The sequence below is a fragment of the Lathyrus oleraceus genome, chromosome 6 (genome assembly GCF_024323335.1).
Source record: "Lathyrus oleraceus cultivar Zhongwan6 chromosome 6, CAAS_Psat_ZW6_1.0, whole genome shotgun sequence".
Lineage (NCBI taxonomy): Eukaryota > Viridiplantae > Streptophyta > Magnoliopsida > Fabales > Fabaceae > Lathyrus > Lathyrus oleraceus.
In genome coordinates, this window is record NC_066584.1 from 329,622,094 (window position 1) to 329,694,182 (window position 72,089).

The 72,089-nt window shown below is 36.2% G+C and overlaps 3 protein-coding genes and 1 non-coding gene across 4 annotated transcripts; 1 reads left to right on the forward strand and 3 right to left on the reverse strand.

Annotated features, from left to right (window-relative positions):
• Positions 1-4,621: 4,621 nt before the first annotated feature.
• On the forward strand, positions 4,622-6,684 carry LOC127096864 (pentatricopeptide repeat-containing protein At1g09190). The gene has a single exon (XM_051035400.1). The coding sequence runs from the start codon at positions 4,778-4,780 to the stop codon at positions 6,233-6,235; it is 1,458 nt and encodes a 485-aa protein (XP_050891357.1). The 5' UTR covers positions 4,622-4,777; the 3' UTR covers positions 6,236-6,684.
• Positions 6,596-7,675, reverse strand: LOC127096865 (uncharacterized). Its single transcript, XM_051035401.1, has 4 exons — positions 7,464-7,675; positions 7,306-7,376; positions 6,992-7,217; positions 6,596-6,884 (listed from the first exon to the last, which is right to left on the reverse strand). The coding sequence occupies exons 1-4, from the start codon at positions 7,627-7,629 to the stop codon at positions 6,769-6,771; spliced, it is 579 nt and encodes a 192-aa protein (XP_050891358.1). The 5' UTR covers positions 7,630-7,675; the 3' UTR covers positions 6,596-6,768.
• Positions 7,676-7,840: 165 nt separating this feature from the next.
• On the reverse strand, positions 7,841-7,913 carry TRNAA-AGC (transfer RNA alanine (anticodon AGC)). Its single transcript has one exon. It is a non-coding gene; the product is annotated as a tRNA-Ala (tRNA).
• A 24,840-nt stretch (positions 7,914-32,753) lies between these two features.
• On the reverse strand, positions 32,754-46,026 carry LOC127096866 (SART-1 family protein DOT2). The gene is made up of 13 exons (XM_051035402.1): positions 45,815-46,026; positions 44,865-45,630; positions 42,377-42,500; positions 42,176-42,227; positions 40,022-40,135; positions 39,830-39,926; positions 39,655-39,721; positions 39,498-39,557; positions 38,146-38,761; positions 37,367-37,743; positions 36,214-36,434; positions 34,137-34,221; positions 32,754-33,064 (listed from the first exon to the last, which is right to left on the reverse strand). The coding sequence occupies exons 2-13, from the start codon at positions 45,620-45,622 to the stop codon at positions 32,990-32,992; spliced, it is 2,646 nt and encodes an 881-aa protein (XP_050891359.1). The 5' UTR covers positions 45,623-45,630; positions 45,815-46,026; the 3' UTR covers positions 32,754-32,989.
• Between the last annotated feature and the right edge of the window lie 26,063 nt (positions 46,027-72,089).

Genomic DNA, 72,089 nt, shown 5'->3' on the forward strand with positions numbered 1-72,089 from the left:
TGATTTGCCACCTCAATTAATGAGGGAGATCAAGTGGTCCACGTTTTTTCTGAATATTTGAATTCCATTTTATTTCCTTTATTTTCATTAATTCATATTAATTTTAATATTGATCCAAAAAATATGAGAGTTTCACCCAAAAAAATTAAATAAAATCCTCTTTCATTTTCTGAATTAAAATTATTTTTTGGATCATTATTAATATTTTTCATGATTTAATTGATTCTGTGGATATTTTTAATTGTTTAAAAATACTTTTAAGTTTCCAAAAATTATGAAGTTTTTTCTCCAAGGTCCTTTGACCTTGTTTGACCTATGATAAATCTCATGGTCATTTCTTTGGTGTTTTAAAGATGTTTTAGGAAATTGACCAACCATTATTTAATTTAATGCATATTTTTATTATTTTTAATTGTTAAAATGTCAAATTAATTGTGTAGAGCCATTTTATTTGACTTGTGTTGTTGGGCCTTGGTCAAGGTTGATTTGACTTTGTTAGGTTAAGATCATTGGATTTAGGGGATTGATAGAATATACATTCCATCTCCCAAAATGAATGAATGATCTTAATTTGGTAAAAGTCCTCCTTTGACCAATTTGGGTTGAATCTATTCCCCCTCCCTCTTCATCTCATTCCCCTTCTTTATTCGTTCATGTCAGGGACCTATGATATCTCTATGTCCTAAGACTAGTTGATTGCAAAATCAACATAAGTATGGATGAGACTAGGTCCCCCGTTTTGCATATTCTTTTTGTGTGTGGTATGTTTCATGAGCATAGTCCATTATATTATGTCTCTAACATGCATTAACACCAAAATTCTATTGCCCAACCTCAAATAGTTGTGACTTCTACATAAGTCCAATTATGATTGCTTAACATAGCGCTAAATTTGTGTCACAAAAGGCATATCATTCTAGTTAGTGAGATTGTAAGTCTCCCCTCTTTCATGGTATTGTGTGGAAACTTGGTCTTTTTTCCTTCCTTTGGAAGATGTCTTGGTTCAAGGATCCATGCTTGTGATAAGTGGGTTGAGTGTTCTCCAAAGAATGACTTAAATAAAGCAAAAGCAATATTAACTTCTAATCAACTAACAACTAACATTTAATTTCAAGTCATTTACTTTTAATGCACTTTAATTTTTAAGCTTTATTCATTTGTCATTATTCATACCATTCAATTTGTTTACTTTAATGCTATTTTCACTTTGCTCATTTGGGCCATATTTTGTGATATATTGTGTTTGTATATACTTGTTTGTTTGTTTGGCCTTTTGATCTTAATGTACATAATAAGAACAAAAACCCTAAAAAAACATTTTGTGTGGACTGTTGGTTTGATTTGAGACTATTGGACTTAGAATTAGGCAATATTCCCTATGCAAAGGACTTGGCCAATGCCAACTTTCATGAAACCAGGTGCTTGTGAAGTAAACATTCATCTGATACAATTATGAAGATCCATTTGAGTTCATCTGCAACATGACCATGGCGAAGCTATTATTTTGAATATGTGTCTTATGCCATCTTTGAAGTCATCTGATACATGGGAAATTTTGGAAGAAGATCATGGAGTTGCTAAGCTTGGATGTGGCTATCTTTATTTGATGCCTTGCTTTTCATCTTGCTATTTGTGTATTGATATTGCTTGATTCTAAAGTCCAAGGGATATTTGGGTTTCTATATGACATTCTTGTCTATTGGATTGCAGTCCATTGGTTAGATCTTTTCAACTCTCAACTTTTAAATTTTTGCTTAGGATTAGTCTCTTCGTCTCCTCCCCATTTCTTTAATTTCAAAATCTCTCCCCATTTTAAAAATCTTCTTTGCTTGTGTTTGTTTTCTAAACTTTGACCATATTACAAATTAGAAACTTTGGTCTTATGCCATTGCATTTTCAAACTCTTTTCTTAAATAAACTTGTAAATAAACTTAACTATACTGACTTAAAATTTCAAAAGCCAAAAAGAATTAACACTCATTCAAATCATTTTAGGCCTTTTGTGCCTTTGTTGAACTTAAGTTTTTGTTAAAAGCAATGCACTCACTTTGAAATTGATACCACGAACTACGAGGTTTTGATCCCTCATTTTATGTTGGTACGTAGGCACAAGTCTGAAGGTCTTGTCAAACACAAAAATATAATTAATGAATTCTTTTCTCATCCCCCCATTCTATTTATTGCAAACATCATTTGTACAAAAACACATGTGCACACAAAGAAGGACTCTCTAGGAGTACCTAGGACACTTTGGGTGCTAACACCTTCCCTCTGTGTAACCAACCCCCTTACCTATAATCTCTGGCATTTTATTAGTTTTGATTTGAAAACTTCTTATATTTTGGGTTTTGTTCATACTTTTCCCTTTTCCCTTGGAAACAATAAAAGTGCGGTGGCGGCTCTGGTTTTATTGATGTCTAGCTTATCCAAAGCTTGATGGTCATGAATTTACCGTTACACCCATGCATATGAACTTACTATTTTTGGTTCAAATTTTGAATGGTGTATAAATGAATTCCTTTGCCTATAATATGAAGTACATTGCCTCAGATTGGAGGGGGACCCTTGCCCAAGTTGTTCTAATTGATCCCATAGCCATACTTTAGAGAATACCCTGAGGATTCCTTTGAAATCGATTTCTTGATTCAACTTCTGTTTGTGAATAAGAACTCCAAGGATTCATAACCTTTTTCACTTTATTCAACTTCTGCAAGCAAGAGGAAGAAGAACCAAGTGGATATGCATCAAGATCGAGCTCCAAGGCTGCTATCCGAAGGTGAATTTCTTCAAATTTCAACTCTTCGATTATCTTTCATTTCTTAAGATCTTGGATTGATTTGTGTATGACTGAAGTCTTACCAATGTAGGCATTGATATTGAGTTACTTTAAGGTCGAATCGAAGTAATTCAGTTTTGGAACCTCAACTTTCAACTCCATTTTTCTCATTATAGAGTGAGAGTTGGAAGATTTGGAGGTGATATTTGGAATCCTCGTGTTTTTCTCTTCAAGTTGATATACGATCCACTCATTTTCATGAACTTTTTAACGGGACCAGTCAGGTGAGTTGGCCGGAGAAGATGACCAAAGCTAGGGCTTCGGTGGTGTGTTGGCATGATCCAAACCATCATATCTCGTGGCTACGTTCTAATCTGGTATGTCCCTTGTAACTACCATTGGTGTGCACGCGTTGACTAGAGACCATGGTGGATAGTGCGCGCGTGGACATCAGATATGCCACCTCAATTAATGAGGGAGATCTGATTGCCCTTATTTTTCTTATTTGTTTTATCTTCCCAAATTAATTTTTAAGTAGAATTTTCTTATTAAATTCACTATGATTTCATTTTTAATCCAAAAATAATGGGACCAACACCAAAATTTCACAAATAATTTTATCTTCCCATTTCTGAATTAAAATTAATTTTTGGAATAGGTTTGATATTTTTAGAGAATTTTGTGATTTTTGACTTATCTTAAATGATTTTTAAATACTTCTGACTTTTCAAAAATGGCAAAAAAATTAGGCAATGGTCATTTGACCTTGTTTGACCTATAATCAATCCCTTGGCCATTTCTTTGGTGATTTTAAGCGATTTTAGGTTTTTGTCCTTTAAAAATTATTTTCTTCATTTTAAAATTTGATTTAATATTTTGTTAAGCTATTTTATTGACATGGTGTTGACTCAACTTCTGTTTGGCCTTAGTCTTGGTTGAATTGGACCTTAACTTGGTCAATACCATTGGATTTAGGGGGTTGATGAAGTTTGAACATCATCCCTCAAGATGAATGGATGGTATTGATCAAGTGAGGTTCATCCCTTGATGAATTTGGGATTCTCTTTCGCTTCATCTTCTCATCTTCATCCCATTTCTCCCTCAATCCTTTCTTGGCCAATGATTTCTAATAGATCAAATGCTACTTGATTCATCAATGACCTCGTGTTAGATGAATCAACATGAGCTTGATTGATATAGGTTAATTCCCTCTTCTTCTTTTTGTGGTATGATTTAAGAGCTTGGGCTTGATACCTTATCTCTAGCATGCATTAACACCAATATTATTATTGACCAATATTATTAGTTTCAATTTGAAAACTTCTTATCTTTTGGCTTTGTTCGTACTTTTTCCATTTTCCTTTGGAAACAATAAAAGCGCAGTGGCGACTCTTGTTTTATTGACGTTGAGTTAACCAATATCTCAGTGGTCATGAATTTACCGTTATATAAATGTATGGTTTACTTTATAAAAGATTTATTATGACATTATAGTTTTAATATATGGTCTATTACATTGATGCATTTCATAAATAAAAAAAATCAAAATTCATTGTTAAGAGGAAAATATGGAAGTGCATCTCGATAACCTGATACAGAAATGTATCTCCGAATTAGTTTAAGGCAAAATGGGTGTGTCTCGATTAAGAATGCATGGGATTGCGTATATGATTAATGCAAAAATGTATCTTTGAATCAATTTAAGGTAAAATGAGTGTGTCTCAGTTAAGAATGCATTTGATACGTATAAAGTGGATACGAAAAGTGTATCTCCGAATTCATCTAAGGCGGAAAAAAAATATATGTATTTAGTTAATGAGATTAAAAGAGAGGGAATAAAACGAGTGTGGTGAACCTTTCCACACAATCATTGCTTAATCATGCTACTAAGTAGCTTTCTATTCTGAATTTCGGATTGCTTTTGTTAGTTCTAGATGTAATAATAACGAGTGCAATTATACTATTATTAGTTGGATTAATCCAAAATCAATCACAATCGGAATGAATAAAGGTTTGCAAAAGATAGAGCGCAAAATTCTGCATCTCCTTCATAACACCAAAACCCAAACTCATCTCCCACAAATCCACGCCCACTTCCTCCGCCATGGCCTCCACCAATCCAACCAAATCCTCTCCCATTTCGTCACCGTCTGCGCCTCTCTTCAACAAACCCCTTACGCCACTCTCATCTTCAACCGTACCCATAACCCCAACATTCTCCTCTTCAACTCCATCATCAAAGCCCATTCTTCATCCCCTCCTTTCCATCATTCCTTCCACTTTTTCTCCCTTATGAAAACAACCCACACCATTTCCCCTGATAATTTCACTTTCCCGCCTTTACTCAAAGCCACTTCCAATCTCCGTCACTATAAACTTGGTCAGTCCCTTCACGCCCATGTCACTTCACTTGGGTTTTATCCTCATAGTCCCGTTCAAATCGGGTTGCTTGAGCTTTACTCCACTTGTGGGAAAATGGAAGATGCTAACAAGGTGTTTGATGAAATGCCTCACAGAGACGTTGTTGTTTGGAACTTGATGATTCATGGGTTTTGCAAGTTTGGCAATTTGGAAATGGGTTTGAAACTATTTAAAGAGATGAACCAACGTAGTGTTGTGTCTTGGAACCTCATGATTTCTTGTTTAGCGCAGAGTGAGAAAGACGAGAAAGCTCTTGAGCTTTTTTGTCAAATGTTGGAGCAGGGTTTTGAACCGGACGATGCAACATTGGTCACGGTATTACCCGTTTGTGCTCGCCTAGGAAATGTTGATGTTGGTAAATGGATTCACTCCTATGCAGATGAAAAGGGACTGCTGAGAGAAGTTATTTCCGTGGGAAATTCTCTTGTGGATTTCTATTGTAAATGTGGTAACTTAGAAGCTGCATGGAATGTTTTCAATGCAATTACTAATAAAAATGTTGTTTCTTGGAATGCAATGATATCTGGTTTGGCTTATAATGGAAAGGGTGAACTTGGTGTTGACTTGTTTGAAGAGATGGTGAAAGAAGGGGTAACCCCTTCTGATTCTACTTTTGTTGGTGTTTTGGCATGTTGTGTTCATGCTGGTTTAGTCGATAAAGGAAGAGAACTTTTTAATTCTATGACTGCGAAGTTTAAGCTTTCGCCAAAACTGGAGCATTATGGATGTGTTGTTGATTTACTTGGACGTTGTGGGCATGTCAAGGAAGCTTATAACTTGATTAGAACTATGCCCTTGATGCCAAATGCTGCCTTATGGGGTGCTTTGCTTAGCGCTTGTCGCAGTTATGGTGATAGGGAAGTTGCTGAAATTGCAGCTAAAGAGCTTGTTCATCTTGAACCTAAGAATTCTGGAAACTATGTGTTGTTGTCGAATGTTTATGCAGAAGAAGGGAATTGGGATGAAGTTGAGAAAGTTAGAGTGTCGATGCGGGGAGGTGGCATCAAGAAAGTTCCAGGGCAGAGTGCAACAGGATAGTGTAACTGTCAAGAAATAACTTTAGTCAACTTAACTGAAAAGGTTGTTTCATGGAGATTGGAGGATGCCACCAATTTCATGATGCATGAGTATTTCAAAACAAATATCAGTCGAGCCATTTCTTGACAATTCTAAAATTTGAGGGATTGGAATTGAAAAGGAACCAGTGGTTTGATCATGTCAAATTAAAGTTTGCGTGTAGTGTGATTGGCTCGAGAATGCACTATACACTGCATCATGCAGCAATATTTATTATATTGATACCCAAATTTTGTGCTCTTTAGATAAAGGAAAACCCATGTATCAAATGAATCCATGTAACATATTTATATATTTGGGTGAAATATTTCATTAAAAATGAAAGTTTTGTTTCAGATTGTATTGTATGGTACCATAATACAGACATTCATAATACATTACGATAAACACTCATTCATCATCCAAACTAATAGGAACATGTCGCTCTCTGGATAAAATCTTACAGAAATCCAACGAGTATCTATTTCTTACTACTATCATATAATGTCATGTACTCACATTAAATAAACCAGTACCGCTGCAACGATAAAGATATAGCATTTAATCAAAATAGACACACCCGGAGCCGTGTTTATCTCTCCTCCAATGTAGTCTTCCAAATTGAAGTTCCCTATACACATGTTACATTTTGTTCGAGCAAAAAAAATCATGAAAAAAAGGGGAAGAAAGGGAAGTTCAATTTCAGTTTGCAGAAAACTAAATTACTAGTATTCTGACCTCGTTGTCTAGAGTAGCTGCAGCCAGCGTTGAGTGCATATCTCATTTGTTGTAATGATGCTTTGTTGTTGAATATGAAACTAGAAAGTATGTTGTCAATGCAATCCAGCATTAGCTGTGTTTCTGCGAGACATGGTCCGCTACAGAAAAAATCAGTAGCCTCTGGTGGTACCTTAATATTCCCAGATGGATTTAATCTATATGCAGCATCACAACCAGCATAAATCTGTCAATGAGGATTCAAAAACAGCCAAAAGAGTATGTTAGAAAGAAGGAAAAACCAGAATTAATGGCATCAACTATTTGTCACTTACAAGCTTATTTTCAAAGCATGATAAAGCCTTTACTATGTTTTGCCCTCCTTCAAGATCACCCTCTGCAGCCACTGTTCATTTTCCACATTTTAGACATTATATAGAACGATTATACATTTTAGAGTGAATTTTATTGAAGACACAGAACAAACAATCACCTAAGTAGCAGCAAAATATTGCAATGGAAGTTAAATTAAGGATGAACAAATTTCCCTTTAGGATGAATGCAAATGCCATTATTGTGAAGACAGATTTGAGTGCATGGGAGGAGATCAAACCATGAAAGTTTAATATCGAAAATGAGATGAGGTTGGTATTGAACATTCAACTATAATATCCGTTTCTTTTATGATGTAAGAACTGAAAGACGAAGAAAATGAATGAGGTTTGTTGACCAAATAGTAGCAGTTTAGTCACCCACTGAGAGGTTTGTTAGATCAGTCACTTTGAAAAAGAATACATATTATATTCAGAAAGATGAATCTGTCACTGCAAAACGAATAACCGAAGCTGAAAAACTCAGAAAATGCAAAAATGGAGATGCGGGGTATCGATCCCCGTACCTCTCGCATGCTAAGCGAGCGCTCTACCATCTGAGCTACATCCCCGATTTATTTTCTGGGCCTATTAAACCTATATAGAAGTATTCATTAATTTCTGAATAAACAATGTTTATTTAATTCGATAATGAAATAGTTTTTACTCATTTTCAGCGTTGTATTTTATGCGGTATAATCATCTAGTCTTTTAGTATTCTTATGAAAATGAAATGATATCCATATATATATTATATTTTAAATGAAATGCCGTATTATTTCATTTAAATCATTAGAAGAATACAAGTCAAATAATCTAAGTCCGGTATGTTAAATAGTGGTACAATCTTAAAGTGAAGAGTTCATCAACATACGATTTATTTAGCTATGGTTTTGACTTTTATCATGGATGGATTTGTGATTGTGTGTGCTTAAAGTTAAAGATCAAAAAATGTATTTTGTTGTGAATATGCATGTTAAATATGACCTTCAAAAAAAAGTGTAGATTTTGTAATGGTATTTTAATGTCTATACGAGGTTTTGGAGCAATTTTGTGGTGCATGGTTGAATAATTCAATTTAGTCAAAAATCTTGATTAGAGAAAGGGGATTAACCAATACATCAATTTGAACATAGCTAAAGATATGACTAGGGGTGGCAAACGTGTTTGTCCCGTTTAGGATCGTCCCGCAATAGCCCACAAAAATACATGATCGGTCTGGACGAGCATAGTTGAGGGTGCGGACATAAAACCTTAATCTGTCCCGCACAAAAGTGTTGGCTCGCGGTCACTGCATCTTTTAGACCTAAAAATACATAAAATTATGTTAATGCACATGCCATAAAAAACACAAAGCGGGGCGGAGTGGGCTCATTATAGGGTGAGGGCCTAAATTCTTGGCCCGCCCCGAACTAAAGTACAAGAAAAACGGATATGTCTAACGGATCGGATCCGTTTTGCCACCCCTTAGATATGACAGTTTTTATAATATTTTGGGTAACATGGATCTAGTTGATCTTTCACTTTTAAGTAGGTGATTCACTTGATTTTATTCTAATGATCTCGCTATTAGTATATTAGATAGAATCTTGATTTTTGAAGATTGGTTCGTAACTTGGCTTGATATGAAGTTTTGGGTCTTTTCATGAGATGTGTCGGATCATTGTTCTTTGATTCTCTAGTATTAAGCTTACGACTTAGGCCTTAAACCATTATGGTTCATCCATTGGCTTCTCAAGGAAAAGCTTGCAAACCTGATAAAGGAAACATGAGTAACACAAGTGTTATCGGGTTGGATGAGATTTGTTTTAAATGAAAGATTTAACAGACTAAAAGTGGTGATCAAATAGTGGAATATAGAGGTTTATGGAGAAATTGCGACAATCATTCTTGTATATTTTTTAGTACATTTTACATGAAGCTTAAATTGGAAGAAAATAATAAGAATGAACAAATTGGAAAAAATCCATGAAGCTGAAATTGCTAGCAACTCACTTGAAAAAATAAAATCCATCATGTCTAGTAGTGTGGTGTGTTGTGTGAAGATCTCAAAGGACACATAAGCATAATTGCCTACATACAGTGCTTGGGTATGGCTATATAGCGCATTCTCACTAAGAATGACACTTTCTAGAGCTAGGAGATGGGAGTTGAAGATTTTTCATCAAGGGAGTCATCCCACTCATGAGGAATCCAGCGGCTGGGCCGTATAGACTTGAACTTGACCAAATTTTGGTGGATGATATTTATTCCACAACATAGTGTAAGCACCATTAGACGTGTCCTTTGGAGTTGATATTTTGGTATTCTGGATGGTTAACTTGTGGGTCTCGACATATATACCCACGTCTATCCGAGCTAGTGCTGCGACAATTAGGTTATATGTATGGAATACCTAGGGACCCCACATTTGTTTCTCTTGCCATTGTCCTCTGTAGAAATGTTGATGAGATATTTGCGGAGTACCATGAGCATCTGGTACCAAGGGATGTAAGTGGTGTCTGCTTCTCGTATATGGAATACAGCATATGATTACATCCAATGGTTTTATAGACTTTCATGTCCATATATGACACCAGCTTCGGATGGAGGTCCTCGTAGATCATCCCATCAAGAGATACCATAGGAGGAATAGGAAAGGGCAGATCATTTCGTCAATGTCTTGCCACTATGCCAAAATATTGTCGCTATTAGAATATATGTCATCTATAAATGAGAGTTTCAGGAAGGCACCCCAGAAAGGGTCACTTTACAAGTGATATTAATATAGGCTCGATCTTCACTATAATATAGGAGACAGGGGGAACATGGGCGTGCGATATACCCAATAGTTGGATTTTAATTTATGTTTGACTTATACATGTGACTTATGTATGTGACTTGTGAATATTCAATATGTGTTAGAAATGTGTCACAATTGTATTTTATGTGAATTCATTATGAATGATTGAGAAGTATGTTTTACAACTCCTGAGTAGTATTTATACGTATTATAAATGATGAATATATTAATCAAGGTAATACTATCTACAAAGTAATTTTGTCTCAGGGGTGTACGGTGATTGAGATCCTGACATATCATGTTTTCTAACTTCTATGAAAATAGACATACAAATGTTACCTCATGGGTGTGTGAGGAGATTAAAATATCTACACACCCAATTTTTCAAATTGTATGAAAATTAACATACAAATGTTATCTCAGGGATGTGCACATAGATTGGAATTCGAATACACCATTGTTTTGCAACTTGTATCAAAATAGTCAAACAAATGTTGTCTCATGGGTGTGATGAAGACTGAAATCTAGATACACCTCGTTTTGCAAACTTATATGAAAATAGATATACAAATGTCTCAGGGGAGTGTTTGGAGATTGAAATCCAATCACACCCATGTTTTGCAACTTGGAAATTAAACGAAATCCTTTTCCAGTGCGTGTAAACCTCATACATACAAATAGGTCTATCAAATTTCATCTTCTTGGAAATTAAACATGAAAAATGAATATCGTATGTTCTTCTAAGTGTACAACCACACTTGGATCTATCTATTTCCTGTGTTCTCACACTTGAAGCAATCTAGACCAATCTTCTGAGTTCATACGATGGATAATCAAATGACCAACTAACTTTTAACACAATCCATGATTATGTATATCACAAATCATAATAAAGTTCCATGTATTATTCTATTTATGGTACCCATGCTACTTAAAAGGACATTCACATTTTCTTGTTTTGGTGTCATAATGTTTTAGTTTTTGAATATGTTATTTATACTCATCACTTCTTTTGCATCTCATCGTAACAAATGCATGTCTTCTATCAAAACCAGAATTCAAACTTCATATATCAATACCAAAACCTAATTTGACAAGTTCCATACGGATCCAATGAAGTATATGTTCACGTAAAGTAAACTCGTGTTTATTGGTAAAAAAAATTCTAACATCAATGTGTACAACACCTAGTTGGGAATGTTTTGAATCATCAACCTTTGATGCATTAGCTTTAATGTCAACATCGGGGTGCACCATACCAACAACCAATAAGAAAATAAGAAATTTTCAACCACCATTCAACGTATTTTGAGTTTAATCTTTGGATAAATCCTTTCAATGTCCAGATTGAAATTTCCAGATGATATTCATGATATAGGAAAAAACAGATTATTTCAATGATCATCAACGAAAGACATGTGCATTAGCTATATTTGAGAGGATTTTGAGTCTTTTGTTGTCGAAAAGCAATAGTGTTTTGTTTGCAAGCTAAAATCTTGAATACAAATGCAAGATATTTTGGGAGGGTTTAAGTAAAAAATATATTACGATCATGATTGTAACGGTTTAACATAGGATTGGGCAGAATTCGTGATTGTTTGGATTCTAACAAGTGTGTTCAAAGTTCATTTTTTGAAGGGTGTATCTAGATGTTGTAATCCATGCGTATTCTTGCTTGCATTGGATGGGTTTCTTATGAAGAGGTTTGTTGTATTGTGTTACGTCCGAATTTCAAACTAGCGACGGTTGAAAGGGTTATTTTAATATTTACATAAAGTTTGAGAGAATTACTAGGGGTGCAATGAGAAACCTTTTTCTCAAGTTATTTTGAACATTTTAGCATTTTATTAGTGCTCAACATCGACTAGTATTATCTCTTATGGTTCTTGTTATTTTTATATATTACCCTTCTAATTTTGTAGTAGTATTTGTTATTTTTTTGGGCTAGGTCTGAAGTCCCTTTTTTATATATTTCTGGGACTTTTGTGTGTGTTCTTTAGGCGGGTTTGTTTGGTATCAATGTGTTATTAATTTTGTGGGTTGTCATTTGTAATTGTCGATAGGGGGGAGGGGTTGGTCTATTTACGTGGCAGGTCGATTGAGGGTGTTTTGTGTTACTTTAGGATTGGGGTTGGTGTGAGTCATCTTTGTCCTATTTTTATTTGGTGGTTGTCCATTACACCCTATGTAGTACTTTCAAACCTTATGGAAATCCAAAAATGTCTTTTGTCACTGTCCAGATTTTGAAATCCATATGCACCACAATACAACAAATCAAAAGATCTTTTCATCGAAAATGCACCCTCATCCAAGTAAAAAGCATATATGGAGTTCAATATCTGGATACACCATATTGGAATATGGATTTCAATCTTAGAAGGCATCCTGTCAAAGAACAAAATTACATGTATTTCTTGTGTGTGTGTGTGTGTGTGTGTGTGTGTGTGTGTGTGTTGTATGTGATAATAAATGGGTAAATTCGGATTTCAACCCAAACAAACTCCTAGAACAAATTGTAAGTATTGTTTGGGTGTGTCTTCTGTAACAAAAAGGTGAATCCATATTTCAATATCCAGACAAATCGTTGGGTAGTATTTTGAATCTCTAGAAATTATTATGAATCATAATAGAACACTTGGGAACTTTGTTTATGTCCATTAGTACCACTACATTTGTAGATTGTTATGAGTTAACTAAGTTTACCACTACTACATCTCATAATGGATTTTCTATGAACATGGAGGTGACTATCAAGCATATATATATATATATATATATATATATATATATATATATATATATATATATATATATAGACACACACACACTAAGTCATTCATAACAGATTCTTCATATGTACTAGTTGTTTTCTCACATAATAAACCAGACACATAAGTCACTCATAACTAAGAACAAATTTTCATAACTCAATCGTAAAGAAAACATCGGTCATAAATACCTCAACCATTCAAAATGTTTACATCAAAATAAAAATAAAAATACAACTATAAGGTATATCTAACGCCTTAATTCTTCCTCTGCCACATATACTGCAGTGTAAATCATGCCTCTAATAATATTACATCCAAAGTGAGCCTCTCAAGAGTGTCTTCCTGAAACTCTCATCTAGAAATTTCTTCCAACTTCAACAATGAGGTGATATATAGGTAATACATCCACGGCATGGGTCGCCCTTGCATGTTAAACAATATGTGTTTGAAATGTGTCACAATTGTATTTTATGTGAATTCATTATGAATGATTGAGAAGTATGTTTTACAACTCCTAAGTAGTATTTATACGTATTATGAATGATGCATATATTAATCAAGGTAATACTATCTACAAAGTAATTTTGTCTCAGGGGTGTACGGTGATTGAGATCCTAACATATCCTGTTTTCTAACTTCTATGAAAATAGACATACAAATGTTGTCTCATGGGTGTGTGAGGAGATTAAAATCTCTACACACCCAATTTTGTAAATTGTATGAAAATTAACATACAAATGTTATCTCAGGGATGTGCACATAGATTGGAATTCAAATACACCCTTGTTTTGCAACTTGTATCAAAATAGTCAAACAAATGTTATCTCATGGGTGTGATGAAGATTGAAATCTAGATACACCTCGTTTTGCAAACTTATATGAAAATAGATATACAAATGTCTCATGGGAGTGTTTGGAGATTGAAATCCAATTACACCCATGTTTTGCAACTTGGAAATTAAACGAAATCCTTTTCCAGTGCGTGTAAACCTCATACGTACAAATAGGTCTATCAAATTGTATCTTCTTGGAAATTAAACATGAAAAATGAATATCGTATGTTCTTCTAAGTGTACAACCACACTTGGATCTATCTATTTTCTGTGTTCTCACACTTGAAGCAATCTAGACCAATCTTCTGAGTTCATACGATGGACAATCGAATGACCAACTAACTTTTGACACAATCCATGATTATGTATATCACAAATCATAATAAAGGTCCATGTATTATTCTATTTGTGGTACCCACGCTACTTAAAAGGACATCCACATTTTCTTGTTTTGGTGTCATAATGTTTTAGTTTTTGAATATGTTATTTATACTCATCACTTCTTTTGCATCACATCGTAACAAATGCATGTCTTCTATCAGAACCAGAATTCGAACTTCATATATCAATACCAAAACCTAATTTGACAAGTTCCATACGGATCCAATGAAGTATATTTTCACGTAAAGTAAACTCATATTTATTGGTAAAAAAAATCTAACATCAATGTGTACAACACCTAGTTGGGAATGTTTTGAATCATCATCCTTTGATGCATTAGCTTTAATGACAACATTGGGGTGCACCATAACAACAACCAATAAGAAAATAAGAAATTTTCAACCACCATTCAACGTATTTTCAGTTTAATATTTGGACAAATCCTTTCAATGTCCAGATTGAAATTTCCAGATGATATTCATGATATAGGAAAAAACAGATTATTTCAATGATCATCAACGAAAGACATGTGCATTAGCTATATTTGAGAGGATTTTGAGTCTTTTGTTGTCGAAAAGCAATAGTGTTTTTCTTGCAAGCTAAAATCTTGAATACAAATGCAAGATATTTTGGGAGGGTTTAAGGAAAAAATATATTACGATCATGATTGTAACTGTTTAACATAGGATTGGGCAGAATTCGTGATTGTTTGGATTCTAACAAGTGTGTTCAAAGTTCATTTTTTGAAGGGTGTATCTAGATGTTGTAATCCATGCGTATTCTTGCTTGCATTGGATGGGTTTCTTATGAAGAGATTTGTGGTATTGTGATACGTCTGAATTTCAAACTAGCGACGTTGAAAAGGGTTATTTTAATATTTACATAGAGTTTAAGAGAATTACTAGGGGTGCAATGAGAAACCTTTTTTCTCAAGTTATTTTGAACATTTTAGCATTTACTTAGTGCTCAACATCGACTAGTATTATCTCTTATAGTTCTTGTTATTTTTGTTACATTACCCTTCTAATTTTGTAGTAGTATTTGTTATTTTTTGGGCTAGGTCTGAAGTCCCTTTTTTATATATTTCTGGGACTTTTGTGTGTGTTCTTTAGGCGGGTTTGTTTGGTATCAATGTGTTATTAATTTTGTGGGTTTTCATTTGTAATTGTCGATAAGGGGGAGGGGTTGGTCTATTTACATGGCAGGTCGATTGAGGGTGTTTTGTGTTAGTTTAGGATTGGGGTTGGTGTGAGCCATCTTTGTCCTATTTTTATTTGGTGGTTGTCCATTACACCCTATGTAGTACTTTCAAACCTTATGGAAATCCAAAAATGTCTTTTGTCACTGTCCAGATTTTAAAATCCATATGCACCACAATACAACAAATCAAAAGATCTTTTCATCGAAAATGCACCCTCATCCAAGTAAAAAGCATATATGGAGTTCAATATCTGGATACACCATATTGGAATCTGGATTTCAATCTTAGAAAGCATCTTGCCAAAGAACAAAATTACATGTATTTCTTGTGTGTGGGGGGGGGGGGGTGTGAGTGTGTTGTATGTGATAACAAATGGGTAAATTTGGATTTCAACCCAGACAAACTCCCAGAACAAATTGTAAGTATTGTTTGGGTGTGTCTTCTGAAACAAAAGGGTGAATCCATATTTCAATATCCAAACAAATCGTTGGGTAGTATTATGAATCTCTAGAAATTATTATGAATCATAATAGAACACTTGGGAACTTTGTTTATGTCCATTAGTACCACTGCATTTGTAGATTGTTATGAGTTAACTAAGTTTACCACTACTACATCTCATAATGGATTTTCTATGAACATGGAGGTGACTATCAAGCATATATATATATATATATATATATATATATATATATATATATATATATATATATATATATATATATATATATATATATATAGACACACACACACACTAAGTCATTCATAACAGATTCTTCATACGTACTAGTTGTTTTCTCACATAATAAACATACACATAAGTCACTCATAACTAAGAACAAATTTTCATAACTCAATCGTAAAGAAAACATCGGTCATAAATACCTCAATCATTCAAAATGTTTACATCAAAATTAAAATTAAAATACAACTATTAGGTATATCTAACGCCTCAATTCTTCCTCTGCCACATATACTGCAGTGCAAATCATGCCTCTAATAATATTACATCCAAAGTGAGCCTCTCAAGAGTGTCTTCCTGAAACTCTCATCTAGAAATTTCTTCCAACTTCAACAATGAGGTGATATATAGGTAATACATCCACGGCATGGGTCGCCCTTGCATGTTAAACAATATGTATTAGAAATGTGTCACAATTGTATTTTATGTGAATTCATTATGAATGATTGAGAAGTATGTTTTACAACTCCTGAGTAGTATTTATACGTATTATAAATGATGAATATATTAATCAAGGTAATACTATCTACAAAGTAATTTTGTCTCAGGGGTGTACGGTGATTGAGATCCTGACATATCCTGTTTTCTAACTTCTATGAAAATAGACATACAAATGTTACCTCATGGGTGTGTGAGGAGATTAAAATATCTACACACCCAATTTTTCAAATTGTATGAAAATTAACATACAAATGTTATCTCAGGGATGTGCACATAGATTGGAATTCGAATACACCATTGTTTTGCAACTTGTATCAAAATAGTCAAACAAATGTTATCTCATGGGTGTGATGAAGATTGAAATCTAGATACACCTCGTTTTGCAAACTTATATGAAAATAGATATACAAATGTCTCATGGGAGTGTTTGGAGATTGAAATCCAATTACACCCATGTTTTGCAACTTGGAAATTAAACGAAATCCTTTTCCAGTGCGTGTAAACCTCATACGTACAAATAGGTCTATCAAATTGTATCTTCTTGGAAATTAAACATGAAAAATGAATATCGTATGTTCTTCTAAGTGTACAACCACACTTGGATCTATCTATTTTCTGTGTTCTCACACTTGAAGCAATCTAGACCAATCTTCTGAGTTCATACGATGGACAATCGAATGACCAACTAACTTTTGACACAATCCATGATTATGTATATCACAAATCATAATAAAGGTCCATGTATTATTCTATTTGTGGTACCCACGCTACTTAAAAGGACATCCACATTTTCTTGTTTTGGTGTCATAATGTTTTAGTTTTTGAATATGTTATTTATACTCATCACTTCTTTTGCATCACATCGTAACAAATGCATGTCTTCTATCAGAACCAGAATTCGAACTTCATATATCAATACCAAAACCTAATTTGACAAGTTCCATACGGATCCAATGAAGTATATTTTCACGTAAAGTAAACTCATATTTATTGGTAAAAAAAATCTAACATCAATGTGTACAACACCTAGTTGGGAATGTTTTGAATCATCATCCTTTGATGCATTAGCTTTAATGACAACATTGGGGTGCACCATAACAACAACCAATAAGAAAATAAGAAATTTTCAACCACCATTCAACGTATTTTCAGTTTAATATTTGGACAAATCCTTTCAATGTCCAGATTGAAATTTCCAGATGATATTCATGATATAGGAAAAAACAGATTATTTCAATGATCATCAACGAAAGACATGTGCATTAGCTATATTTGAGAGGATTTTGAGTCTTTTGTTGTCGAAAAGCAATAGTGTTTTTCTTGCAAGCTAAAATCTTGAATACAAATGCAAGATATTTTGGGAGGGTTTAAGGAAAAAATATATTACGATCATGATTGTAACTGTTTAACATAGGATTGGGCAGAATTCGTGATTGTTTGGATTCTAACAAGTGTGTTCAAAGTTCATTTTTTGAAGGGTGTATCTAGATGTTGTAATCCATGCGTATTCTTGCTTGCATTGGATGGGTTTCTTATGAAGAGATTTGTGGTATTGTGATACGTCTGAATTTCAAACTAGCGACGTTGAAAAGGGTTATTTTAATATTTACATAGAGTTTAAGAGAATTACTAGGGGTGCAATGAGAAACCTTTTTTCTCAAGTTATTTTGAACATTTTAGCATTTACTTAGTGCTCAACATCGACTAGTATTATCTCTTATAGTTCTTGTTATTTTTGTTACATTACCCTTCTAATTTTGTAGTAGTATTTGTTATTTTTTTGGGCTAGGTCTGAAGTCCCTTTTTTATATATTTCTGGGACTTTTGTGTGTGTTCTTTAGGCGGGTTTGTTTGGTATCAATGTGTTATTAATTTTGTGGGTTTTCATTTGTAATTGTCGATAAGGGGGAGGGGTTGGTCTATTTACATGGCAGGTCGATTGAGGGTGTTTTGTGTTAGTTTAGGATTGGGGTTGGTGTGAGCCATCTTTGTCCTATTTTTATTTGGTGGTTGTCCATTACACCCTATGTAGTACTTTCAAACCTTATGGAAATCCAAAAATGTCTTTTGTCACTGTCCAGATTTTAAAATCCATATGCACCACAATACAACAAATCAAAAGATCTTTTCATCGAAAATGCACCCTCATCCAAGTAAAAAGCATATATGGAGTTCAATATCTGGATACACCATATTGGAATCTGGATTTCAATCTTAGAAAGCATCTTGCCAAAGAACAAAATTACATGTATTTCTTGTGTGTGGGGGGGGGGGTGTGAGTGTGTTGTATGTGATAACAAATGGGTAAATTTGGATTTCAACCCAGACAAACTCCCAGAACAAATTGTAAGTATTGTTTGGGTGTGTCTTCTGAAACAAAAGGGTGAATCCATATTTCAATATCCAAACAAATCGTTGGGTAGTATTATGAATCTCTAGAAATTATTATGAATCATAATAGAACACTTGGGAACTTTGTTTATGTCCATTAGTACCACTGCATTTGTAGATTGTTATGAGTTAACTAAGTTTACCACTACTACATCTCATAATGGATTTTCTATGAACATGGAGGTGACTATCAAGCATATATATATATATATATATATATATATATATATATATATATATATATATATATATATATATATATATATATATAGACACACACACACACTAAGTCATTCATAACAGATTCTTCATACGTACTAGTTGTTTTCTCACATAATAAACATACACATAAGTCACTCATAACTAAGAACAAATTTTCATAACTCAATCGTAAAGAAAACATCGGTCATAAATACCTCAATCATTCAAAATGTTTACATCAAAATTAAAATTAAAATACAACTATTAGGTATATCTAACGCCTCAATTCTTCCTCTGCCACATATACTGCAGTGCAAATCATGCCTCTAATAATATTACATCCAAAGTGAGCCTCTCAAGAGTGTCTTCCTGAAACTCTCATCTAGAAATTTCTTCCAACTTCAACAATGAGGTGATATATAGGTAATACATCCACGGCATGGGTCGCCCTTGCATGTTAAACAATATGTATTAGAAATGTGTCACAATTGTATTTTATGTGAATTCATTATGAATGATTGAGAAGTATGTTTTACAACTCCTGAGTAGTATTTATACGTATTATAAATGATGAATATATTAATCAAGGTAATACTATCTACAAAGTAATTTTGTCTCAGGGGTGTACGGTGATTGAGATCCTGACATAACCTGTTTTCTAACTTCTATGAAAATAGACATACAAATGTTACCTCATGGGTGTGTGAGGAGATTAAAATATCTACACACCCAATTTTTCAAATTGTATGAAAATTAACATACAAATGTTATCTCAGGGATGTGCACATAGATTGGAATTCGAATACACCATTGTTTTGCAACTTGTATCAAAATAGTCAAACAAATGTTGTCTCATGGGTGTGATGAAGACTGAAATCTAGATACACCTCGTTTTGCAAACTTATATGAAAATAGATATACAAATGTCTCAGGGGAGTGTTTGGAGATTGAAATCCAATCACACCCATGTTTTGCAACTTGGAAATTAAACGAAATCCTTTTCCAGTGCGTGTAAACCTCATACATACAAATAGGTCTATCAAATTTCATCTTCTTGGAAATTAAACATGAAAAATGAATATCGTATGTTCTTCTAAGTGTACAACCACACTTGGATCTATCTATTTCCTGTGTTCTCACACTTGAAGCAATCTAGACCAATCTTCTGAGTTCATACGATGGATAATCAAATGACCAACTAACTTTTAACACAATCCATGATTATGTATATCACAAATCATAATAAAGTTCCATGTATTATTCTATTTATGGTACCCATGCTACTTAAAAGGACATTCACATTTTCTTGTTTTGGTGTCATAATGTTTTAGTTTTTGAATATGTTATTTATACTCATCACTTCTTTTGCATCTCATCGTAACAAATGCATGTCTTCTATCAAAACCAGAATTCAAACTTCATATATCAATACCAAAACCTAATTTGACAAGTTCCATACGGATCCAATGAAGTATATGTTCACGTAAAGTAAACTCGTGTTTATTGGTAAAAAAAATTCTAACATCAATGTGTACAACACCTAGTTGGGAATGTTTTGAATCATCAACCTTTGATGCATTAGCTTTAATGTCAACATCGGGGTGCACCATACCAACAACCAATAAGAAAATAAGAAATTTTCAACCACCATTCAACGTATTTTGAGTTTAATCTTTGGATAAATCCTTTCAATGTCCAGATTGAAATTTCCAGATGATATTCATGATATAGGAAAAAACAGATTATTTCAATGATCATCAACGAAAGACATGTGCATTAGCTATATTTGAGAGGATTTTGAGTCTTTTGTTGTCGAAAAGCAATAGTGTTTTGTTTGCAAGCTAAAATCTTGAATACAAATGCAAGATATTTTGGGAGGGTTTAAGTAAAAAATATATTACGATCATGATTGTAACGGTTTAACATAGGATTGGGCAGAATTCGTGATTGTTTGGATTCTAACAAGTGTGTTCAAAGTTCATTTTTTGAAGGGTGTATCTAGATGTTGTAATCCATGCGTATTCTTGCTTGCATTGGATGGGTTTCTTATGAAGAGGTTTGTTGTATTGTGTTACGTCCGAATTTCAAACTAGCGACGGTTGAAAGGGTTATTTTAATATTTACATAAAGTTTGAGAGAATTACTAGGGGTGCAATGAGAAACCTTTTTCTCAAGTTATTTTGAACATTTTAGCATTTTATTAGTGCTCAACATCGACTAGTATTATCTCTTATGGTTCTTGTTATTTTTATATATTACCCTTCTAATTTTGTAGTAGTATTTGTTATTTTTTTGGGCTAGGTCTGAAGTCCCTTTTTTATATATTTCTGGGACTTTTGTGTGTGTTCTTTAGGCGGGTTTGTTTGGTATCAATGTGTTATTAATTTTGTGGGTTGTCATTTGTAATTGTCGATAGGGGGGAGGGGTTGGTCTATTTACGTGGCAGGTCGATTGAGGGTGTTTTGTGTTACTTTAGGATTGGGGTTGGTGTGAGTCATCTTTGTCCTATTTTTATTTGGTGGTTGTCCATTACACCCTATGTAGTACTTTCAAACCTTATGGAAATCCAAAAATGTCTTTTGTCACTGTCCAGATTTTGAAATCCATATGCACCACAATACAACAAATCAAAAGATCTTTTCATCGAAAATGCACCCTCATCCAAGTAAAAAGCATATATGGAGTTCAATATCTGGATACACCATATTGGAATATGGATTTCAATCTTAGAAGGCATCCTGTCAAAGAACAAAATTACATGTATTTCTTGTGTGTGTGTGTGTGTGTGTGTGTGTGTGTGTGTTGTATGTGATAATAAATGGGTAAATTCGGATTTCAACCCAAACAAACTCCTAGAACAAATTGTAAGTATTGTTTGGGTGTGTCTTCTGTAACAAAAAGGTGAATCCATATTTCAATATCCAGACAAATCGTTGGGTAGTATTTTGAATCTCTAGAAATTATTATGAATCATAATAGAACACTTGGGAACTTTGTTTATGTCCATTAGTACCACTACATTTGTAGATTGTTATGAGTTAACTAAGTTGACCACTACTACATCTCATAATGGATTTTCTATGAACATGGAGGTGACTATCAAGCATATATATATATATATATATATATATATATATATATATATATATATATATATATATATATATATATATATATATATTATATATATATATATATATATATATATATATATATATATATATATATATATATATATATATATATATATATATACACACACACACACTAAGTCATTCATAACAGATTCTTCATATGTACTAGTTGTTTTCTCACATAACAAACCAGACACATAAGTCACTCATAACTAAGAACAAATTTTCATAACTCAATCGTAAAGAAAACATCGGTCATAAATACCTCAACCATTCAAAATGTTTACATCAAAATAAAAATAAAAATACAACTATAAGGTATATCTAACGCCTTAATTCTTCCTCTGCCACATATACTGCAGTGTAAATCATGCCTCTAATAATATTACATCCAAAGTGAGCCTCTCAAGAGTGTCTTCCTGAAACTCTCATCTAGAAATTTCTTCCAACTTCAACAATGAGGTGATATATAGGTAATACATCCACGGCATGGGTCGCCCTTGCATGTTAAACAATATGTGTTTGAAATGTGTCACAATTGTATTTTATGTGAATTCATTATGAATGATTGAGAAGTATGTTTTACAACTCCTAAGTAGTATTTATACGTATTATGAATGATGCATATATTAATCAAGGTAATACTATCTACAAAGTAATTTTGTCTCAGGGGTGTACAGTGATTGAGATCCTAACATATCCTGTTTTCTAACTTCTATGAAAATAGACATACAAATGTTGCCTCATGGGTGTGTGAGGAGATTAAAATCTCTACACACCCAATTTTGTAAATTGTATGAAAATTAACATACAAATGTTATCTCAGGGATGTGCACATAGATTGGAATTCAAATACACCCTTGTTTTGCAACTTGTATCAAAATAGTCAAACAAATGTTATCTCATGGGTGTGATGAAGATTGAAATCTAGATACACCTCGTTTTGCAAACTTATATGAAAATAGATATACAAATGTCTCATGGGAGTGTTTGGAGATTGAAATCCAATTACACCCATGTTTTGCAACTTGGAAATTAAACGAAATCCTTTTCCAGTGCGTGTAAACCTCATACGTACAAATAGGTCTATCAAATTGTATCTTCTTGGAAATTAAACATGAAAAATGAATATCGTATGTTCTTCTAAGTGTACAACCACACTTGGATCTATCTATTTTCTGTGTTCTCACACTTGAAGCAATCTAGACCAATCTTCTGAGTTCATACGATGGACAATCGAATGACCAACTAACTTTTGACACAATCCATGATTATGTATATCACAAATCATAATAAAGGTCCATGTATTATTCTATTTGTGGTACCCACGCTACTTAAAAGGACATCCACATTTTCTTGTTTTGGTGTCATAATGTTTTAGTTTTTGAATATGTTATTTATACTCATCACTTCTTTTGCATCACATCGTAACAAATGCATGTCTTCTATCAGAACCAGAATTCGAACTTCATATATCAATACCAAAACCTAATTTGACAAGTTCCATACAGATCCAATGAAGTATATTTTCACGTAAAGTAAACTCATGTTTATTGGTAAAAAAAATCTAACATCAATGTGTACAACACCTAGTTGGGAATGTTTTGAATCATCATCCTTTGATGCATTAGCTTTAATGACAACATTGGGGTGCACCATAACAACAACCAATAAGAAAATAAGAAATTTTCAACCACCATTCAACGTATTTTCAGTTTAATATTTGGACAAATCCTTTCAATGTCCAGATTGAAATTTCCAGATGATATTCATGATATAGGAAAAAACAGATTATTTCAATGATCATCAACGAAAGACATGTGCATTAGCTATATTTGAGAGGATTTTGAGTCTTTTGTTGTCGAAAAGCAATAGTGTTTTTCTTGCAAGCTAAAATCTTGAATACAAATGCAAGATATTTTGGGAGGGTTTAAGGAAAAAATATATTACGATCATGATTGTAACGGTTTAACATAGGATTGGGCAGAATTCGTGATTGTTTGGATTCTAACAAGTGTGTTCAAAGTTCATTTTTTGAAGGGTGTATCTAGATGTTGTAATCCATGCGTATTCTTGCTTGCATTGGATGGGTTTCTTATGAAGAGATTTGTTGTATTGTGATACGTACGAATTTCAAACTAGCGACGGTAGAAAGGGTTATTTTAATATTTACATAGAGTTTAAGAGAATTACTAGGGGTGCAATGAGAAACCTTTTTTCTCAAGTTATTTTGAATATTTTAGCATTTACTTAGTGCTTAACATCGACTAGTATTATCTCTTATGGTTCTTGTTATTTTTGTTACATTATCCTTCTAATTTTGTAGTAGTATTTGTTATTTTTTTGGGCTAGGTCTGAAGTCCCTTTTTTATATATTTCTGGGACTTTTGTGTGTGTTCTTTAGGCGGGTTTGTTTGGTATCAATGTGTTATTAATTTTGTGGGTTTTCATTTGTAATTGTCGATAAGGGGGAGGGGTTGGTCTATTTACATGGCAGGTCGATTGAGGGTGTTTTGTGTTAGTTTAGGATTGGGGTTGGTGTGAGCCATCTTTGTCCTATTTTTATTTGGTGGTTGTCCATTACACCCTATGTAGTACTTTCAAACCTTATGGAAATCCAAAAATGTCTTTTGTCACTGTCCAGATTTTGAAATCCATATGCACCACAATACAACAAATCAAAAGATCTTTTCATCGAAAATGCACCCTCATCCAATTAAAAAGCATATATTGAGTTCAATATATGGATACACCATATTGGAATCTGGATTTCAATCTTAGAAGGCATCCTGTCAAAGAACAAAATTACATGTATTTCTTGTGTGTGTGTGTGTGTGTGTGTGTGTGTGTTGTATGTGATAACAAATAGGTAAATTCGGATTTCAAACCAGACAAACCCCCGGAACAAATTGTAAGTATTGTTTGGGTGTGTCTTTTGTAACAAAAGGGTGAATCCATATTTCAAAATCTAGACAAATCGTTGGGTAGTATTATGAATCTCTAGAAATTATTATGAATCATAATAGAACACTTGGGAACTTTGTTTATGTCCATTAGTACCACTACATTTGTTTTGTTATGAGTTAACTAAGTTTACCACTACTACATCTCATAATGGATTTTCTATGAACATGGAGGTGACTATCAAGCATATATATATATATATATATATATATATATATATATATATATATATATATATATATATATATATATATATATATATATATATATATATATATATATATATATATATATATATATATATATATATATATATATATATATATATATATATATATATATATATATATTATATATATAATATATATATATATATATATATATATATATATATACACACACACACACATATCAAGCATATATATATATATATATATATATATATATATATATATATATATATATATATATATATATATATATATATATATATATATATATATATATATATATATATATACACACACCACACAAAGTCATTCATAACAGATTCTTCATATGTACTAGTTGTTTTCTCACATAATAAACCATACACTTAAGTCACTCATAACTAAGAACAAATTTTCATAACTCAATCGTAAAGAAAACATCGGTCATAAATACCTCAACCATTCAAAATGTTTACATCAAAATAAAAATAGAAATACAACTATTAGGTATATGTAACGCCTCAATTCTTCCTCTGCCACATATGTTGTAGTGTAAATCATGCCTCTAATAATATTACATCCAAAGTGAGCCTCTCAAGAGTGTCTTCCTGAAACTCTCATCTAGAAATGGAATTTCTTCCAACTTCAACAATGAGGTGATATATAGGTAATATATCCACGGTATGGGTCGCCCTTGCCTGTTCCTCTTCTAGTAACTCCTGATGAGTTAGCCTAGGGTATCTCCTTCTGGATCTGGTGTCATGTACGGATAGTACACTCTATAAAACCATTAGAAGTAAGTGTATATTGTACTCCATGGATGAGGAGTTTTCACACTTTATACTTCCTCTGGCATCAGATGCTCATGGCAGTCTTCAAGTATTGCATTAATATCTCTGCATAGGACAATGGTAGGAGCAGAAGAAACTGTGGGATCCCTATGTATAACATACTAATATATGAACTACTGCAGTACTCATTCAGGTTGATATGGGCATATAAGTCGAGAGCCACAACCAATCCATCTGAAGTATTGGGATGCCACCTTTAATGGTCTTGTCTGGCGGTGTTCAGCGTACAGTCTGAAACAAATATTATCTACCAGGATACGATCAATATCATCTCGGGACGGCTCATTCGCCCGATTACCCCTATGTGGGATAATCGAGCATAAATTTTGAAAATTCCCAGTGTAGTCTTCAACATAGTCCTATTCGGCAATACGTGGAAAATGATGGAGGATTCATGCCTGAAAATGGTTCAGATGAAATATACTTAGAGGTGTAGCACAAGTATTATGAACTAATATTAGTAAGGGTGTAAATAAATTTCCCAAAATAGACAGTTGTTTCTTGTCATTTGTCTGGTCTTTCATACAATACCTTCATTTAACTTGGAGTAGAGGTAAGCTAAAGAAGAGGCCTCCAAATTGTACTTGTTAATCCTCTCCAACTCCATGAAGTATTTAATGTAGACAACGTTGACATAGGTTACACTTTTATCCGTAGATATGCTTGTGTCAACCAAAAATAGGAAGTATGTCCTTAATGCACATACTTTATGATAAGAAGCATGTGCATCATCACTCGCATCATACACAATTGCATTCAGGTTGTTAATATGATTTTTTGACAGAAATGAAAATCTAGTATGACATACTCTTATGTCTTCTATCTCACTTTGGGTTTTACTTAAATTAGCTTATAATTATGTCACCATCAGACCGAGTGCCTCAGGTTTACTAATTCTAGAGTGATCCAACAATCTTTATGTGATTGGAAGATGTAAAAGGAACGATACATGATCAAAGGTGATAGTCATCTCACCGATTGGAAGATGAAATGATGATGTATTTGCATACCATCTCTCAACAAATATAGGCAATAGACCATGGCCAATATAATTATATCCTCTCATACAAAATTCCTTCATGACATGTAGCTCCAATATGTCCCTAAACCAAGGCTCATTTGGTTGTGAAAGCTTTGATATCTTTTTGCCGTGATTTATACATTTTAAGGTCTCACAGTACTACAAAAAAATACATCAACATTAGACATTTAAATTAGTATAAAACGGGTGTTTAAATGAGTAAACAAACATTTATATTACCTTTCCCTCCCACATATGCCTAGCAACATGGTATGCATATAGAGGAAGTAGTGAAATGTCTTTAGGGCCTACCAAAAAACCATCAGATGTAATAGCATCAAGTTTCGCTACATGATGTGGATCATTTGCATATAAAAGAGCATGAACGGGAGCATTGAGTGCTTTGTTATGAGCCAGGGATACATGATAACATGAATAGGACCCCTCACTAGCATGAGATGATTATCCAATAACTTGTGTCGATTTAGCTCTCTCTCGATGCACTAAATCATGTTAGGAAGTTGACCATGTAAGTATCGTTGTTGTTCATCAATCATTTTTCTATAATCAAACACGAAAAAGTGTATCATAATCAAAGAAGTGTAAATTGTGGATAAGCAAACTCAATTAATAAATGAGTGACAAACAGAGAAGTCTGAATTTTGTTATTCATATTGAGGGCCAGATTTTGAAATCTGAATTATACGTAGAGAGCAGAAACCATACCAAAAATCAACCATCACTCTCATGTGTCTCAAATTCATATCAAGTATAATTAGGAATTGCATTTCTATTGGATGTAACCTAATGTAGTTTAACTACAATCTATTAAGCTATTTATGGAGTTACAAGCATCAAAAATCATAAAATCAAAGAAATGAGAAACTAAATGTGAGAGATGAATGTGGTTAGTTTGAATAGAAAGGAGTAGAAGTTGATGAAGTGCTTGGTTTGAATGAACAAAAGTAGATATTGAGAGCAAGGTTGAAAATGTTGGATTCGGATTAGCGAGCTTTGTTCTATTCTTGAGAGAAGTTAAGAAGTTATTTCAAATGTAATGGATGGAGAGGGAAAGACTGCCCATACACAGTTAAATGAGAGTATCTGAATTTCAACCTTCATACTTATTTCTTACTTGTATTTGGCGCGGTTCTGGGATTGAATTTGTTGTGATTAGGGTGAATCCAAATTTCAATCTCTTTACTTATTTTTTACTTGCATTTCACGTGACTTTGAGATTTGGTTTGTTGTGTTTAGGATGCTTTTGAATTCCAATTTCAAAATTTTAAGAGTAATTTCAAAAATTCACGGACAAGTAAGTAATGGTGGGGTGCAATGAACAATTCCTTTTTGTCTACTTGCATGTATTGTATTTCCATTAAAGTATTAACATATTCTTTTTCTTAAAAAACATGATAATAATTTGGGGAGTAATCTCTTCACCCCATGGAATGCTTACCTGCCATAGTAAAAAATTACAATTGCCCCTAGAATCTGGAGATACATCTACGGACGCATCCTATTTACACACTCATCAACACAAATCGATGAGCCACGTTTATTTTGCCAAATTTTAGTCCAGAGATGCATCTATATATTATCATTAGGGTGAGTCCATATATGCATCTCCAGAATATACTCTGTTAGGTCAAGCCAGAAATAGTCAAACAATAAACAATTACAAAATGTTAGAAAAACAACACAAATTAATATCAAAATACTTAACATTACATAGATAATCACTAACATAAATGTAACATTACATTTCATTACAAATGAGTTGTTCAAGAAATTGTAACATCCTTAAAACATCTTCGGTCGATTTTGCAATCGTCGCATGACCGCATACACTTCAATCGGACCCTTTAATGAGTAACGGTAAAATGTACTCCACATAAACTTTAAATCTTCAACTGTCTTCAGTTCAAGCTTGGTGAACCATGTTTTCCCTTCGTTGTCAATCAAAGATGAATGATACTCGAGTTTGGAAACTCTTTGATTTTATAAATATCATAGGAGAGTATCCAAATTGGATTTCATATCGACGAGTGGTATGTCCTCGGAGACCCTAAATTTAAGTGGGGGCTTTGCATCATTAAAATACACAAATGCAAGATGGGATTTTGTATTCATTCTGGTGTGTTGTATTTTTATAAAGAACATTGGATGAAATCCCCCTACTTATACAAGTTTTAGATCAATTTGGACCTTAGAAAGAATATCTCGTCATTAAGACATATTTTGGATATGAATATTCGGACACGCCCTATTTTTTACAAAATAAAGGTGTTTACGGAGATGCAAATTCGTAAAATCCCCTGCTTAGTTGGTTTTACAATTAAAATTAGGCATGTGCTGAGATGCTTATCCGGAATCACCCCACAGAGCATTGTTCATACAGAACTAGCATATATGTAGGGTCAAATTTTGAAATAGATAAAGTTTCTAAAAATTACCCCCAAATTCTATAACATTAATGTTGAATATACATTACGTATGTCTCAAATTTTATCGAGATTACATCATTGAAAATATTACATACAAAAAATGAGTTACATTGTTAGATAAAAACTAAAATGAATCAAAACATTTGTCACCACCTAAAACTATATCTATTGGTGGTTCCTTCTTTGACCTTTTCTGATTTGATTCTCTTTACATCTCGCCCAATTTGGTAAACTCTTCCATCCTAACCAAGAAGTTATCCTGCAAAGTATGAACTTCTTATGTGGAATCAGTGGTCCACACTGGTGATGTATTTGGTATAGGATACCTCAATTTCAAATAAACTTGAACAAAATGTATTGATTTAGATAGTCACTCAATACATATAATGTGTTTGGATGGATTTTGAGGTGGACCACTTTGAAGTGGAAAAAATGTTTCTAAAAAACCATGTATTGTCTGATCAATACACACCTTATTCTATTCACTTGCTATGAGATGACTCATTTCAGGGAAGCGCCTTCATTTTGACATTGGTGTCAGACGGCTAACATAAGGAACAAGATCATTATGAATTTCATCAAAATGTTTTTTTCCTGTATAGTGATATGTATGATTCTTTATGCGCCTGCAACTCATTTAGAAGTTGTTGGAAAACAAGGGTATGATTTTCCTCTACGTGATCGAGCAAATCTAGAAACATATTGGTCATCTCTTCAAAGCTTCAACAGTTGTTGCATTACATATCTTAGACCTCTTACCGCCTTGTTGTTTTGCGCGTACACATTGGATATTTGCTTGATATTTAAAATATTTTGAGGTATTTTCCGTTTCAAAGTTGCAAGTATGTTTTTCGGCGCCACCATGTTTAATGTCATGTCCGAAACAAGTTTCTTAACCTCCGAAATAAGATTGCATACAATGCGATTAGGCGTGCAACATAACCCGTACCCGCTTCGATTAGGTTTGTATTTTTACAGATTACAAAATACAGGGACGAGTCGGGTAATGGAACACTAGTACCCATCCAAAATCCACCTTATTTAATTCATTATGTATTTTATTATTTAGTTTGATAATTTAGAATAATAAATATGTGATTAATGTTTTAATATTTTGTTTTGATATTTATTATTTAAAATATTTGAAATGTATGAATCAAATTTTTTTCGATTGTTTTATTTTATTATTTGTAATGTAATTTAATTTTAGAAAAAATAAATATTTCTATTAAAAAATTGATTTCACTAAATGGATGGTGGTGGGACGGTGATACACAAACCAGTTTGTGACGGGTTTGGATTTTAATTCTCCATTTTATATGAGTTGGAGCAGGGAATGAGGATTGCTTGGGCATTTTGTTTTGGGTTTAAGGGGGTAAAAACTGACCCCGTCTCGCCCTGTTTCCATGCCTAAATGCGATGATCGGTTAGCTTGTAACACAAGACATGATTATGTATATCAAAAATCGCATTAAATTTCCATGTATTATTCGTCTTATAGTATATGTGCAATTTAAGCGGATGGACACTCACATTTTCTCGATCTGGTGTTATCATGTTTAAACTTTCAAATCGGTGGTTGGTACGTGCCACTTCTTTCGCAACTCATTACTACAAATGTTTGTCTTCTATTAGAACCATTGTCAAACCTCCTAATTACAACGTCAAATCCTAATTTCCCAGCCTCTACGTGGACCCATTGTTGCATATATTCACGAACAATATATTCTTGTTTATTTGTAAATTGTTCATAAACATCTACTTCGACAACAATCGCTCTAACACATATTTTAACATCATCATTCACTTCATTCGATTTAACATCATCCTTCGCTTCATCCAGCTTAACATGCATCCCCGCAATAGCTTTGAGAAACATATCATGGTGCACAATATCTAATATCAATCATAATATAAAAATAGATTAAAAATTCAAAGTATCAAACGAATTCAGAAATGCATCTCCGGAACACATGAAACTTCGTCCGCAGATGCATATCCAAACTCAACATTTTTTTTTTCAGCTCAAAAATCATATTTATACAAAAAATGAGGGATGAAATGATGAACTTTACCTTAAATTTCAATGTCTTTTACTCCATTTGATGTGATAAAATACAAAACTGATATTTTTGTATTGAAAAATTGATTGAGAATGGAGAAAAAAAATTAAGAATTTTGAGAGTAAATTTTTGTTTGATCATAAGGAAGAAGAACATGCAATGTGGTGTTTTATTCAATTTCCCGCTTGCATCTTCAAAATCATCATCGAGTTGTTAAATAAATCAACTCGATCAATAAAAACATCCTAAATTAGTGCATGGAATTTTACTGAGATGTATCTTTGAATTCAACCGAGAAAATATATTAAAATGCATTTCCAAAAACGATTGACAAATATAGAATAACCGACCAAAATACAAATACTTAAGTGCATTCGAATATTCATTCCATGACCCATTCTAGGACACCATTAAGGGATTTTTTTAATTTTGAAATGGAATGACCCATTCGAGGACACCATTAAGGGAATTTTTGAATTTTGAAATGGAATGAGTATTTCCCTAATAAGTTTGCTAAAATAAACTCATTCTTTATCACTTCAAAGAATCCAAATCCTCCCGCCCAGCATTATAATCAAATGACAGCCATTAAAATAAAACAATTCAATTTTTCAGTATTTTAAGAGAACTTTTAAAGTTGAAATTTAACCATCTAAACAATGCGTATAGGGATTAGAGTTAGATGTTACAACCCAGAAAAACAATCGAACAAGAACATTGCCTTTATAGAAACATTCAATACTAATTGATTTGGCAAAAAAAAAAATACTATTGTAGTTTTCCCAATTCTACTCCCGATAAAAAACGCTTACAAAAAGATTGTCCTGAAATCCGAGTGAAGACGCTAAAAGATGGAAACGGTTAAAATGATAAAGGGTGTGTGTTCTTATTGGGTCTGGGACTAATGAAATAATTTAGTTAAAACGTTGAATTCTACTCAGACCTGGTCAATAATCCCCCAAATCATAAAAACTACTATAAAGAGTTTTAACATTTGATTCTTCCATTCCCACATATTTTCAAAATTCTCATACAACTCTTTTTGTTTACTCTTTCATCTCAGTTTTATGGATTATTCGCCCTCATTTCTTCAATGTACAGAATACAAAATAATGTGAGTTCTATGGATTCCTCAACCTCGTGTCATTAAATTTTCAAATCAATTTGCAACCTTGTAAGGATTTTAGCTTGAAATGTTTTTCGTTACAAAGAGGAATCAAGATTTCGTCTTTTTTGGGGTATCTGAGCTTGATTGTTCAGCTTTCCTCTTGATTCCCAGAAAGTGCTCAACCTGAAACGATAAAAACATGTTCTTAACGGGGAGAATATGCAAAAAAAACTCAAAGTCAAACTCATAAAGCAAAGTATGCATATATTAAATAGCATAAAAGAGAGGTAAATATTTTAATCAACATCTCTGAGAAAAATTCTTCTTTGCAGTGTGTTAAAATGAAACGAAATTCATCCTAAATAATGTCAATGTTGAGTAATATGATGAACACTAGACCAAAAATGGGCATGTTAATTATTTTTTTCTAAAAAAAGGAAGGGCATTTAACCTTACCTAATTTTCTTCTTGTATTTAAAATTGAAAATAGTGGAAAGTGGAAACAAATGCAACCATAATATAAAGTCTAGTTCTCGGGCCTGTGAAGTCTAACAAAGCTCTCAATTCAGCCTTTAATAATCCTAAACCAGATAATGCAAGGCTGTCATATTGGTGGCCTATAAACTTATCCAACAGACATGACAGGTTTAACCACAACTGCTGATGCAACTGAACCTGTTACACAGGTGAAATTTGAGATCCCGCAAATCAATCTGGATAAAATTACAAATCTCCACTTCCTTTGTCTTTTAAAAGTATAATCGTTCTTTTAATCAATACATAATAGAAAGACAACTTGCATTGTTTTATATTTAGAAGGGTGACTGAGTATAAACATTGAGCACTAATTGCCACAGAATAAAATCACAAGAACAACAAATTTCTAGGGATTGATTTCCTTAACTTGAATAAAATGTGGAGATAAACATTTCAGACATCAAATTCCAAGGAATCCTAAAACATTCCATGAAAGAGTGCTCTCCAATCCAGTTCAGATGATATAGTGATTACAAACCGTCAGTTTTTAAATAACACTTAGTCTTGAAGAAATATCAAGGGTCTGTTTGCTTGTGCTTTTAGATTTTCTTTAATTATGTTTTAGTTTTATGATAATTCATGTTAATTAAGTTTCTCAAACAAAGGCTTAAACCCGCCAAAAAAAATAGTTTTAGTATTTTTCTCCATAGTTGAAGTAACTTTTGAAAATAAAAGACATTGTAAAGCACCCTTTTTTCTCAAAGCCTATACAAATTACCTTCCGGTCGCCGAGCATAGGTGTCAAACCACCAGGAAGATCCTTCTCAACTGTAGCAAAACCACTTTTTGGGTCACTAGTTTGTCTGCCAATAAAAGAACACATACATCAGCATATATAAACTAAAAACAAGGAAATGATAGAGGATAAGCTTAATAGGTTTTCTTTATATTATTATTAATTTTAAACTTCCATAAAAGTGCAAATACAGTATATTCAATAATATGGCATACAAAAGTTTTAAATCTTGCCAACATAATATCCATCCGCAAACACAAAAATGAAAGGCATGTTTCACTATGCTTTTCAAAATAAAGGGTGGGGTATAACAGCAGATGGAAACTATAGGATTCAAGTAGTGTGGATGGAAATGGACAAATGCTTTTAGGGTCGTCCGTGATAGAAGGTATCATACATGTTTAATGTTCAAAGGAAAAATATACTGCACAACTTAAAGGTGACAGTTATGCAGAAAAGTCATGTTATTGTTCAGTTAGGTAGCAATGCGGGTAGGGAATTTATTCACCTATGTGGGTGGTTATGTATTTTTAGTTATGCACAAGACAATTGTGTCAGTGTCACAATTAGGACATGCCTAATGTATGATGAAAGTAGAAGTAAGTGGGCAGGAAGGATGTATATTTGGTAGTTTAGAGTTTAGACAATTCATGCTCTGTAGGAATTACATAAATCTTGGACAGCATCTTTGCTTTAAGTCTGGCGTTCTGTAATAGCATTCTCGCTGTAGATTCTTACTTGATATACAACTTTGGTGGTTGATCCTAATCAACAAATATTAATCACCAAACTCAATTGGAAAGAATATGGGCCAGTTAAAAGCCATCATAAAAGTATGCTCATTGTTGAAATGGATAAGTGACTACATGAGACAAGAAAGAACGTTTGGACGGCTCCTATCGGAGAAAAGTATTGTCCCATCCCATTGTAGTTAATTTGTCTATGAGTATAGAAGATTCGTAGAAGCACCCGTGAGGAGGTAAAAAGAGACATAGAAAAGAAATTATGACAGAAATTCAAAGTTGAAAGGTAAATGATCTATCTTTAAACACAATACATGATAAAGCATTATGACATTGTATGGTCCATGTAGTTGACCCGACCTAGTGGAAAAAGGCTTGGTGGTGGTGGCTGTTCTCCTTGCTGTAGTATTCAGATTTGAACACAACATACCACTTATAGGCATTAATGTTTGGATATGCAAACTGATTAATAAAGAAACCATTTTCCTTAACCAAAAAATAAATAAACTATTAGAATGTGTGGGTTGGGTCTAACTCTGCCCTACAAAACCGGCTTGTAGGGTGAGGATTGCCCCCACATATTAGCACTTGATCCGGCCATATATTGCCTGATGTGGGGCTCTTAACACCCCTCTCACGCCCAGGATTGAACGTCTGGAGCGTGAAACTAAATGGTGGGTGACCCGATAGCGGAAACGGATCTCAAACCGGGCTCTGATGCCATCTTAGAATATGTGGGTCGGACCTAACTTGACCCTACAAAACCGGCTTGTAGGATGAGGATTGCTCCCACTTATAAGCACATGATCAGGCCATATATTGTCCTATGTGGGACTCCTAACATAAACAATTTCTCAAACTACATTTTACATAAACCAACCCCTACAATATGGGAAGAAGTGCAAAGTATAAGTAGAGGGGAAATAAGATATGAGAAGATATGGACTAGTAATCTCATCATCAACAAAGGTAAAACAAGGAATTACTCGGCACAATTAAATCATCAAATTATATCTAGTCTATAGTTGCTTCTTACTTTAGACAATAGATCAAGATATGGATCATTATATGGTGTCATAACTCATACATAATACGTATTGAAAATAAAGATCCAATAGTCCAAAATGTTGACATGGAGGATAGGAAATAGACTTTGATGTAAAAAGAATGTCCCCCATTAATTATAGCACCAACTTTTATCACAAAATCACAAAATCAATAATTAACCTTAGTATCTCATTCACATCAAATGTAAGCATTTATTTTATTTCTATCAAAGCTTCAAGAGTAAAAAGTTTGTGAAGTTAAAAACATACCCTGGTTTAACATGACCGCTGAGAACAAGATAGGGTGTCTTCATACGAGCTTGAGCTTCCCTCATTCTCTCCACAGACAACGATGGTGTATCCGAACTCTTCATTTGCTTCAATTTCAATTCTTCTTTAAATTGCTTCATACGCTTTTCCTGCTTCATTTTGCCAGGTTCTTTGCCATGGAACTTATGAGAAATTATTCGAAACGCTTCCTTAGGAGTCAACTGGAAGCAACAAAAGAACAAGGGAATCAAGGATAAGTAACATTCAACTCTAATGTGAAAACTGCAAAGTGGAAATGAAAGATATCTCAACATTGATTAAAAATACATTTGAGGGGAGTACCAATTTCAAGATACAGTGTACAACGAAATATTATAATCATTAAGCACCCAAATCCATGAACACATATTATATACGAAAGCATGCAAACCAAATCTTTAGACTAAAGGTGTAGTACTCCTATATCCCAAACCACAACAGACACTAATGAAATATTATAATCATTAAGCACCCAATTGCATGAACACATTATATAAAAAAGTATGCAAAGCAAATCTTTAGACTAATTCTAAAGGTGTAGTACCCCTACATTCCAAACCACAACAGATATCATTTTTTTTTGCTATTAGAAGTAAACAAGGTATGATCTATAAAGCTTATACAAAAATAATGAATATCTTCACACTCAAGTTACTTCGCATAAAAACAAGATTAATGAGGAAAGTGGACCACAACCACCGAGCCACATAACAACAACTTGATCTGTTGCGCTGCGGCAAAGAGGAAGTGATTAAACAACCTATAATTTCTTCTCCATAGACTAATAACACTGTTTCCTTTTTCGTGAGTTTTGCTTCATCTCAGACCCTCTTACTTTCTCCCTCCCTCCCTTTTTCCCACGCATGCCTGCTAAGTAAATTTTCAACAAAAAAAAAAGAAACAGACTGACTCAGGTAATTACCCCCATTCAGTTGAGTTTAGATGCTCCATAAGCCTGTAAGCTTTATTAAGTCCTATAGTAAACATCCTCGCTAACTACCATAATGCAAAAATGCCAATGCAGCAATCAAAAATAATATAATATGAACCTAGTGCTACAGTAAAAGCTACATATGACCCCAAAAAATGATGAAAATGAATATGGAGGACTTACAATTCTCCCAAACTCATCTGTCCTCTCAATGTGAATCTCTTTTTTATTCTGTACTTCCTTTCCTTCATCCTCTACAATCCCAACCAATTTGCTTTTCTTCTTATCCATGTTTCTGCCACCCCATTCAATGCTTTCTTTAAGTGTTCCTCGATCTTTAAGCAGTTTCAATGCACCTGACAGTCCTTTCCCTACAGCAACTTCATGTATACTTTCATCAGGAACTATCACCTCCTTGTCTTCTGAGTTGGGTTGCTCATCTTTTTCAGTTTCGTTAACCTCAGTCCACCCACCAGCTTCATCTTTCTTTTCCTCAACAGGAACATTTGCCTCTTCGACATCATGCATGAAAACATCTTCACCTTCTGGCTTACGTGCTTCTGAAAAATAGAAAAGCAACACACACAAGTTATACCTATTTATCAGCTTCCCCTTTATATACTCTCTACACCAACAGTTCTAACAAGCTGACAAAACAATGTTTCTATGTCAGAAACATCTACAATGTCCAACAAAAATAGCACAGAAAGAAGTACAGATTAAACAGAATATTGCAAAAAGAAACAACCGATTTCAACAAAAAAATAACTACATAGTATAAGCCAATCCTAACTTGTTATAAAAATACATTTTACCTGCTAGCTTACAAAGAAGTGTTGTTAAAAAAAGATGATTCTCTCTTACATTTAATCAGAACAATCAGACTTCATAACATCAACATCAAGACAGTATGAACTTCTTTATATTGTGAAAAAAAAAAACATAATCACATAAAAACTTACCTTCATCAATGTGAAGACCCCAGACAAATTCTTCCATCTCTGTAAAGACCACCTTATTTTCTCTTGACTCTCCAGCTGTAGAATTTGGATCATCAACAGTCTCATTACTAGGATTTGAGGCGGCTAGTAAAGCAATAGCTTGAGGGCCAGATGCTCCTTTCTCCTCCTGTTTCTTAAAAGCTAGTCGCCTTGCCTTCTCTAAAGATTTCCGAAGATCCTCGTCATCATCTGCAAAAGCTGGGGTTTCATCTTCCTCTGTTTTTTTGTACAGAGATTGTTCTGGACGAAGTAATTTGGAGGCTTCATCTGCTTTAGCATAAGCAGACTGATAAGCATTATTTCTCATTTCAGCTGCCAATCTTTCTTGTTCATCTTTGATGGCTTGCCTCTTTGCATCTTTCCGAGAACCAAGGTCGCCAACACCCAATCCTGAAGAGATAGCTTCAGCTTCAAGGGCATTAATGTCCAGCTTATCTTTCTTCCGTAAGGACTTTTTCTTCTTGGGCTTCTTAAATTGAAGCATTTCTTCATGAGAATAGTAGTCTGATGATACCTTTCCAGATGAAGTAAGGTCTTCAAAGTTATTAGTGGAAACACCAGTTAACCTTCTTCGGAGCTGTTAGTAGGAAAAGAAGATACCCCTCTTAGCCAAATAATAAAAGACTAAAACACATACTGTATGACATATACATGTAGCTGATTCAATCAATTTCTAAGGAACAATTACAAGAGGAAAGGAAGTAGTATGAAAACAATTAGAGATAGGTAGTAATAGAAAATGCAGTTGCTTTTTCCATTTTCGGTTGTAACTATTGAATTGGAAAGTTAGTTACAACAGTTGCTAACTGGTTGTATTTATAACAACCAGTTTAACCTGCTGTAGCAGGTGAAACATCTGACAGGTGTCAGTTAGAACTAGATACAAAGCCTAGACTTAGCTAGCTTCAACATATCTCTTATAGGTAGTCATAGACAGTAATATTCTGACCACAGAAGGCGCATACAACAGCAACGTCATAAACAATATTCTGATAGCAGAAAGCCTATGCAAGTTATGCAACAATAACAACAAAAGGCTTTGAGATCTATTAAATGGACCAAATGATATTATACTGCTCTATTGTCAATCATGGAAAGCTCACAACCATGGAAGTTTCATAAGCAGAGAATTTTTGAAGCTCCATCTTTACTTTCTTGAAAAGTATTCCATAAAAAAACAAATACATATATATATATGTATATATATATATATGTATATATATATATATATATATATGTATATATATATATATATATATATATATATATATATATATATATATATATATATATATATTAAAATAGTAACTGACCTCTTCAAGTTTCTTTTCAGCTTCACCTGAGAACCTTCCTCTTTCATCCAAAGTTAAACCCTGAATAAAAAACTCAGATGAGTATAAGCATTCACAATAACTACCTTGCTCAACAGTTTATGCTTTGGAATGTAAGAAGAAACAATGAGCATCAAACCTCTTCGGCGACTGGATCATCATATTTTGGAAGTATTTTCTTTTCTGAGGAGGGATCATCATTGAACCTGAAATTGATAGCCATGCTTCATCAGATTAAAGATTTGATTCTACAACATTTCAGTTTCTATTTACATTGTTTCAATCACAACGGACGATAGTAATGATCATCTTACTTATCATCGTATATGCCAGTTTTCTTTTTTGCAGCTTTATAAGCATCATCTCGGCGTTTTTGTTCCCCAATTTCCACATTCTCGAGCATATCAACGTCTGGAGTGTGAGAAAACAAATTATTTTACACAATGATGCACAACAACTCAGAATTCAAACAAGAACAATATAAGAAGAACACCGAGAAGTTGTACCTTCATTAAGATCACCATCAGCAAGTATGGGCTGATCTCTGATTGTCAGAACTACAGTACCACCTTCTGCTACTTTGTCAAGGCCATGAAGAACTTTCACCCCCGCCAGGTGATCTGTATGATATTCAGCATACAAGTATATATTACCAATCATATTAACAATGGAGCAGATTCTTAACCTCTAAAGACATATCACATAACTAAAATGTCACTAGGCAATGGGCAGTTGTAGAAATTTAGTGCTTTGAGCTCTAATGTTGGTTCCATATGCATTGACAAAATAGTAGATCGTGCATTAAAATCAGAGTTTTGAAAACCAGATAGACCATTTGACCTGCTGAGCCAGAATATGGTGTGTACAGTATGTTAAACCAAAAAAACTGGTTGCAGAACCGGTGATAATGAACAAGTCAAACAGGTCCAGAGCCAGTAAAACCAATAAAACACCTATAGTCACAAACTTCTATATATGTGGATTTTTACTAGCAATCCGTTTGCTATTGGTTTCAATACTTCAGGATACATAATGCAATCAATCTATGTGGATTTAAAATTCAATTTAATTTTATCCAAAAATAATAAAAAGTTATCTGAATTTTTTACATTTATATGAAATTACTACTTAATGTACATTTACATATCATCTGTTCAACCGTGATTCACCACGCTTGAGCCATTAAACCATGAACCAGAAGCTCCACATTCTAAATGATCGTCCAATTTTAAATCATAGTTTCAAATCTCAAACAGTATCCCCAAGTGGCCAACTACATAACTACTACAGCTCCTCCCTATAGGGATAGCTGGCTATTATAACTCAAGTTTTACACTTATACGGCTCCTCTATACCCACTCATCTAATAGTTTAATATTATGTGAGGAGTGGTTAGAATTTGTTAGTTTCCTGTTGCTGTTACAGTTAACTACTGCTTTACCATTTTGTAACTGATCCTGTCTGTGACTCACTCACTATAAATATCAGGAGTCACTTGTGAAGAGTAACATCTCCCTCCCCTCATTCAGCTTTCTAATTATTTAAGTGTGTACATTTCCCTCAATTTTTCTGCAAAATCATACATTTACCCCCTCCCTCACTTTCATGTGCAGTAATTTGTCTTTGTCGTCAGCAACTGTTCCAGTATCAGCACCAGTTATTTTCTCCCACTCCATGTTAGGATGTACATTAGAAGAATTAGTTAGTTAGCTATTTGTTTAGTTAGAGAAGTATCTGTATGAATAGGAGAATTATGGAGATAGAGACTGTAAATTTTGAATATTGTAAAATTAGTGAACAGAGCAGCATCTCTATTGTGAAGGGAAACCCCTTGGAGGAGAGATTCTCTCCTATTCTTTTCTTATTTCTTAATAAAAACGTTACTTCTTTGGAATTCAATTCTTGGGTTCCAAACACCCCATTACCGAAAAACTAGATGAAGACAACATTCTTCTTTAGCATCAACCCTCTGAGCCAGAAATTGAAGAAAATTGCCTCCATCATTACCTCTTATACCCTCACATTCCACAGTGATTCTTGATGGAGCAATATGTGAACTTTGCAGGTGGGCGATGCTTATCAATTGTGGAGCAACAAGATCGTGATATTGGTTGTGTTCACTGTGAAAGCTAAGGGAGAAGCTGTCCGACCATTACACAACACTGAAAAGTTGTTGTTTCTGGATTCCTTGGCATCAAGGCTATTGATGTTTCTCTCTCCTCAATTGGTGATCTTGTACCTCCCATGGATGGAACAACTAATCAGAGATATAAATGTTAAAACTGACAGCTTAACTAATTTAGTTATGGTTAAGCTGTTACAGTGTGGGTAGTTCGAAACCTGTTACAGATCGTCACTCTCTAGTCTCTGCTATCAATAAATAGCTATTCAAAATTAGAGTACATGGAAGTATGAACAGTTCTCAGTTCTACATTGCCAATTCCTTCTGTTTCTGTTGTTTAGCTCAGTTTATTATTAATTAGGACAGCTGTCTTCTTCTCTGTTTGCATGTATAAGCTTTAGTTTGTTAGGACAGTTGTCCCACTTCAGTGAACTAACGCTTAATAATTGTATACATAGTAGAAGGCACGAACATTGAGACTTGAGAAATTACATACTACAGAACTTTACAGGATAAAGCAACAGGGAAAAGGATGTACCAGTGTGATGGGCGGTATCCTCATCGTCACTTCCCTCTACTGCGATGTTGTCCTATAAAAAATTTTAAATTACAAAAACTTGGTTACATACCTAAAATGCAAATATATATATATATATATATATATATATATATATATATATATATAAATCTTACACAAACAACATCACAACATATTAAAGGTGATAGATGAGTAAAAAACCTGCTCCTCAAAATGCTTTGAGAGCTGTGATACTCTTTTCTTTTCAAGCTTGCGGCTTTTATTAACCCATGATGAGATCTCAGAAGCTGCTTCAGATTGTTTATTTGTTCTTGTTTCTTTCATCCTATCCAAAACAATAGATTAAGAGGATATTGTCACAACAGAAGGGATTTTATAACAGTAAAAATGCAATATTTCAGAATATTGGTGATCAAAATAAACAAACAAGTTGATAATATAAACTCCAGCATAAAAACAGTCTAAAATTGAAGAGATTAAGCTGGTGATGGGTGTATTATCTTTGGAGGCCATGTAGCTTGCACTTCTTTAAAGAGAAAAGAACAATATAGTTAACATATGTGTTTTTTATCTTTAAAGAAAACATGCTTCTCAAAAAATTAGAAAAGAGGCCAATTTAAGTGCTTCTCTCAGAAGCAAGAAATAGTAAGTTATCAATGAAAATTATAAAAAATACATGAAAATTATAAAAAAAATACATGGTTTACTTGGAAAGAGTAAGTGCTTCTCTTCCGGGAACAATGAGTTAGAAATTAGAATAGGTTCATATAAACAGTTTTCAAGCCTAATTTTAGCAAATAATAATGAGATTGATTAGTTATGGTATCAAAATGATTACTTGATTATATGGTGCAATTCAAACATATGTGTGAATGTGATGCCTAAGAGACCCTGGCTAAGCATAAAATCAAGGTTTCACTTCCATCTACTCATCTTCTATCTTTTTTTTTGGTTTAACAATCAACCAGATTCCATTTTTTCAGCAACCTTGATAAAAAAAAGTCATCCCATCAAAAACCTAGCTAAATTATCTGTTCCTTGAATTGGCCCTAAAACCCATCAAAGCAAAACCCTACTCTTGCAGAAGCCATTCACAGCATCCACCCAACCATTATTAACTTGAACCTTAGAAGTATGCAATGGCTTTTAAACTCTATTCACCCACAAATATACTCAGTGAGCCCTCAGTGAGCCATCAATCCAATTATTTTTTCTCAATAATCCACCCAAGAAAATCTAAACACGCAATAAATCATAAATCCTTTGGCAACCTACAATGTACCAAATTCACAACATGCTAATACAGTACATATAATTCAAATACTACAAGATATGCAGTAAGGAATAAAATACTAAATGTTGTGACCAAGTGGCCATAGATTCTGTTCTGGGTGGCTTACAAGCAAATAAAATAAGTGTGTGTTGGACAGTGTCATCTCCCGGAAAACAGCCAACCCCAAACACACTAGCACAATAGTGGAAAGTGGGATGACTGATATTTTGAAGTTGCTTATTACTAATATTATTTGGTTTATAATGTTATTACAGTTTGTGCTTTATTTAATTTGCGATCTTACTATTTACTAATATTAGTTTAATATGTTTCATGTTATGTTTGTTGCTCTATGTGATCAATGATGGATAACTACCGGCCCCAAAAATGCTTGGTGGTATAGCGGATATTGATACGACTACTGTGTCAATATTTAGGAAAACAAAACAAGAAATTTATACCGAACAGATATAAAAGCTAAAATATAGAAGAATACAAAAAGTTAAAGACGTGCAAATATAAAAGCTAACATATAGAAGATTGCAAAAAGTTAAAAGACATACTCCTAACTAATAATCAAAATTATTATTACTAATATTCAAACTCAATAAAGTAAATAAGTTTTGAACTAATTTAAGCAATTAAAATATATACAAGTGATTCCTTAAATGGAATCACTATTTCCAAGCTCTTATTCGTCACCAAGTCCCCTCCCTTCACTTCACTACTAGACCTCGTTTGTGCTGCATCCTCCCCCTACTCTTTTGCCTATATTTTCTGTATCTCTATAGAGACAGGGTGGTTTCTAACTCTGTTTTGCTGCAAAGTGATTGGTTATGGAGGGAGGCTAGAAATTCGAAGAAAAGACTGACAGTAAGCCACACAAGGTAAGAAAGAAGGGGAGATGAAGCCTTTTAGGAGGAGACGAGATGAGATGACACCAAAGTCCTATTGTGTTGTCATTCAGAATTTTGGGGTGAAATGACAAAAATTAGAGGGACCGACTATAAGATGAGGTAAAATGGCTAGTTTAGGGTGAAATAACCAAAAAGTCCAAACCACTGACAATTTTACAAAAGTTTCACTATATCTGAAGCTATCGGTGGCACTACTTCTGTAATGTAACGCAATGGAGTTTCACGTACCACCTAGGGGCTCCTACACAACAATGCGACCTCTATAGACTAACCCTAAAATTACATAAACTAGCCTAGTCCAAACTCTACAGAAGAGCCATTAAAATTCTAAGCATTCATTATTGGCCAATTAATATACAATTATGAGTTTATGACCTGAAGCATAAAGTAATGAGTCGTGTATTCAAGCTCACATTGCAGAATCTACAATTTAATACTTCATCAAAGAACAAAAGTAAAAGTGATATGCAGTGAAGTAACAAATAAAAATAAGACTCACTTCAAGATACGTTCTTCAAGTTCTTTTTGTGACAAATGTGTTGATGTTTCACCATCTTTATCATCTTGATTGAGTTTTGAAGCCTTTGCATGCCTACCAACCTCCTCGTCTCTCTTTTCATGGTAGTCCACTTTATCATCAAGATTACCCGATTCATAATCTTCCTCATGAGCCTTTCTACTTCCTCTATCCCTTGACCTATCTTTATCTCGATCAGTCTCCCTATCCTCTCTAATTTTATCTTTTCCCTTATCCCGATCCACATCTCTATAACTTTCTCTATCTCTATGTTTCTCTCGCTCCTTTTCCTTTGCCTTATCCCTGTCCCTATCCCTAGTTTTCTCTTTTCCTCTCTCCTTCTCGCGCATTCGATCACTATCTTTCTCCAACTCTCTTTCTTTCTCCCGGTCTCTATCCTTACCCCGGTCCTTCTTATCTCTATCCCTCTCACGCTCCTTTTCCCTATATTTCTCTCTATCATAATCTTTCTCCCTTACTTTACCATCTTTACCCCTGTCCTTTTCCCGCTCATCCCTATTACGTTCCCTTCCAGCACCTCTATCCTTCTCTAAATCTTCAGAAGCCCTCTTGGGCTGATCCCTGTCTTTACTCCGGTGTTCCTTATCACTCTTCTTCCTATCCTTGCTCCTATGCCTGCTAGACTTGTCTACCCCATCATCATCATAATGCTCCCTCACAGGGGAATCGTCTTTGTCATTCCTATCATCGTACCGTGATTCAGACCACTCCACATCCATCACAAAACCTACAAACAAAACAAAAGCATATCATTGAACTGTAAGAAACAAAATCCCTAAGTTGTCAATTCCTCTGCTTTGGCGTGCAAATCGCAGTGAAATCGCATTCCGGCTTGCACTACAGGACCGCACCAGAAGAGGGGAATTAAAATCGGAAAGGTAAAAAAGAAAGAAGGAAAACAAGAAGGATACCTGGAAGTTCTCAGTTTCTGGCTGCGGATGACCAGCTCCGCCGGCGTTTAAATCAGTCAAATCCAACTCGTATCGCGGCAGCGCGATTGGACTGAACTGCGGAGTTGTGTTGTTTTAGGGTTTTGATTGTTAAAATTGATATGCTATGGTTCAGGTTTTGGACGGAGGTAAACCAAAATTGATTCGAGAAGTAAGAACTTGATTTTATTTTTTATTTAGGTTAAATACATGTGGCTTATTTGAATTTTTTTTTAAATATCCACTAATTTCAATTTAAATCTCTAAATAACATATTTTTTAAAAAAAATAGTAAAATAATCACTTTTTTAATTGAGGCGTGAGTTGAACTGACGCATATGTGCCATTAGCCTTGGCGCATGCATGCAAAAGCAATGCATATAGGTGTCACATACATTGGCGCATGCATTTATGTATGCGCCACCTGCATTGGCGCATGTTTGTGTGCGTGCTTTGGCGCATGCATAGTTTGTTTCTTCTATAAAACCACTCTCGCATCTCCATATTATTTCACACAACTTCTTACTCTCTTCCATTTTCCTTCAATTTCTTTAATCATCTTCAATTTTGTTTTCTTTAATCATGTCTGAATACATTCACAAGAGAAATGTTGATTTAATCTTTTCAACAGTCGTATCTTCAATAAATATTTGACTTTGGAATATAAATTCGTTTGAACGTCTTAATCGGACGTTGAACCATTGGTTAGATAGAGAAATTACAGGTGGTGAAAGGATTAGAAGAATTCAATGGCTTGAGTCCACGTTCAACCAAAATGGAGAAGTGTGTGAATGAGTGGATATTAAGACTGACAGAGATGTTAACAGGATGATGCATAATATATCCAAAATTATTTTGATGATTGTAATCACTTAGTTATAGTAATGGTATTTTAATTGTTGTAGTTGTTTGTGTTGTTGTTTATGTGTTGCTTGTGTGTTGACTGTGTTGTATTTGTTTGTGTTATTTTTAATATAAAGCAAAAGAGGTACATGTAAAATTATCTTGTTGTGCTCGTTCCAACACTAGGACAGTTAGTATGATTGTGACATGGATAACGACATGAACTGCATAATCGAACCATTTTGTTTGTCGTATCCATTTCAGTTCGAATACAGGTGATATTTGGTCGACCATTTTTCTTTCTTCGCATAACTTCATTGTGCTAGAGAATATCCCATTGATATTCAAGCCAGTAATCCTCTTTTACAACAACTGAAAAACTAATTTGGTAAATATTAGATAGGCTTATGACTTTGTAAATGTTATATAATGAGTAGGATGGATCCCTTCGAACCATTGAACATGCCGCAATGACATGGGAGCAAGGCATACAAAAGACTTGGAACTTTCCGCAGTCGCACCGACCTCTATCTAGTTTCACTATGTATTGTCTCATCGGCATGCCTTCATTGTGATCCGTGGATGCACCATACCTACAACCAATAAAAAAAAGACAATTTCAATCACCATTCAACGAATTTGGAGTTCAAACTTTTGACCAATCCTTTCAAGGTTTGATTAAAATTTCTATATGATATTCATGATATAGAGGAAAAAAAGATTATTTCAACGACCATCAACAAAAGACATGTGCTTTACCTGTATTTGAGATGATTTTAATGAAGGAGAATAGCGATCCAAAACACAGCGGAATTTAAAATTTCTCCTTTAGTGATCCTTACAAATGGGAATGATCAGTGATAGAATCGTTACCTCTTGTGGAGATGGTAACCTTTGATGCAAATCTACGGAACGATCACGAACGTTGAACGATGACAACGCCTCTACTCAGTCCACGCGAACAGATTCCTTCAATCTCAGTGCTAGCTGCTACGAATGAAGGCTTTGAGTGAGAGAGAGAGAGAGAGAGAGAGAGAGAGAGAAATGAAATTGCAACTGCACAAATGCTTCTATACAAGGGTTCTATTTATAGAACCACTTGTGTGGGCTGCAAGCTAAAAAGCTCACTCAAGTGAATGTGGCCCATATTTTATAATATGCCAAAATCACTTAAGTGTGTGGTACCTTACCGTATTTCGTATTCTACTTAAGTACAACGTACCTTACGATGTTCTACAATTCACTTAAGTGCACCGTACATTACGGTATTCCTTAGTTACTCTATCTCTCATCAATCCGTCCTTTTGTGTGTGACCGTGTAGGTTTTCACGGCATTGACAATTATATTAAATCACGTATTTAACATAATAAACAGTGAGCGGTATCTAGCAACACATCACTGCTACGCAAGACACAAAAATGTCATGTGATCTGACAAATCCTTTTGTGATAATACTTATGTGTACAATTACCCTTTTGCCCTTATATCTATATTGAACACAAGGCATAGACCGTGGCATCCTTGTCCAGTTCAATATTGGGTCCATAGACATTTATCCTGTTACGCAGGATGGACAAATTCCATCTAGGTCACTCATGTCCCTTAGCATGCTTCGTGGAGTACCCATCAATTGTCTTTATGGTCATCCAGTTACGAACAATGTTTGATCAGCAATAAGGCACTCGACTTTACATCTAGGGTCCATAGTGGTTTCAGGTCGAAGGATGGTATACATCATTGTCTCCATGAGAATAACTTATGACACTTTGCATAACATTCTATATAGTATTCTCATAGCGGGTCAATCCAGTATAAATATTACTCTTAATATTCATACATATGTTTAAGACTTGATAACTCTTTATCCATGATCCATGAGATGTGATCATCAATCTATATACATAATAGTCTTAATGCTTTAACGTTATCCCACTTCACAATAAAGCTCGACTACGGATACTTTAAGAATAGTGTCCTTATGTTTAATGTGATCTCATGATTAAGTCCCACTTGATACATTAAACGGACTATTTATTCTAGGGACTTTATTAGACAAACATAATAAAGAAAAAGCCTTTTATTATTAATAAATAATTCGATACAAGTACCAAAAGTATTGGCCTCTAGGGCTTACACCAACAATCTCCCACTAGCACTAGAGCCAATCAAGCATACCCCTAATGCCCATAGATCGAGTATGGTCATCATGCTTCTGTTGCACAAGAGGTTTTGTCAGTGGGTCAGCAATATTGTCAAGTGTAGGTACTCTGCATATTTTCACATCCTCTCTATCTATTATCTCTCGAATGAGGTGATAACGCCTAAGTATGTGTTTAGATCGTTGGTGAGATCTAGGTTCCTTAGCTTGTGCGATAGCACCATTGTTATCACAATAGAGACCAATGGGATCCACAATGCTAGGAACTATGCCAACTTCACTAATGAACTTTTTGATTCAAATAGTTTCCTTTGCTGCACTTGAGGCAACAATATACTCGGCCTCGGTTGTCGACTCAGCAACTGTATCTTGCTTTAAACTTTTCCAGCTCACAGCGCCACCGTTTAAGCAAAACACATAACCAGATTGCGATCTAAAGTCATCCTTATTTGTCTGGAAGCTAGCATCGGTGTATCCAATTACAGCCAGCTCTTCCCGACCTCCATATATCAAGAATGAGTCCTTAGTCCTTCTCAAATACTTAAGGATATTCTTGACAACTATCCAATGAGCATCACTAGGATCAGATTGATACCTACTCGTTGCACTTAAAGCATACGAGATATCTGATCGAGTACATAACATGGCATACATGATAGATCATATTGCAGATGCATATGGAATCTTATTCATGTGATCCCTTTATTCCTTAGTTAAAGGGGATTGTGTTTTTGATAGACACAGGCCATGTTGCATAGGTATGAATCCTTTCTTAGAATCATGCATATTAAAGCGTCTCAGCACTTTGTCTATGTACGTACACTGACTTAGGCCAAGCAGTTTTTGTGATCTATCTCTATAGATTCTGATTCCTAATATATAGGTTGCTTCACCTAGGTCCTCCATAGAAAATCATTTCCCAACCAAGACTTTACTTGTTGCATGGTAGGGACATCGTTTCCAATGAGTAATATGCCATCTATATATAATACCAGGAAAACGACCATGCTCCCACTAACCTTCTTGTAGACACAAGGCTCATCTTCGTTCTTGATGAATCCATATTGTTTTACTGTTTCATCAAAACGAAGATTCCATCTTCTGGAAGCTTGCTTCAATCCATAGATTGATCTTTGTAACTTTCATATCTCTTGGGCTTCTTCTGGTATGTCAAATCCTTCAGGTTGTGTCATGTACACATCCTCAAGAAGATTCCCATTAAGGAAAGCAGTTTTGACATCCATCTGCCATATTTCATAATCATGATATGCAACGATAGCAAGTAAAATCCGAACAGATTTAAGCATTGCAACTGGTGAAAAGGTTTCATCATAGTCAATCCCATGAAATTATTTATATCCTTTTGCAACCAGTCTTGCCTTATAGGTATGTACCTTACCATCCATGTCAGTCTTCTTTTTGAAGATCCACTTGCATCCTATAGGGTTAACTCCTACAGGAGGCTCTACCAAGGTCCAAACTTGGTTTGTGTACATGGAATCCATTTCAGATTTCATGGCTTCTAGCCACTTCCCAGACTCGGGACCAGTTATGGCCTCTTGAGAGGTCACATGCTCATCTTGATCCATGAGTAATACATCACCTTGATCAGTTATGAGATATCCATATCTATCAGGTAGGTGATGTATCCTGCTTGACCTACGCTGGTCTTGTTCTACTCGAGCAGGTTGCTCTTTCACAACTACTTGTGTTTCCTGCTCTAATTCCTCCATGGGTGTATCAATGCTTTGTGATTCTTGAATTTCTTCAAGCTACACTTTCCTCCCACTGATTCCTTTGGAAATAAAATCCTTTTCTAGGAAAACTCCAGTTCGAGCGACAAACACTTTGCCCTCATAAGGATTGTAGAAATATTACCCTATTGTTTCTTTAGGATACCCCACAAATAAGCATTTGTCAGATTTGGGCTCAAGCTTAGTTAAAATTTGTCGTTTCACATAAACTTCGCAACCCCAAATCTTCATGTAAGACATATGTGGTTTCTTACCACTCCATATCTCATATGGTGTCTTCTCAACCTTTTTGGATGAAACACGGTTAAGTGTGTAAGCTGTTGTCAATAGTGCATGTCCCCAAAAGGAGTTTGGAAGATCGGCATGACTCATCATGGATCGGACCATGTCTAACAGGGTTCGATTTCTTCTCTCAGATACACCATTCCATTAGGGTGTTCTAGGAAGAGTAAGTTGGGATAGGATCCCACACTCTTTCAGATGTTCATCAAACTCTAGGCTTAAATACTCACCACCTCGATCTGATCGAAGAGTTTTAATATTCTTACCTAGTTGGTTTTGTACTTCATTCTTGAATTCCTTGAACTTTTCAAAGGACTCTGATTTGTGTTTCATTAAATACACATAACCATATCTACTGAAATCATCAGTAAATGTGATGAAGTACTGAAAACCTCCTCTGGCTGGTATGTTCAGTGGTCCACATACATCAGTATGTATGAGGGCCAAAAGATCATTAGCTCTTTCACCTTTTCCTATGAATGGAGACTTTGTCATCTTTCCAATTAAACAAGACTTGCATGTCTCATATGATTCATAATCAAAAGAGTCCAAGAGTCCATCTTTATGGAGTTTGGAAATGTGTTTCTCATTTATGTGGCCTAATCGACAATGCCAAAGGTAAGTTGGATTTAACTCATTAGGGTTCATCCTTTTAGTATTAATGTTATAAATAGGCATTTCAAGATCAAGGACATATAGTCCATTGTTCATTTGTGCAGTAGCATAGAATATATAATTCAAATAAATTGAGCAACAATTGTTCTTTATTATAAATGAAAAACCAAACTTGTCCAAACAAGAAACGAAAATAATATTCCTGCTAATTGCAGGTACATAATAACAATTCTCTAACTGAATTATTAAACCACTAGGTAAAGTCAATACATAAGTTCCTACGGCTAAAGTAACAACCTTTGCTCCATTGTCAACTCGTAGGTCAACTTCACCTTTTGCCAAATCTCTACTCCTTTTTAGCCCCTGCACATTGGTACAAATATGAGAACCGCATCCAGTATCTAATACCCATGATGCAGAAGTAGATAACTTAATTTCAATAACAAAAATACTTGAAGTTGAAGTCTCTATTGTTGGTGTAAGCCCTAGAGGCAAATACTTTTGGTACTTGTATTGAATTATTTATTAATAATAAAAGGCTTTTTCTTTATTACGTTTGTTTAATAAAGTCCCTAGAATAGCTAGTCCGTTTAATGTATCAAGTGTGACTTGATCATGAGATCACATTAAACATAAGGACTCTATTCTTAAAGTATCTGTAGCCGAGCTTTATTGTGAAGTGGGATAACATTAAAGCATTAAGACTATTATGTATATAGACTGATGATCACATCTCATGGATCATGGATAAGGAGTTATCAAGTCTTAAACATAGGTATGAATATTAAGAGTAATATTTATACTGGATTGACCCGCTATGAGAATACTATATATAATGTTATGCAAAGTGTCATAAGTTATTCTCATGGTGATAATGGTGTATACCACTCTTCGACCTGAAACCACTATGGACCCTAGATGTAGAGTCAAGTGCTTTATTGTTGATTAATCGTTGTCCGTAACTGGATAACCATAAAGACAGTTGATGGGTACTCCACGAAGCATGTTGAGGGACATGAGTGACCTAGATGGAATTTGCCCATCCTACGTAACAGGATAAATGTCTATGGGCCCAATATTGAACTGGACAAGGATGACACGGTCTATGCCTTGTGTTCAATATAGACATAAGGGCAAAAGGGTAATTATACACATAAGTATTATCATAGAAGGATTTGTCAGATCACATGACATTTTCGTGTCTTGGGTAGCAGTAATGTGTTGTTAGATACCGCTCACTGTTTATTATGTTAAATACATGATTTAATATAATTGTCAATGCCGCGAAAACCTACAGGGTCACACACAAAGGACGGATTGATGAGAGATAGGGTAACTAAGGAACACCGTAAGGTAAAGTGCACTTAAGTGAGTTATAGAACATCGTAAGGTACGGTGTACTTAAGTAGAATACGAAATATGGTAAGGTATCATGGGCTTAAGTGATTTTGGGCATATTATAAGATATGGGCCAAAATACACTTAAGTGGGCTTTTAGCTTGAAGCCCACACAAGTGGTTTTATAAATAGAATCCTTGTGCAGAAGCATTAATTGCGGTTGCATTATTTTCGTTTTCTTTCTCTCTCTCTCTCTCACTCAAAGCCTTCATTCGTACTAGCTAGCACTGAGATTGAAGGAATCCGTTCGTGTGGACTGAGTAGAGACGTTGTCATCATTCAACGTTCGTGATCGCTCCGTGGATCTGCATCAAAGGTTTTGATCATCACAAGAGATCTGCACCAAAGGTTTCAATCGTCACAAGAGGTAAATATTCTATCACTGATCATGACCATTCGTAAGGATCTCTAAAGAAGAAAATTTTAATTTTCGCTGTGTTTTGGATCGCAATTCTCCTTTAGTGGTATCGGAGCCACTTACGAAACCATGAATCGGATAGTTGTTTATTTTCTGTATTAATATGATTAAAAGACAGAATGAATCAATTAATTAAACGGGTAATTAAATTTGGCATCATGAGTGTACGAGTTGGATGATTGATGTTGACTATGCTTCGGAACCGACATTAGTATGGTGAAGCAGCGATACATCGATCGTCCATAGGTTACGTAATTGAGACCGATCAACTTATATATGATATAAGTAATCCTAATGCAAAGTATGGTATATATGATATACTGTTTCTGTTTCATTCATTCAAACACTAAATGGTTGTTTTCCTTTGAGCGATCAATGGTCATTTGCTTCGGAATCCGACATTAGTATGGTGAAGCAATGACCTGTTGATCAATCATACTGAATCAACAACCGAGGTGTGTTTGACGGTCTAAAATTGGTGCATTAGGGTTAGTGACGGCGCAAAGGGTTGTGCCGTCAAGAAGTTATGAATTAAGGGTTTGTTGAAACACGTCTGTTGACTGTTTCAAAGCGCTGGTTTTTGGCCGCGTGACGATCGTCATGGACTTGTGACGATCGTAACAAGCTGGACGTGACGGTCGTCATGTGCTTTGTGACGGTCGTCACATTCACAGATCCAGAATTCTAGGCGTTTCTGTTTTTGGCTGCGTGACGTTCGTCATGGGCCTGTGACGGTCGTAACATGCTTGTGACGATCGTCACACTCACAGAGTCAGAATTCTCGGGGTTTCTGTTTTGTGACTGCACAAGAGTTGTGTTGATGCAAAACGATGTCCATTTCAAATGAATTGTTCATTAAATTTTTTGGATAGGGGCCCTGCCCCTCCAACACCGCAAGGGGCGCTGCCCCCTTGACCCCCGTCCGCTGATCGGTCAGCGGAACCCCCGGCTAACTCTGTGTAATGTGATCGGTCGCCAAAATTTAATTTGGTTTTAATTAATTAAAGGAATTAAAAATAATAATAATAATGTGTTTATTATTATTGCCTTATGGTGATCAGTTATGGCCTTAGTCTTCCTTTATTTTGTTTTGGGTTTTTAAATACGACCTGCGTGTCGTGCCTCTCTTTTTAATCTCTTAATATAATTTCTTTTCTCATCTCAATCCCTCGTATGTAAAACGAGTTTCTTCTGTAATGTAATGATATGAAGAAAGAGAAGAATTCAATATCAATGGAGGACAACCTTGAAGATCTTTCTTGGAGAAGCTTAGATCGTTATTAGGTTAGCTTAGGTTCTCTCATTGACTTGGGAGAACAATTGCGCTAGGGGCCATAACTGTTTCATTATGTATGTTGATGCATGTGTATGTATGTTGATATATGTTGATGCATGTGAGAGATGATTTATATGATAAATAAGCCGGTGAGATCAGAACAATTACAATTCCCTCAAATTAAATATTAAGTTTAAGCTTTCCAAGTTTTAACACTCATCAAGACTAGTATCGGATAATGTAGGTTTCGCCTACACGAGGTGCATGTTCTATATTAGTAAGGTGCGATGGGATAATTGTAATATCCAACTGCTAAAATAATGGGTCAAACTTAACTAAACAAATTATAATAAGATTATATATGTTTAGAAGCAAGAGTTGGGAATGATCCATATGATGGATTGGAATAAGGAGTTATTCACCCAACTGAAATTTTCGAGAGTTGTATGAGATACAATTGGAAGGAGTTCCTACCTAAATAACCTAGTTCTATGTAATCCTCCTACGCGGACTTAGAACAAAGTGAAATATGGATCTCGACCCACTAGAAAATCTTCCAACGGGATTTTCCGAATCAAATGATGAGTGTCATTTGTTTTGAGTAAAATAGTAGGAGCATATTTAATTAAAGGCCTAATTAAATATGTTATTGATACTTATATTTTCATTAATTCTTATGTAGATTACCATGACAACAAACACCTCTAACAACATATTGCAATCAATCCTTGATAAGGAAAGTTGTCAGGGACAAATTTTCTGGATTGGCACCGAAACCTGAGGATTGTCCTCAAACATGATAAAAAGTTGTATGTCTTTGAGAAACCTGTTCCTGAAGAGGAACCTCCTAGTTCTGCACCTAAGGCAGAAAGAGATGCTTATAAGAAGCATGTCGATGATGCCAATGAAACTGCTTGTCTCATGCTAGCTACCATGAACTCAGAATTGCAAAAGCAACATGAGAACATGACAGCGTTCGATATGATCGAACACCTGAAGATGCTCTATCAAGAGCAAGCAAGGCATGAGAGGTTTAAAGTTTTAAAAGCCCTTTTTCAAAGCAAGTTAGCTGAGGGAGACCCTGTAAGTCCCCATGTGCTAAAGATGATTGGGTATGTGGAAAACCTTGAAAGGTTGGGTTTTCCCCTCGGAAAGGAACTTGCGACTGATTTGATCTTGCAATCGTTGCCAGATATATTCAGTCAATTTGTCCTAAATTTCAATATGAATGATATGGACAAATCTCTTCCTGAACTGCTAGGCATGTTAAGAACTGCTGAGCAGAATCTGAAGTCAAAAGGGAAGTCCATTCTGATGATCGGAAATGGAAAGAGACAGAACAAAAGGCCCACCAAGCAGGGTGATAAAGGGAAAGGAAAGGAAGTTGTCAAACCCAGACCCACTGTTGCTGCTTTGAAGCCTAATTGAGGCATAGCAAAGGCAGGAACCTGCTTCCATTGCGGTAAGACCGGACACTAGAAGCGAAACTGCCCAAAGTACATGAAAGATACGAAGAATGGAGTAGAGACTTCAACTTCAGGTATTTTTGTTATTGAAATAAATTTATCTACTTCTGCATCATGGGTATTAGATATTGGATGCGGTTCTCACATTTGTACAAATGTGCCGGGGCTAAAAAGAAGTAGAGATTTGGCAAAAGGTGAAGTTGACCTACGAGTTGACAATGGAGCAAAGGTTGTTACTTTAGCCGTAGGAACTTATGTATTGACTTTACCCAGTGGTTTAATAATTCAGTTAGAGAATTGTTATTATGTACCTGCAATTAGCAGGAATATTATTTTCGTTTCTTGTTTGGACAAGTTTGGTTTTTCATTTATAATAAAGAACAATTGTTGCTCAATTTATTTGAATTATATATTCTATGCTACTGCACAAATGAACAATGGACTATATGTCCTTGATCTTGAAATGCCTATTTATAACATTAATACTAAAAGGATGAACCCTAATGAGTTAAATCCAACTTACCTTTGGCATTGTCGATTAGGCCACATAAATGAGAAACACATTTCCAAACTCCATAAAGATGGACTCTTGGACTCTTTTGATTATGAATCATATGAGACATGCAAGTCTTGTTTAATTGGAAAGATGACAAAGTCTCCATTCACAGGAAAAGGTGAAAGAGCTAATGATCTTTTGGCCCTCATACATACTGATGTATGTGGACCACTGAACATACCAGCCAGAGGAGGTTTTCAGTACTTCATCACATTTACTGATGATTTCAGTAGATATGGTTATGTGTATTTAATGAAACACAAATCAGAGTCCTTTGAAAAGTTCAAGGAATTCAAGAATGAAGTACAAAACCAACTAGGTAAGAATATTAAAACTCTTCGATCAGATCGAGGTGGTGAGTATTTAAGCCTAGAGTTTGATGAACATCTGAAAGAGTGTGGGATCATATCCCAACTTACTCCTCCTGGAACACCCCAATGGAATGGTGTATCTGAGAGAAGAAATCGAACCCTGTTAGACATGGTCCGATCCATGATGAGTCACGACGATCTTCCAAACTCCTTTTGGGGACATACACTATTGACAGCAGCTTACACACTTAACCGTGTTCCATCCAAAAAGGTTGAGAAGACACCATATGAGATATGGAGTGGTAAGAAACCACATATGTCTTACATGAAGATTTGGGGTTGCGAAGTTTATGTGAAACGACAAATTTCAACTAAGCTTGAGCCCAAATCTGACAAATGCTTATTTGTGGGGTATCCTAAAGAAACAATAGGGTAATATTTCTACAATCCTTATGAGGGCAAAGTGTTTGTCGCTCGAACTGGAGTTTTTCTATAAAAGGATTTTATTTCCAAAGGAACCAGTGGGAGGAAAATAGAGCTTGAAGAAGTTCAAGAATCACAAAGCATAGATACACCTATGGAGGAATTAGAGCAGGAAACACAAGTAGTTGTGGAAGAGCAACCTGCTCAAGTAGAACAAGACCAGCGTAGGTCAAGCAGGATACGTCAACTACCTGAGAGATATGGATATCTCATAACTGATCAAGGTGATGTATTACTCATGGATCAGGATGAGTCTGTGACCTACCAAGAGGCCATAACTGGTCCCGAGTCTGAGAAGTGGCTAGAAGCCATGAAATCTGAAATGGATTCCATGTACACAAACCAGGTTTGGACCTTGGTAGAGCCTCCTGTAGGAGTTAACCCTATAGGATGCAAGTGGGTCTTCAAAAAGAAGACTGACATGGAGGGTAGGGTACATACCTATAAGGCAAGACTGGTTGCAAAAGGATATAAACAAGTTCATGGGATTAACTATGATGAAACCTTTTCACCATTTGCAATGCTTAAATCTGTTCGGATTTTACTTGCTATCGCTGCATATCATGATTATGAAATATGGCAGATGGATGTCAAAACTGCTTTCCTTAATGGAAATCTTCTTGAGGATGTGTACATGACACAACCTGAAGGATTTGACATACCAGAGGAAAACCAAAAGATATGTAAGTTACAAAGATCAATCTATGGATTGAAGCAAGCTTCCAGAAGCTGGAATCTTCGTTTTGATGAAACAGTAAAACAATATGGATTCATCAAGAACGAAGATGAGCCTTGTGTCTACAAGAAGGTTAGTGAGAGCATAATCGTTTTCCTAGTATTATATGTAGATGACATATTACTCATTGGAAACGATATCCCTACCCTACAACAAGTAAAGTCTTTGTTGGGGAAATGCTTTTCTATGAAGGACCTAGGTGAAACAGTCTATATATTAGCAATCAGAATCTATAGAGATAGATCAAAAAAACTGCTTGGCCTAAGTCAGAGTATATACATAGAAAAAGTGCTGAGACGTTTTAATATGCATGATTCCTGTAACACCTCAAAATTTGCCCTCCTCTCTTGGGACTAGCTTAGCATATTGCATCTCATTTTTTTAGGATATTAGGCATTACATCCTTGCATATCATGTGAAATAAGCAAGTCATCCTCCTAGGTCTTTATCAGAGGATAGAGAGGTTAAAAAAAATTCAAGCTTGAGGGTCTCATGAATTGATCACTAATCATCTGAGGTTTGTGCTTCGATTAGGGTTTATTGGTTCCTCAAGAAGGTTGGGTATTATCTTGGTTGGAATGGTATATCATCATCATCATGAGTCATTATTTCTGATCAAGTTCCTTGGGATTAGGGTTTTGACCTCTGGTCAACCCTAATCAGTTGCATTATACCAATCAGGGTTTTTCAGGGAGATGAGGTCTTTATTAAGATGGATATCATCATATGATTTTGTTGGGATTGTATAAGCTAGGGTTTCATTTTGGAGTTATTTCATCAAGTGATTGAGGCTCAAAATCATCTGTGCATGACCAAGTCATCTATCAACTGCAAAAGTCAACTATCAGTTCAACTGTGGATTAAGAGGTGGGAAGTGAGTAGAAATACTTCATTCATGTTCAAACAAGTCTCATTTGACATTTCAAATATCAACATTGAAGAATTTAAAGTCAGGACAAAACTTTCCAAAAATAGCAGGTGACCTGTAATTTGAATTTGCCAAAAATGGAAAGGTTTTCAACTCAAGATTATATCATCAAGAAAGCTTCAAATGAGATGTTTTTGAACATTAAAGTTGTAGATCTTTCTCTCCCATTTCCAAAAAGTCCAAGATCATCAATTTCTCATGTGTGGTTAAGGAGATATGATCAAAACTTGACAAAGTATGCATTGAACTTCAAATGGGCATAACTTCTCAACCAAAACTCCAATTCAAGTGGTTCTTTTTGCTAAATTCTCCTTTTAACCTCTAGTTTCCAAAAACATGCATTGCATTACACCAATTGTCATCACATAATCATTTGTATTTCACTTGATTTTTGGAGGGAAAAATTAAAGTTTAAAATTGGTGCATTATTTGAACATTCCACCATTGCCTTTAGCTTCAAAATGGATTTTTAAGTGAAAATGAATACAAATTCGTGTACTGTTCATTCATGACTTTCATGCATAAGGTGAAAAACCAAAATTGCACTTGCACCTCATTTTACTAATTACCATTACCATTTGGCTAAACATGATTAGAAGCTTGATTAGCATGACATATATATACCATAACCCTAACTGTTTTTGAGATTAACAATCACAATTTTCAGATCTAGAAATTTCTCAAACTTTTTTCTCTCAAATTTTCTTAAAATTTCTTCAAACCAAATCACAATCCATCACTTGACTCATCACCTGGAAGCATCATTGAGCAAGATTGAAGGAAGAATCAAGAGAATTGGTGCAGTTTTGAAGCATTCTCCAAGCTTGAAGCAACAATGGTGGATTCAGATTTTTGTGGGATCGTGTGCAATTGAGCCTCAATTATTCCTCCAATTACTTGTACAAGCATTATAGAAGAGATTGGAAGCATCACAAGGCCTTGTATCCATCAAATTCCAAAGCTGCTCTTCAAGAGGTCATTGAATCAAATCTCTTATTTCTTAAAATTCTCGTGTTATAGTTGTAGATCTTGTGATGCTGGTTAATCTGAGCTTTGAACCACAAATTTTCATGCAATATTGAGTGAGTTAGGTTAAATTAAAGTTCCATGCATGAAATTAGTTTTGCTCGATTTGATCTTGACATGATGATTTAAGCTTAGCCATGCGTTGATTTGTGATGTATGTTGAAGGATGTATACGATGATATGTTCAATTTCCATTTCTGGAAAATTTGTTCTTGGTTCATGAAGATGATCCACTATTCATGAGCTTCGCGTGTGAGGAAGATGATACATGTCTTTAGGCAACGGTTTTAGATCCCTTAGGCCACGATAAAGCGTTGCTCATGCGTTAGTTTAGGGCTGGATTCTGATTGGTTAGAACAATTGCCATGCGCGCTTCCCATTGGTCCTTCGCTTTGACCATGCAAGTTTGACTTGCCAGCGCATAAGTGAAACGCTGAGTTTCATCAGCGCGCCAATCCATTTTGAAAAGCCTCCCGGTTCGATTCCAGCTTGCAACCAATATTTCAAATGCCTTGCCTATTTTCTCATTTCCCTTCATGCATTGTCATACTTGTTTCACAAGCATTTTTTTTTTCCATTTTTAAAAATTCATATATAATTGAAAAATCATCCAAAAAATATGTGGTTTTTTGCAGTGTGTTTCATTTTTTGTCTAGTATTTTATGATCATTTTTCCATAAATTGTGCATGGCTGGAAAATATTTTGTGCTAGGGTTTGTGAACATGTATGCACTTTGTACCTTGCGTTGCTATATCATTTGTGAAATGCTGATATTTTATCCAATGCTCATGAAATTTTGCATGCTATATCTAGACTCTTTGCTTGACATTTTGGTGTTGAGTTGGTATTTTTATCATGTGTCATTGCTGTTTTATGATCATGTTAAGGTAGGTGTGACAATTTGTGTCACACCTTGTGATGTTCAACTTGATTGATGAATTTTCCATGCCAAATGAATTCCAAATGTCCAAATTTTTTGTATGATGCTTGATATGAATGTTATGAACCAGCATGATATGTGTTGGAATTTTTAGGATAATTTCTGATTTAATTGAGATTTTTCATTCTGGATGGTCATATGTGAGCTTTTACATTGCCTTGAATTTCATTTGATCATGAAATGCTTATTCTTTATCCAATGAATGTGAAACTTTGCACACTATTTCTAGACATGTTAAATGTTGTTTTGGCTTTGGTTTGGGGTTTTTACCATAATCCATCTCTGTTTTATGCTTATGCTAACTTGGTGTGACAATTGGTGTCACACATGTGCTTGTTGTGTTTGTCTGGACTTATGCAATGTGATTGCCATGCCTAATGATGTCCAATGCCTCTAATTTTTTGTGTGATGATCATGTTGTATGTCCTGTTTACTCATGAATTTTGCCAAGATTATTTGAATAATTTTTGATCTAATGTGCATTTGTTCATTCTGATGTCACCATGTGGTCACAACTTGCATACCTTGCCATGTTTGGTTCATGAAATGGATTTGGTAATTGATATTGAGATGGGACCTTTTAGATTGTTTCAAGATGTGTTTGAAGTTGATTCATGTCAATTTTCAGCTTCTGTTTTAAATTTTTTCTCCATCTTTGACCCTAGGCTTTGACCTAGTGGTTAGTTGCTTATGTTTGAGCTTTGATTTCAGGTGGAGCATTCAAGTTCCATAGTTGTTGATGCTCTATCACTTGAGCCTTTGATGTTTACTTTTGACTACTAACCTTGTGTGTTTTGTAGGATTGTTAACTCATTTGAGTTTGACTTGTTGGCTTATGCCTTTGCTCATTGGGTTTGACTGTTTGATATTAGTTGTTGTCTGATTGTCTGAACTTTATACTAATTTGTTTGATGTTTCAACAGGTACATAAGTTGCTTAAGTTCATTTTGAACTTGCTTTTGCTTGGTTGCTTAACCACTTAGGTATAACCTCTAATCTTCATGTAGTCTGGAAGACCTGTCCTGTTATGTGGGCAGGCACCTGTCTGAAGCCCTCCTTAAGAGGCAATGCTTGTGTTTGTTTACTTTTGTGCCAAGCAGGGAAAGTCCTTTGATAAGGCAATTGGCAGATAAAAGAGACGTATAATCCATCTCCTGCTATTCAGTGTGTCATCCACTTTGCTCATACACCATGTGTTGATGCATTGTGGATGTTAACCCAAGATCCATGTTGTGTCAGTCTTATGGAGAAGAGTTCCTACTTTCTGAACTCCCACACTTTCTATTGTTTAAAAGCTCTCCCAGGCCAGGGATAAGAGCTATGAGGCACACCCCTCATCTCCATTTCATCTCCTTCACCCTAACTCTCAATGTTAGGGTTAAGAGCTAACATCACCCTGTTACAGTGGCTTGTTTGTCGAGGTTGACATGACCCTTTGACTAAAGTCTAACCTTGTGTGAGCCCATCTGTTTGTATATAGTGCGTGTGCTTGCTCTTGTGCTTGTATGACTTTGCTTGTGCTGTTTAGGATAGCTTGCTGCCTGTGCAAGTTAGATAGAAACCTCAACCTAGGACCATTGTGGATTGCATGACAACTATTAGGCTCGAGTCAATCTCCCTTCTAGTTTGTCATTTCCCAGTCTCTGGTTAGGAGAAGTTTCTCCCCTGTTAAGGGGAACTACGTTGCCCTGATCCTCATACCAGATGAGGTACGTAGGCAGGAGATCGTACGAGATCTCTCCGGGCACCCTTTTCATTTTTTGTGTGTGTTTGCTTGACAGTTATTAGGCTCGAGTGCCAGACTCCCTATTAACTTGTCTATTTGTTAACCTTCTGGTGTGTGTTAGGAGATGGATGTAAGACCAGTGATTGCCATTTTGTATCCTATTGGTGTTTGTTTGTGTGGAGTCTGACGTAAGTCCAGCGATTGGCAGTTGGTTTTCTGTGTGTGTTTGTTAGTTCGGAGTCTGATGTAAGTCCAGCGATTGGCATTCGGTTTCCATGTTTTCCTGTTTGTGTGGAGTCTGACGTAAGCCCAGCAATTGGCAGTCGGTTTCTTGTGTGTGTGTTTTGTTTCGGCGTGCGTGAGCCGAACTACGGTAGCTCTGATTCTCATTCCAGATGAGATACGTAGGCATAGGATGCGATATCCTAGCAATCCCGTTCCCCTCTTTTTCCATCTGTGTTTCCTTCCAGTGTGCGTGCATTCTCTTGAGCAGTGTTTAGCAACCTTTCTTCTATCCTTTTGAGCGTGGATCCCGTCGAGTACGACGGATGCGTAGGGGTGCTAATACCTTCCCTTCGCATAACCGACTCCCGATCCCATCTCTCTTTGGTCGCGAGACCATGTCTTTTCTAAGTTTACTTCGAGCGTTTCCTTTCCCTCTTTTGGGATAAATAACGCACGGTGGCGGCTCTGTTTGTTTTGTTTTTTCCGCCGGTTGTTTTTCGCGGATGCGACAGCTGGCGACTCTGCTGGGGAAAACAGAAGTTGACCTTTTGCTGGTCCATCTTCCCTAAGCGAGTCTCTCCTAGCGCTCTAGGATAGTTTTGGTTGCTTTTATTGCTGTTCTATTTATTGCATTCATGATTATTGTACTGTGATTATTTGCATAAATGTTTGCATGCATCATACTATCATTGTGCTGTCTTCTGTACAGGCGGTTTCTCTTATTTGGGGTGGGTGTTCTGAGTGGGGCTAAAACCCAGGCCCGAGTATACACCTAGGATTAGTGTGGTCTCACGTTTCCTTACATGTTGGATCAGCATGTTGTTGCGACGTGACATATCACAAGCCGGACGAGGTTCTTCTGAGTGAGCTCTTCCTTAGTGGGGTATTCCACTTTGGTTGGGTTATCTCTTTAGGGCTGTTGACTTCGGCGACCGTGCTTTCCCGGATCTTTGGTTTAGACAATCTTATGAGAGCTGCAACGGCACACCCGAAAGGGCAAACCCGTTGAGTATCTTTGCCCGATTGTCGAGACCATTATCCGCCTTAGGATGACCTGATTAGAATTCACCTGTGAGGGGAGGGTTGATTCTTGCAGATGCATGTTCTGATGGTGACTAATGGTTCAGTTATTGATCAGAGTTCTATTTATAAGGCGAATTTATGGATATGTATCTCTGAGACGCCGGAGTTCTGTCCGTGGTATTTATCAGTGGGGATCCGTTTATTTCAGGATTCCCTGGGTTGATACAGATGATTTTGTTGATATCAGATCAGTGGATGTTCCTATGATGATGGTGGTATATCCTCCGTTCCGTTTGTTTCGGAACCCCGAGTTGGATTTATGGTTACTGATTCCCCCAGATGGTTGTGATTAGTTCAGAGACCGTGGTCCAGTGCGGTGAATGATCAGATGACTTGGAGGATGACATAGTGCATTGCATTCATGCATCAACATCATCATTTTACATTTATCTGCATCTAACTCATGTTTATCCATATGCAGGGACATTTTTGATTGAGATCCTGGTTGAGAGACTTCTTTGTTCCAGACATGAGGCCCGACTTGAAAGATGACATCGTCTACAGTTTCTTCAATCCAGAGATTGATGTGTTGAGGGATATGATAGCATTGATTACGCCTGACCATGTGGGGTTGTTCCGTGAGTATTATGGTGGTATTCTGAAGGTGGTTTTCAGGCTTACTGATACAGATAAGAGTGCCATCCACACTTTTCTCCAGTTTTATGACCCGGGTTTGAGGTGCTTCGTTTTCCCGGATTACTTGTTGGGGCCTTTGATGGAGGACTACGCCAACATCCTGGGTCTCCCGATCAGGGACCATATTCCGTGCTACGTCACTAAGGGGGAGCCTAATGTGGCGAAGATTTCTCGTGCTCTTTATTTGAGCCCAGAGGTGACCAAAGGGGGTTTGAAGGAGAAGGGAAAGTTGCCCGGTTTGTATCTGAGTTTCTTGGAGGCTAAAGCCAAGGAGCATGCTGTTGTGGGTAATTGGAGGACTGTTTGTGCTTTGATTGCTGTGAGCATCTATGGGATCATCCTATTTCCTAATCAGAAGAACTTTGTGGACATTAATGCCATCCGGGTGTTTATGCAGAGGAATCCTATTCCTACCTTGGTTGGGGATGTTTATTACTCGGTCCATAATCGGAACGAGAAGAGGCGAGGGGGATTGATCAGATGTTGTGCTCAATTGTTGCACAAATGGTTTATGGGGTATCTGCCTTCCAGAGGTGATTTTGTTTCTCTTGATCCTACGGTTAATTGGGCGACCAGGTTGATGGGTTTGCGGGCCAAGGACATAGCTTGGACTCACAATGGTATGGCTGGACGAAACTTCATTTATAGTTGTGGGAGCTTTCCCAATGTGCCTCTTATAGGAGTTCAGGGTTGCATTAATTATAACCCGACGCTTCTTAGGAGACAAATGGGGTTTGCTATGGAGGCTCCTCCTCTCGAGTGTGAGATTCAGGAGTCTTTCTACTTCCCAGCTGAGGGTAATTTGTTACAGTTGAGGCAGGTGTCCGGGGCATGGTGTAACATTCAGAGGAAGGGCAAGGTTCCTTTTGGTAAGGTTAATAGCAGGTCTCTTCCTCCATTTGATGATTGGCTTAGGAAGAGGATTGAGCTCACCCATCTACCATTTCCTGGAGGTGATCCTTGGTGTCCATTGATCGAGGGGCCACGTTCTTCTGTTAGCATGGAAGAGTTCCTTGAGATGAAGAAGGAGAGAGATCAACTGCAAGCAGAGAAGACTGAGTTGGAGATGAGTGTTGCTAGGATTCAAATGGCTAATCAGGAAATCAAAGGGAAAATGGAAGACCAGGATAAGAGACATGCTCTTTTGGTGAAGCGTTTTGAGATAGATATCGCTTATTATGGCAAGGTCAGCCAAGCTTTAGAGTCATCCACGAGGGAGCACGACGTCACCAAGGAGAGGTTGGCTAGAGCTTCGAAGGTCATCGAAGATGAGAAGAGGAGACAAATCCTTGTGAGGGATCAGAGAGATGCCAGAGCCAAAATCATTTCTACATAATGGGAAGCTGAGAAAGCGAAGATCATTGCCGAGAGAGATCACTATTTTGCTGAGAGGGATCATTACTTCAGACAGATGAAGATTCACTAGAAGGAGATAGGAAGATTGCAGCAGGAGAACACTGAGCTTAGGTTTGCGGTGACGTTTACCAAGATGGTAGATGATGCGGAGTCTTCGGTGGGGCCTTCTTTAGTGTAGCCTTTTGTTATCATTTTTGTTGGATTACTGTCAGGCCTGTTGACGGAATTCACTTATTTGTATTTTCTTTCTATTTCTGGAGAATTGTATGTGATTTGTATCAGACTTGATGTATGACTCTCGCACATATGGTGCACTTTTGATATGCCATGGTTATTTTCATTCAGGGATCGATCTTCAAGCTTTATTTGCTTTCCTGTATGCACTCACATCACACACACATGGTTGGGTGATATCTTTGCTAAATCATAGTTCTCTGATCTGTATGATGAAATCATTCGATGAATGTCAGAATATTGCTGCCGAATTATTATTTGTCTCGATGAAACCAGGATCGAAAGACAGAATGTTCCTCATATGGATAGACATTGCATTCATGCATAATCATAATAACTTGTCTTCTATTTTGCAGGTGTCAGTTTCTAACGTGCTTGATTGTTTCAGGAATCATTGCTCGTGCGCGTAGAGTCATTCCCTTGCACACAACCCGTCCGCACAAATACTTCACCAGACGCAACACACCCAGGCTGATGGATCTACCCAACACAGATTTTCTCGAGCTGAAGGAAAAGATGAATGAGCTGATTAATGTCATGCAAGGGTTTGTCGTGGGGCAGAAAGCACTTGCTGATAAAGTGGAGAAGCTCGAGCGGGCTTCAGCTGCCAACAGTGGTATTAATTTGGAGGGTGTCTCCAACCACGGTCTTGGCGGTTTCAGGGATGGAGGAGATCTCGGGAAGAGGACAACTGTTGGTGTGGTGACTAATAATGCTGGTGGTTTTGGTGCTGCCATAGGCGGTAGACCGGGTCCAATGGGTAACAATGTGAAGGACAATATGTTTCCTCCTTTCTTTGGGGCTGAAGAGGATAGAGAGGAAGACAGAGAAGCAGATCAATTCTCCATGATAAATGAACAGTTTGGGCAGTACGGTGTCCAACCACCAAATAAAGAGATTCAGGTGCTGGCGGAGAAGATAAGGGCCTTGGAAAGCCATGCTACTCCGGGATTTGTTAATATGTCAAGTATGGGGTTGGTCGAGGGGATTGTGATCCCACAAAAGTTCAAAGCGCCTGCATTTGACAAATACAATGAGAGTTCTTGCCCGGAAACTCATCTCCAGGCCTTCGTCCGTAAGATTTCTGCTTATACAATGGACCAGAAGCTGTGGATGTACTTCTTCAAAGACAGTTTGTCTGGAGGGTCCTTGGAGTGGTACACCAAGTTGAAATCTTCTGACATCAAAAGCTGGCAAGATCTTGGTGATGCATTCTTTAAATAGTACCAATTCAACGCTGACATGGCTCCTAGTCGTACCCAGTTGCAGGGTATGTCTCAGAAGCCCAATGAGGGGTTTAAAGAATATGCGCAGAGGTGGAGGGAGCTGGCTGCCAGGGTCCAACCTCCGTTGGTAGACCGAGAAATGTCGGATCTGTTTATGGGTACCCTTCAGGGGACATTTGCTGAAAGAATGGTTGGATGCCCGGTTACTAACTTTGCTGATATAGTGGTGGCTGGAGAAAGAATTGAAAGTTGGTTGAAGCTGGGGAAAATCCAGGGTAATGCTTCGTCGTCTGGATCGAAGAAGCCCTTTGGAAATGGTTAGAGGAAGAAGGAGGGTGATACCAGCGCTGTGTATGCTCAAAGAGAACAGAGTAGGGATCATTACTACCAGCACACTACTGCGGTAACCATTCCTGCTGATAATCAACAACAACAACAACAAACACAACAACAACGACAACCATTTCAACAGAGACCGCAGAGGGCTGGGTATCAGGTGCGAGGGCGAATGAATGATCGTCAATTCGATAGACCACCTGTGACCTATTCATTCTTGCTGAAAAAGTTGAAGGATTTGGGGTTGGTCCAGCTGAGGACGTTGGCTCCGTTGAGACCTGATCAGAGGCCTCCCAGTTTTGATGAGAATGCCAAATGTGAATTTCACTCGGGTGCCCCTGGACACAATGTAGAAAATTGCAAAGCTTTTAAGCATGTGGTCCAGGACTTGGTGGATTCCAAGGCAATCAATTTTGCTCCATCTCCAAATGTGAATGCTAATCCCATTCCAGCGCATGGTCAAATGGGGGTGAATGCAATTTCTGAGGATGGAAGAACAGTGGGGTTGATGAGTGTGGATCAGTTGAAGACTCCGTTGGCGGAGATCAAACGATAATTGTTGAAGAATGGGGTCTTTCCGGGCTGTGATAACTGTTGTGCTGCGTGCACTGTTACTCTTGATGGGTGTGTGTCGCCGAGGGAGGTTGTCCAGAGGATGATGGATGAAGGAAGCCTCAGATTTGAGAAGATTGATTCGGGGAAAGAAGATGTCTCCACCATAACCATCTACTTCGACCCGGTTGATTTGTCAACGCTGGCCGATGCGACTCTAGTTACTATCACGGTACCTGGGTCAATTCCTTATGACAAAGATGATGCCGTGCCGTGGCATTATGGTGGAGAAGTCTACTGTAATGGGGAGAAGTTAGAGGATCAAACTGCAAGTGAAACCACTATTTCAAAGGTGGATAATGCCGGACCTAGTGGGTTCACTCGCAGTGGAAGGTTGTTTGCGCCAGACGCCTTGAGGAATGGGGATGAAGAGAGAGAAAAGAAAGATAAGGCCGAGGCTTTAGCCAGGGAAAGAGGGAAACAAGTGGTAAATGAAGGTACTCCTGTGGTGACACCGGCGCCTGGTGGGTCGGAAAGAGAACTTGATGATGAAGCTGAAGAATTTCTGAGAATCATCAAGAAGTCAGAGTACAAGCTTGTTGACCATCTGCAGCAGACCCCATCCAAGATCTCAATCTTGTCGTTGTTGCTGAGCTCCGAGGGGCATAGAGAGGCTTTGTTGAAGATCCTGAAGAGAGCCTATGTTCCCCAAGAGATCACAATCAATCAGTTAGAGACGGTAGTGTCAAATGTCAATGCCAGTCATGGGTTGGGTTTCACCGATTTAGATCTAACTGTGGATGGGAGGAATCATAATCGGGCATTACACATTGCTATGGAATGTAAAGGAGCTGTGCTCTCGCACGTGTTGGTGGATACCGACTCATCTTTAAATGTGTTGCCAAAGAAAGCCTTGGCAAAGCTGAACTGTGAAGGGTTGATTTTGACGCCCACTGACCTGATAGTGAGAGCGTTTGACGGTTCGAAGAGGACAATGTTCGGAGAAGTAGAGCTCCCGGTGAAGATTGGGCCCGAGGTGTTCAAGTCGGTATTTTATGTCATGGATATTCGGCCGGCATACAGTTGCCTGTTGGGTCGCCCATGGATCCATGCTGCTGGGGCAGTGACTTCAACTTTGCACCAGAAATTGAAGTATATCTGGGACGGGCAGGTCGTCACAGTCTGTGGGGAGGAGGATATCTTCGTCAGCCACTTGTCATCGTTCAAGTATGTTGAAATGGACGGTGAGATATGGGAAACACCAAGTTAAGCATTCGAAACCGTCAAGGTGGAAAATGCTCTTTTTGCCAAAGAAGAGGAAAAACCGTCCATTTCTTCATACAAGCAGGCCGCTGAGGTAGTGAAGAGTGGGGAAGCTCCTGGTTGGGGAAAGATGATGGACATCGCCGCCAAGAAAGATCGATTTGGAGTGGGTTATCAGCCGGGCCGAGGCTCGTTTGGACAAGGTAGAGGACGTCGTCAGTCGTTCACATTCACCAGTGCTGGAATGCTGGATCCAGATCACATCTGTATGGTGAGTGAAGAAGTTGACAGTGACTGTGAGATGGATCAATGGATAAAGCCGTGCGTACCAGGGATGGAAGTCCAGAACTGGAAGGCCGAAAAGATCATCACTGTCACTCTACTAGAAGAGTAATATTTTCTGTTTTCAATTTTATTTGCATGGAAGCCATACGTTTTGCCCGAAACGTAATAGTTCATTGTAAGGGCCACCTCATGTTTGTTTTGCAAAATTTGCATCATAAATAAATGGATGTTTTTCAGTTAAAAGCGGTGTTCCCTATTTTTCATTTATTTTTGCAGTTTAAAAACAAAAATAAAAATGGTAATGTTTTCATTTTCCTTTTCAATTTGTCTCACTCCGGTTCTAAAGCAATGCATGAACCAACATTCATGCATATGCGATTTCTTGCCGGATCTCATCGATAACAATCCTGTTACACCCTCGTATGACTTCGACAATCCGATCTATCATGCCGAAGAAGAAGGCGAAGAAGATTGCGAACTGCCGGAGGAATTGGCCAGGTTGTTGAAACAAGAGGAGAAGGTGATTCAGCCGCACGAGGAACTAGTCGAGGTTGTGAATCTGGGTACCGACGAGGTCCGGAAAGAAGTGAAAATTGGGGCCGCTTTGGAGGCGAGTGTCAAGAACAGAATGGTAGCCTTGTTAAAAGAGTACGTCGACATCTTTGCCCGGTCTTATCAAGATATGCCAGGATTAAATACCGATATTGTTGTGCACAAGCTACCATTGAGAGCAGATTGTCCTCCAGTGAAGCAGAAGTTGCGCAGAACTCGACCTGAGATGGCAATGAAAATTAAAGAGGAAGTGCAGAAGCAGTGGGATGTTGGGTTCCTAGCTGTCACCAACTATCCGCCTTGGGTCGCGAATATTGTGCCGGTCCCGAAGAAGGATGGGAAGGTGAGAATGTGTGTGGACTACCGGGATCTGAATAGAGCTAGCCCGAAGGATGATTTCCCACTACCTCACATTGATGTGTTGGTAGATAATACAGCTCAGTTCTCAGTGTTTTCCTTCATGGATGGTTTTTCTGGCTATAATCAAATCAAAATGTCGCCAGATGATATGGAGAAAACAACGTTCATCACACCGTGGGGCACTTTTTGTTATAAGGTGATGCCATTTGGTCTCAAGAACGCCGGTGCTACTTATCAGAGGGCCATGGTGACTTTGTTTCATGATATGATTCATCATGAAATTGAATGCTATGTTGATGACATGATAGCAAAGTCCCAGACAGAGGAGGGGCATTTGGTAGATCTGGCCAAGTTATTTGACCGGCTGAGACAGTTCAGACTGAGGTTGAATCCGAACAAGTGCACTTTCGGAGTACGGTCCGGTAAATTGCTGGGGTTCATTGTAAGTGAAAGAGGAATCGAGGTTGATCCTGCTAAAGTAAGAGCAATAAGAGAAATGCCTGAACCGAGAACAGAGAAAGAGGTTCATGGTTTTTTAGGTAGATTGAACTACATTTCACGGTTCATATCTCACCTAACAGCCACATGCGAACCAATATTCAAGTTGTTGAGAAAAGATCAAACGGTCAGGTGGAATAATGATTGCCAAGTGGCATTTGAAAAGATAAAAGAGTATTTGCAGGAGCCTCCGATTCTGATGCCTCCTGTGGAGGGACGACCGTTAATCCTGTACTTGACGGTCCTCGAAGGGTCTATGGGGTGTGTATTGGGACAGCATGACGAGTCTGGTCGAAAAAAGCATGCCATATACTACCTTAGCAAAAAGTTTACCGACTGTGAAACGAGATATTCACTGCTCGAGAAAACTTGCTGTGCTTTGGTCTGGGCTGCTCGCCGACTGAGACAGTATATGCTGGTTCATACCACTTTATTGATTTCCAAGATGGATCCGATCAAGTATATTTTTGAGAAGCCAGCATTGACCGGACGGGTTGCAAGGTGGAAAATGATTTTGACTGAGTATGATATCCAGTATACCTCTCAGAAAGCAATAAAGGGGAGTGTATTGTCTGATTACCTCGCCCAGCAACCCATTGAGGATTATCAACCGATGAAGTTTGAATTCCCTGATGAGGACATCATGTTTCTCAAATCGAAAGATTGTGAGGAACCAATCCCGGAGGAGGGGCCTGACCCTGAATTCGAATGGATTCTGATGTTTGATGGGGCC

Excerpts from the sequence above, each read along its gene's own strand:
- LOC127096865 (XM_051035401.1), bottom strand. The coding sequence starts at position 7,629 with ATGTTCAATACCAACCTCATCTCATTTTCGATATTAAACTTTCATGGT. Across the intron at positions 7,377-7,463 it reads AATATTTTGCTGCTACTTAG|TGGCTGCAGAGGGTGATCTT; the intron begins GTGATTGTTTGT and ends GAAAATGAACAG. Across the intron at positions 6,885-6,991 it reads CAGCTACTCTAGACAACGAG|GGAACTTCAATTTGGAAGAC; the intron begins GTCAGAATACTA and ends ACATGTGTATAG.
- LOC127096866 (XM_051035402.1), bottom strand. The coding sequence starts at position 45,622 with ATGGATGTGGAGTGGTCTGAATCACGGTACGATGATAGGAATGACAAA. Across the intron at positions 39,558-39,654 it reads ATGATCCAGTCGCCGAAGAG|GGTTTAACTTTGGATGAAAG; the intron begins GTTTGATGCTCA and ends TTTTTTATTCAG. Across the intron at positions 34,222-36,213 it reads AGCGGTCATGTTAAACCAGG|ACAAACTAGTGACCCAAAAA; the intron begins GTATGTTTTTAA and ends TTTTATTGGCAG.
- LOC127096864 (XM_051035400.1), top strand. The coding sequence starts at position 4,778 with ATGAATAAAGGTTTGCAAAAGATAGAGCGCAAAATTCTGCATCTCCTT.